A 72,089-nucleotide genomic window follows, 5' to 3' on the forward strand; every position below is an offset into this window, starting at 1 on the left:
TGGGTTGTCTTTTATTTACCCGAAAATTGGTGATGATGTACAGGGCAGGTGCTGCCCAGATTTTCTATTTTACAAACCCTCCCTGTACTACTATTAGTAATTTTTAGCATAACCTTTTTTACATAACTGATATGGGGGAGATTCAAGATTTTCTAAAATGGTAAGACATATATCTACAACTGTAATAGAGACCACACAGTCTAGTTTGTCAATTTTCATCTTCAAAACTGAGTCACAACACAAGACAGTGATACTGTCCAGAATTTTTGTTTAAAAATTTTTGGGTAATTTTTACCAATATTATGTTTAACTTGACATGTTAAATCACTGAACTTATATAGATATTTAATTATATATTTAAGTTATATATACCCTTGTAAAATCTAAGGGGAAGTGTTTAAGGAAGTGGACGGATTTGGTTTGTCTATGGCGTAGACGATTCGAACATCCTCAAGTTGTGGTTGAACTATTTTGTGGTAAAACACCAAGGTTTGTGTATAAACTTTGTACTCTTTTTACTTGCTGGAATATTTTGAAATAACCTGATATTTTATTTTTCTTGTCTTCAATTTATATTATTGTATTCGTGTTATATCAAGTATTGTAAGATATTCGCTAAATCGCCCACTCGTACGGATTTGCTTGACTATTTTGCATTCTTGTTGGAAATTTATCCTTCTTGTGGAAGTGACTTTGTCACTCATCTTGGCATGCCTCTTGATTCAGATCTTTTGCCATCTTGACTTTGGATTTGTAGTTTGTCTTAAATTATGGAACTTGTACGTGTTAAGTACGAACTAGGAAGCCATTTTTAATATGGTTCTTGATTCTCTTGACTATTGGGTTTTGACTCTACTTGATTTGGGGCTTTGGTCCACCTTGATAACTGATTATGCTTAGTGTGATGGAATAACGTACATATTGGGCAAAAAATTGATATTTGGCAAACTCTCTTGGATTGATAGTATGCGCTTTCTCGACTCTTGAATCTTGAACATTGTTATTAATATTTGGAAACACTTCAAGGTTCTATATTCGATAATTTTGATATATTTGTTCACTTATTTTAAATTATATTTAATTTGGGGTACCTATGACTGAAAAGGGGAATTGGAGAATTTAATGGTTCCAAACCCAAAGTTTATACGCCACTAAGCTTTATGCTTAGCGATAGTTGTTTTCTATCATAGGTAATGTACGGGGTGAGATTTGAAGACGGTCTTATGAAGTAGTCTTTTTTTGGAGCACTTATGGAGATCACATTTGCATGTACACCTAGATTTTGTATAGTTTTGGGACTTGTACATGATCTATATGTCACACTCATGTATGTTATTTTGGAAGCTTGTTGGATCTTAAGACCAAAATCTCGTAACTTGAATTTGGTAACTTATTTTGCTGTTTTAGGGTGTGTTAATAACTCAAGTCTTGTAATATGCTGAATTTACACTTTGTCTTGTCAAAATGTACAAAGGAGAAGACTAGTTTATTTTATTTTTTACTCGCTAGTTTGAAATTTATGTACAATATGAACAGGCACTGATATTGAACGAAAAGTATAATTTTGTTAGGAAGTTGCTTAACGTTTTGATTATTCAAGATGGGTTATATCACCTTATGTTGATATTTTGACATGGTATACAAAGATATTGCACTTTGAACCTTTATCGGATGGGCCTATTTGCGCTACTAAATTATTCTGAATGTCTTTTTGGATTAATATCTTCTTAATATTGTAAGTAGTAAATTAGATTTATTTCGTAAGTAACACCCCCCCAAAGGGGGTTGTTACATCTTCAATGCCAGTTCCCGCCATGCACAGCAGTAACAACTCCAAGATCTGCACGCAAAGTGCAGAAGTGTAGTATGAGTACAACTGACCCCATGTAACCAGTAAGTATCTTGGCTAACCTTGGTGATGTAGTGACGAGGCTTTTTAGTTAAAAGATACTCATTGATATAACATGTATAGTAGAATAGCAATAGAAACAATACTACAACATAACAGAGAAGAGTACGAGAACAAATATGCGAAGCAGTAGATGATTACTAGAAGAAATTACTGTCAATTTCTCAATATCACAACCAATTCTTCCCTTAAAACGATGACCATCAAACCACGGTAGTAAATCCAGAGCTTTCATAGAGTGATAAATAAACTCAAGATATCAAATCAAATGGCACGACAACACCCTTCTGCATTTATCTCATCCTTACCGAGCATACGTATAACAATACTAATGTAATGGCCCGACCAATCATTTTGAGCATTTGCACTTCGCTCAGTAGTTTGAGGGCATAGGTGTCTCCTCATGATGCATTATGACTTGTGTGAATTATCGTTTTTGGTTTTCAGATTATTCGGAATCGATTTGGAAGAATGAACTTCATGATTGAAACTTTAAGTTGGAAGAGTTTACCAAATTTGACTTTTTAGCATTTGACCTTGGATTAGAGTTTTGATGATTCCGTTAGGTTCGGATGATAATTTTGAACTCGGGCGTATGCCCGGATTTCCATTTGGATATTTCTAGAAGGATTCGACACTAATTGGCAAAAGATGAAAATTTGAAGGTTAGAAAAGTTCATAAGTTTGACCGGAAGTTGACTTTGAGGATATTGGATTCGGATTGTGATTCCGGGGATTGAAATAGCTTCGATATGTCATTTGGGATATGTGTGCAAAATTTGAGTTCATTCCGGGTTGATTTGATATGTTTCGACGCGTATTTTGGAAGTTGAAAGTTCAGAGTTTATTGATTTTGATTTAAGGTGCAATTCGTCATTTCGATGTTGTTATGTGTGATTTGAAGCCTCGAGTAGGTCCATGTTATAATACGCGACTTTTTGGAATGTTCGGACGTGGTCTCGAGGGGCTCAGGCGTGTTTCGGATTGATTTCGGACCATTTCTCCTTCATATCGCATTGCTGGTTTCTGCTGAAGCCTGGTGCACTAAAGGTTCTTCGCGATAACGGACTTAGAGGTGCAACCGCGTAAGGGAAAATTTGAGCAGAGTATTTCTTCTTCTCCGCGTTCGCGAGTTCTCAGACGCGTTCGCGTAGGCTACTGTTGTTTGTGCATCGTGTTTGCGCAAGAAATCCCGCGTTCACATAGTGGTTTGGACTGTGCTGGGCAGTGGCTGCTTCTTCTTTGCGTTCACATTGTATTTGTTGTGATCGCATAACTCAGATGAAGGTAACCATCGCGTTCGCATGGGCTATTGCACGATCGCGTAAGGTATTTTGTGATGTTGTTGAGTTTGTTCTTCGCGATCACGAAGAATGTCCCGCGATCGCGTAAGGTATTCTTGTCAGGTGAATATAAAGTACTCTATTTCGGGGGTTTCTGCCATTTTTGCATATTTGGAGCTATGGAGCTCGGATTGAGGTGATTCTTGAAGCAATTTTTACCATGTGGGTTGGGGTAAGTGTTCTCTACTCATTTTTAATTTTACATCATGAATCTATCTTCGTTTTTAACATTTGATCGAGGGTTTCAAAAGAGAAATTGGGATTTTTTGTCTAAACTTTCCTAAAGTGAATTTTTGAGTTTTGAATATCGATTCAGAGTCGGATTTGTGCAAATAGAGTATCAGATGAGCTTAGTTTAGAAATTTATGAGATGTAGTAAAATTATCGTATTTAAACAAAGTAAAACATTAGTTAAATTTAACGAGTTAAATATAGAATTTGTTAAAAATAAAACGTGATAATAATTTTTAAGTAAAGTACACAACAATAAGGTGATGAGTAAAATTTTGGAATCCAATTAAAGTAGAAATGTGATAACTATTTAAATTAGTAAAACGCCGAGTGAAATACGAATTTTATTTTGAAAGACACACAAGGGAAACACCTTAAGAATTCTTCGTTTAAAATTGCTAAATTACCAACAACTCAATCGGATATAAGATAATGACCCCATACACATAAATTCACCTTGACAATCAATTTATCAAGAAATAACGGAGGCACAAATTGGCATGTTAAAGTAACACAATAATATTTGTTGCGGCGTGCAACCTGATCCCATACAATAATAATAATATCCGTTGCGGCGTGCAACCCGATTCTATACAATAATAACAATATCCGCTGCAGAGTGCAAATATTTCAAACCATAACATTGTGATATGTACTTTTTAGTAGTTTCCTAATATATATGCGTATTTGGAAAAATTTAAAAATTAATATATTCGATTTCTCGTAAGAAACTAAGAGCAACAGTCACATATACTTCAGTTTAGGAGTAAGAAAAAATTAAAGAGAATCTCCAAGTATATACATTATATATATAGTAATGCCGGGAGAGTCACATCAAAGGAATAAAAGGGAAAGAATGTTATACGAAGAAAAAGTGGGTATCACAATCATAAGAGACCCGATCCCACACAATAATAATAATTTTTGTTGCAGCATGCAAGCCGATCCCACACAATAATAACAATATTCATTACGGCGTGTTACCGGATCCCACCTATATCATATTGTTCGTCCTTATCGCTCCATATCACATCTTTTCATATCAATTCAATATTGTTGCGACGTGCAATTCGATCCCCAAACAATAGGCATTACACAAACAACTATAACCAACTACGGCGTATCACAAAACCAAACACAATAATGAAGCTACACAAAATGTGACAAACGGGTGATAAAATTACACGATAACTCCCAAAATCAAATAGCAAGTAATGATAATTTATAAATAAAGACACGGTTACCAAAAATCAATTATCAATTAACGCATGTAACAGATAAGACGTGAATTCAACAAGTAATTATAATTAACAAATAAGACATATAAGAGTGAACTTGATAATAAAAGATAGAACATGTACTAACAACTTCAAGTAAGGCACGTACGAGCAAATTCAACAATGAAAGATATAACATGTTGTGACAAATAAAATTAAATGCATGGAAGAAGTCTAGAAGTCTACACCGGTCAAATACCACATATAAACTCGTGTACACACTCGTCACCTCGAGTACACGTCTTCCACATAATTCACTGCCTTGGATTCCGAATCCAAACTTACCCGAGCGAAGCCCGAACCAATACAAGCTCATACGAACGAAAACTGATTCAATCGGAGTCCGATAGCTCAACCAATTCGCCAAAATATCGCTCTTAGGTGTTCATAACCCAAAAGTTTCACCCACACTAGTTGGGTCACATATCTCCTGAAATACTCCTCCAAAACTCGCCAAATTCGAGTATTCGTTCTTCTAATATTGTAATAACCTGTAATATTTTTTTATATACTTATTAATTATGGGATTGAAATTAACTTTATTTATAGTTATTGGGTCAAATACTAAGGTAGTGAAATAGTGTATCAAATAAGTGATTAGTAGGCTAATTACATATTAGTATAAATTAAGAATTAGAAGCAAGTAACTTTAATTTAATATTTAAAAGGTATACATGTGGGGCAAGCCTACCCTTTTAACGCCCTCACGAGGGATCTTCTTAGCAGACATAGGTATACTAGGGCTTATAGCTGTTAACGAGGAAATTTCAACAGAAAGAGAGGATTTTCTTTCCGGAATTCACTGGCTGCGTTGGAAGCTAGCAGCGTGAGTTTTAGAGCTTCAGGTAATGAGATTACTTTGGTTCAGTAACCTATACTTTGAATATGTATTGTTGTAATATTTTTTTGTTAAGATTAATTATGGCATTAATGACCTAATGATTGATAATGCTTAGTAGCCATAATAAAAAGACAATTACTATTTGAATTATAAATTGTTCAATGGATGTAATCTTTCGTAAAAGGGATTTGGATAATCTGGTAGTATATCTACTCTTATCCGATACAGTGGTGTATTTGCATATGGAGAATTATATGTTGGGATTTTAAGCGTGTGTAGCTTAAAGAGGGTAAATGAGAAATTGAGGAAAAATAAAATATTTGAGTTTCCCTTGGGAAAGGGACATTGTCCCATATCGGAGGAAGAAAAGGCTTTTGATGAGTATATATATAATTGCTCTTCTTCTAGCTCTTAAAGAGTTAAAACAAAGGTAAGTCTCGCGTTGTCGTCGTCGTCGCTCGCTCGGCTACGGATTCGGTCAAAGATTGATTGATTAATCTTTTTGGACAAAATTTCTTTCAATTATTTAATTAATTAATTAAATAATTAACGAAAAATTCAATCCGGAATAACCCATGACCCGCGACCCGGTTCGGTCAGGCCCGTTTTCTTTCCCGGATTATTTTTAATACATTTTTCCCGCAATATTTCAAACACCCCTTTTTCCAACAGCCATGGCTGTTTCTGAAAGGTTACAAACCTTTTCAAAAACAATGTCAGCAACTCTATAAATAGGGTTTGAATCCCAGAATCTTTCCTTACGAAATTTTCTGAGCTTCTTCTTCTTCTTCACAATATTTTTCAGTGTGTTTTACGACCATTGAGTGGTTCGCAGTTCATCAGAGTTTTTGGTACCAATACACTGGTGAGTTAAATCGTTCTATCCTGGGAGAATATATTCCAGCACCTCGGGTACTTGAGGGGAATAATTTCCTTAAGGACACACTGTATATTCAGTATGCTCGATTTATTCCTATACTGTTTTTTCCAAAATTTATTTCGTTAAACAAGTATTACTAACTTTTTATTTTATTTTTTTAAAAAGTTTAATTATTTATTATAGCAATACAGAATTATAACATTATAGTCATCATGATCCCATATTAAAGATTAAGCAATTACAGGATAGGTTTGATTGTGCAATTCTTTTAGAAGAATTAAGACTGCTACTACACAATTTCGACACTTTTCCTAGGAGTCATAATGATTAGCTTTAGTTATTTGGTAATGATATTGAAATATAATATTAGATTATGTATATAGTAGTTGCTGATTTTAACGTGAGCCAACAGTTATGTTTTCAAGGTTTTGGACACTGTTGGATTTATAAGCCACTGTGTTGTTTCCGATTTATACTCTATGATTATTATTTCGGGACATGAATATTAGTATACTGGATATGTATATGAAATATTGAGTTTATATTGAGCTATTGAAATATATTTTTACTTTTAAAAATATATATGGTATTTGATAGGTAGAATATTAAAATTCAACTCTAAACTTGAAAGTTAAGGATATTGAGATTTGACCCCATTAGCACAATTAACCTTGTTAATTAATATTTTACATATATTGAGGCCATTGAAGCTGTTTGATTGGCGTTCTAGACTTTGCAAGGTTGGTAAACTTATTGTTAGCGAGGTAAGTGGGACTTTAAGTTTTGATACTTGTTTTTCTAAAACCTATTTTGAAAATGTGTTTTCTCTGCCTTGTCCATGTGTTGAGACAAGCGTGCGCTTGGTAGAATCGGTGGTCTTAGACTAGTCGCAAATATATTATTTTATGAAAAATACCAAAAAATAAAAATTATAAGTTGTTTGATGACGTGATACGGCCGTGAGCCATGATGTTGAGTCTGATACTTTGATACGGCTGTGAGTCATGGTGTTGAGTTTGATACTTCTATACGACCGTGAGCCATGGTGTTGAGTTTGATACTTTGATACGGTTGTGAGCCATGATGTTGAGTCTGTGTCACGACCCGAAATTTCCACTTCGGAACCGTGATGGCGCCTAACATTTCATTGCTAGGCAAGCCAACATTAGAATATAATTAGCCATTTTAACAAAATTTTAAATTAATTAATACCAAGGAAACAAATGCGAAAATAATGTCTGAAATAATTCATAATAATCGCGATATCTAAATACCATCCCAGAACTAGAGTCACAAGTGCACAACCAAATATGAAGCAAAATAGGAGGACACATAGGAATAACTAGATCCTGGATCAAATAGAACTGAAGCATCTCTATGGCAAACTGGAATAATACCTATGATCATAGCTCGGCCTCAAGCCTAGCTGGAATAGCATAAAATCAGGGTTGGGCCCCACCACTCTTAACTGCGTCCCTGGGACGGCCTCTAACTGGCTGGCCTCCACCTCTAAGGGCCTGACCTCCACCTCTAGCTGTCTGACCCCTACCTCTAGCTGGCTGAGCAGGCGGTGAAGCAACCAGTGTCGGTATAATGGCACGAGAATCCTGTTGAGATCTGTTACTCGACAACCTAGGGCAATACCTACTGATGTGACAAATGTTCCCACACTCATAACACCCATCCTGATACCATGGCTGCTGAAGCTGAAGCTGACCCGAACGAGCCGGATAACCGTCGTAGTGACTCTGGAGTGGTGGTGCACTGATAGGAGCTGAATGTGCACTAAATGTTGGCTGCCCAGAGTAAAGCATAATAGGACCGTGACTCCCTGAAGCATCGTGAGATACCTGAAGTGCTGAATGAAACGGTCTGGGAGGATGACCCCTACCAAAATTACCCCTGCCTCCAAACGAGGCACCACTTAAACCACCGAACTGACGAGGCCTCTTATTAGACCTCTGCCCTCTCTCCTGTGCAAGAACCATCTCGATCCTCCTCGCGACATTAGCAGCCGCCTGAAAGGAAATCTCAGTTCCGGTCTCCTTGGTTATCTGAAGCCTGATAGGAGAGTCCCTCAATAAACCTCCTCACTCTCTCTCCCTCAGTAGGTAGTAAAAGGAGTGCATGACGGACTAAATCCACAAAACGGGACTCATACTGAGTAATAGTCATACTGCCCTGCTATAGACGCTCAAATTGCCTGTGGTAATCCTCTCTCAATGTGATAGGGAGGAATTTATCTAGAAATAGCCGTGAAAACTACTCCCAAGTCAATGCAGGCGATCCAACTGGTCTGGTAAATGTATAATCTCTCCACCACCTCTTGGCGGAATCCGTCATCTGAAATACAGCAAAATCGACCCCATTGATCTCAACTATACCCATGTTCCGCATCACCTCATAGCAGCGGTCAAGATAATCCTATGGGTCCTCAGAAGGTGTGCCACTGAAGTGAACTTATCCAGTCTCAATAAGGCCTCAGAAGACATTGCGGTCCTATCACCAGCCTGTGCCGCAACAACTGCTGAACTACCCCAACTGGCGGGACTGCTGGAGCCTGATTCTGGGGAGCCATCTGCTCCGGAGCGGGAGTAGTGGGAGTTTGTGCTCCTCCCCCAGCCTGTGAGACGGTTGGTGCCACTGGAAATGTACCATTCTGGGCCACACCCTCCATAAGACTCACCAAACGGACTAGAACGTCCTGAAGTACTGGAGTAGCTATGAATCCTTCCGGGATCTGAACTGGTCCAATAGGTACATTCTAAACTGGAACCTCCTTCTGAAGATCCACCTGAGGTTCTACAATAGGTGTTGCTGCTCGAGCTCTAGACTGAGCTCTACCTCTACCTCGACCTCTAGCATGACCTCGGCCTCGACCTCTACCCCTGGCCATAGTTGCCACCGGGGGCTTTGGTCCCTGTCCGTCGATAGATGTATTACATGTCCTCGCCATTTGCGAGAGAATAAGAATAGAATGGTTCAATCATCGATGATAGAATAAAAGCGCATGACAGGATAAGAAAGAAGTGATATTGTTCCTAAACTTTATAGCCTCTGAAAGATAAGTACAGACGTCTCCGTACTGATCCTTCAGACTTTACTAAGTTTGCTCGTGACTCGTGAGACCTATGTAACCTAGTGCTCTGATACCAACTGTCACGACCCGAAATTACCACCTTCGGAACAGCAATGGCGCCTAACATTTCACTTGCTAGGCAAGCCAAAGTTAGAATATAATTAGCCATTTTAACAAAAAATTTAATTAATTAATACCAAGAAAACAAATGCAGTAATTATATTTGAAATAATTCATAATAATCGCGATATCTAAATACCATCCCAGAACTGGAGTCACAAGTGCACAACCAAATATGAAGCAAAATAGGAGGACACATAGAAATAAGTAGATTGTGGATCAAATAAAACTGAAGCATCTCTATGGCAAACGGGAATAATACTTGTGATCACAGCATTAGATGACTCGGCCTCAGGCCTAGTGAAAAAGCATAAAATTGGGACTGGGCCCCACCACTCTAAACTGCGTCCCTGGGACGGCCTCTAACTGGCTGGCCTCCACCTCTGATGGTCTGACCTCCACCTCTAATGGCCTGACCTCCACCTCTAGCTATCTGAGCAGGCGGTGAAGCAACCGATGCCGGTATGATGGCACGAGAATCCTGCCGTGATCTGTTACTCGAAAACCTAGGGAAATACCTCCTGATGTGACCAATGTTCCCACACTCATAACACCCATCCTGATACCGTGGCTGCTTAAGCTGAAGCTGACCCGAACGGGCCGGATAACCGCCATAGTGACTCTGGAGTGGTGGTGCACTGATAGGAGCTGAATGTGCACTAAACGTTGGCTTGCCTATCAAGTGAAATATTAGGCGCCATCATGGTTCCGAAGGTGGGAATTTTGGGTCGTGACATTCATATTGGAACGGTACTGAGCCATGGTATTGAGTTTGATACTTATATACGGCTGTGAGTCATAGTATTGATTTTGATACTTTGATACGACTATGAGCCATAATGTTGAGTTTGATACTTTGATACGGCTGTGAGCCATGGTGTTGAGTCTGATATGGCTGTGAGCCATGGTGTTGAGTTTAATACGGTTGTGAGCCATGATATTGGGGCATTGTGTATGCCTTTGTATATCACCCGAGCATTGTTTATGCTTCTTAATATATATATTTGGAGCATTGTGTATGCTTCAGGGAGCATTGTGTATGCTTTAGGGAGCATTGTGTATGCTCCGTTATATATTTAAGGCATTGTGATGCCGTTGTGGACTTATAGAGGTGTTGGTTAAATTCTTTCACTGTAGTTATGACAATCCCTTAGTGTGTAGCGGATTGAGATATGTGTGTTCTTGTTAGTTAACTATTATTAACTCTGTTGATACCTATACATTGTGTTATTGTATAACTATCATATTTACTATATCGTTCTTGTTGTGGTATATTTGTATTTTTCAACACTTGTTCCAGAGGTATTCAGAGTGGCGGGTCGAGGATCTTACTGGGTTATATTTACATATAACTCACTCCATGCCTGCATGGCTATGCAGATACTATTGGTGAAGACAGAGTTAATAAATGTCGAGTTAGCTAGAGTTGATTCGGTTATTGGGGTGAGCCGCCGCATTGTTCGTGGAGGCTGCCAAAAGAGTCTTTATCATTTATTCATATGATGTCTTTTGTAATTCTCTTAGATGCTCCATGGTCTAGTGTAAAATTTGGGCTAGAGTTTTAATTTAATATTTTGAGATACTAATTATTTATAATTAATTATCAGATTATTTGGATACTTATAATTAATCAAAAATTGCAAATTAATCGTTAAAGTATGAAAGTATGGTTCGCCTGGCAGGTGGTGCTAGCTGGGTGCCAGTCTCGTCTAGGGGGTAATTTGGGACGTGACAAATATAGGAGAACAAGACCCCTAAAGGAATTGGGAACTAAACGCCTCTAACTCATTTTCAATTTTTAAAATTTAGGACATAACACTAGGTTTTGATTCAAACAATTGAATGGGTTTTCAATTAAAATCATGGATCAAAACTTAAAGCAAGGGAATGAATCAAACGGAAATACTTAGGTTATGGTTTAGACCTTACCCCATTGAAGAAACTTGAAGAACATCCTTGAATTCTCCCGATCCCAAACTTTCAAAATGAGAAAAATTCCAACAACATTAATAGCAAAAAATGCCCAATTGTTCTGCCTTATTTCTTATGCCAAACGATCCCTAAACTCGCTTTTGATGCATCCAATGGATTCCTCATGAAATTCCAGTCAAGTTAGACTTTTGAATCACTCCATTTGTCCTTATAACGAAAGAGATATGTTGGTTTCAATATTGGAAAATAGTGAATATTTTTAAATATGAATCAGTGGCAATTTCGTAATTAATCCGAAAAATCTAATAACCTAATTCTTAGTAAAATGACCATAAATTTATTATATGATGTCGAAACTTGATAATTTCAATTGACATGGTTCCGAAATTGCGATATGGATATAATGGTTTACTCGAAATACGAATCAAAGGCCGTTTGCTGAATGTTGTAACCTTTATGCTCAAATCAACGTCGAAACCGAAAACAATCACCATACAACCCAAACTTATCTAAAACTCATCAGAATTTAACAAACTTTGTGGACATGTCCAAAATCATCATACAAACTTATTGGAATAATTAAAACCCGATTCTGAGTCCGTTTACCCAAAAGTCAAACTTTGGTCAACTCTTACAACTTAAAACTTCTAAAACAAAAATCATTCTTCTAAATCAATCCTGAACCGCTTGAAAATCGAAATCAACCATACGCGCAAGTCATAATACATAATATGAAGCTACTCAAAGTCTCAAACCACCGAATGGAATGCTAAAGCTCAAAACGACCGATCGGGTCATTACAGATTATAATCTCATTTTGCAAAATGAACAAGATTTCTTGCATCTTCAATCCACAAGGAATCCAAGATATTATTTTAGGGCACTTTAATAAAATTTACACCACTGAGCTAACTTCCTGTCCCAAAGCCATTCCAATAAACCCAAGCCTTCTAAACATTCTATCACAACAAGACACGGAAAGTCTTACCAAACCACTCTTAATTTCTGAAATTAAGAATGTTATTAAATCCATTTAAGCCACTAAAGGCACCAGGGACATATGGGATCCACCCATTCTTTTTTCAAATATACTGGACTGACACAAATTCAGCTGTCATAGTTACCTGTGTGAATGCTTTTAATACACTTGAGATCCTAGAGGACATAAACAAGACATTCGTCACGCTTATCCCAAAGGTAAAGCACCCACAGAATATCACCCAATATAGGTCAAGCAGCCTATGCAATACGATCTACAAGACTATTACAAAGATTATAGTAAATCGAATGATATCCTTTCCTAACGATATCATTAGTCCTAACCAGTGTAGCTTTATTCCATGAAGGAGAGCTATTGACAATGCAATAATTATTCAAAAAGCAATCGACTCATTTAGGAAAACTTCTGGTCGTACTAGGAAAATGATGCTCAAAATTGACCTTGAAAATGCGTTTGACATGCTTGAATGGTCCTTTGTCAGAAACTCGCTGCAAGCACTAAATATCCCAAAGGAACTAATAACCCTAATAATGAATTGCATATCAACTACATCGACCTCTATCATTGCCAATGGAAAACCAACAGAATTTTTCAAACCATGCAGGAGCATCCGATAAGGTGATCCCCTTTTACCTTACCTATTAATAATATGCATGCAATCGTTAACAAGATGCATCGATCATGAAGTCAATATTACTAATTGGAAGCCTATTAAAATAAGCAAGTCTGGACCTCTCCTATCACACCTCCTTTTTGCGGATGATCTTATTCTCTTCTCAAAGGCGGATACTACTAGCGCAACCTCTATTATCAATATATTCAATTTCATATTCCAACAATCAGGACAAAAAATTAATTTTACAAAATCAAAACTGCTATTTTCCTCCATTGCGAACCCTCAGGTCCAAACTGACCTATCCATCACCCTAAACATGAAGATTAGGTGTTTCCCTATTACCAATCTAAACCCAAAAAGCACGAACTACCAATTCATTCTTGATAGAATGAACACTAGACTAAAATGATGGAAAGCAAAACTGCTAACTCTAACAAGGCGACTAACTCTTATTCAAACAATAATTTTTGCCATCCCCACGCACTCAATGCAAATAAATATTCTCCCCGCAAAAATTAGAAATCACATTGACAGGATCCAACATGACTTCTTATGGGGAGCTACAACAGATCATTAAAGAATCCACCATATCAACTAAGACACAGTTACGAAACCTAAAACCAACGGAGCGCTTGCACTGTACAAAACAAAAGGGAAAAATGTTGCCCTACTATCAAGTATTCTATGGAGGTTTCACTCCACCCCCGACTCCCTCTAGGCAGAAGTTCCTAAAGAAAAATACCTTAGACGAGGATATAGCACACCTCTAACATATAAAACCAACGACTCGTATATTTGGAAAGCCCACATGCTATTTTCCAAAGGTTTAGCATGGAACGTCGTCACTAGCAGACACATAAATATTTGGGAAGATAGAAGGATCATAGCAAAATACACACTTAGGGAATTAGTACATGGACCCCTTGAAAAAGAGGATTTTAATAAATGTCTATCGCATATTATCCTTAATAAAAACTGGAATCTAGATACACTACCATACCACCTGCCACCCGAAATTACAAACTTCATCTCACAAACATATATTCCTTTTTACGACAATGCAAATGATGCTTCTTCTGGAAAGAAAAGGAGGACGGAGTCTTCACAACTAAATCTGCATATATGCTATTCCTACAACTTTCAGGAACAAACCCAATATCCAGGGGTGTGCAAACCGAACCGAAAAATCGCACCAAATCGAAAAGTCAAACCAAACCGATTAAAAAATCCGACTTGGTTTGGTTTGATTTGGTTTGATATTGAGTAAAAAAAATCCGAACCAACCCGACATATAAATATATAATTTTTATATATACTTTTAAGATTTTATATCGAATTTTCTTTAAACAATATCTAGAAATATTTGGGATCCTCTTGCGGGATATAAATTTTAAAAGAATATGAAGTGTTCCATATTTATTGACCTTAAATAATGAGTTGTATGATCACTTTCTTATCAAGTATTACTGAAATGCGTCTATCTCTTTATTCTTCCATATTCATATCATATGTTAAGATCTATTAAATTCTTATATCTTTGTCGAATGTGAAGGGTTTATTAATATTTATCTATCATATTGATTTTTATGTTTAATTACTAAATTCGGTTAACCTGAAAGTGTACATCAACGAAAAATTATTGTCAGACAATTAAAAAAAATAACTATTGTGTGTTACTAAGAGAATTCTCCCATAAGAATATTTTAATCGATAATATGTTTGTCAATTTTTTATATTTTTACTAAATATATACTTACTTATCAAATATTTAACAAAGTAAGACTGAAATAATATTTAAGTAACAAAAAACCTGAAAACCCGAAAAATCCGACAAAATCGAACCAATCCAAGCCGATATAGTTGGTTTGGTTTAGTTTTGATAGAAACCGAACCAACCTGATCCATGTACACCCCTGCCAATATCAGGAAGCTTTGACCATAACTGGATCTGGAAAGCACAATGCCACAATAAAGTAAAAACATTCTTATGGCTTCTAGTACACCAACGTCTTCCAACAACCACACTACTCTACCGAAGGCACATAATACCCTCAAACAATTGTCCCCACTGCGGCATTGAGGAAGACATACACCACATTTTCTTCTCCAGCCCAACGAACATCTCTATTTGGGGGGCTTTAAACATTAGCACACTTGAATCTACACCGTTAGCCTGGATAAAAATATATGCACATCGCAAAGCAACACTAACCTACCCAATAACACACAAATCTCCCTAGCAATTGTAACACCTATACTCCTTTGACATATTTGGCCAAGGCGAAACCACAACATTTTTAACAATTGTTCTACATCAATAAATACTGACAACACTTTTGTTTATGCACTGCAATATCTTTACCTAACCAACCAAAAAACCCAACAAAGATTACCATCAAATTCCAATCAAGTGAAACCCACCACCACATAACACCTATAAACTAAATATAGATGGTGCACACAAAAAAAAACTCCAATGCTGGAAGAGCAGGAGGAATCATCCAAGATTCCCACGGTAACTGGATTGATGAATTCTCTAGCAATATAGTTTTCTCAATGCCACTACAGACTGAAATTATTGCACTAATCAAGGGTTTGGAACTTCCTGTACAAAAAATTGTATACCACTAATTGTGGAGACGGACTGCCAGGTATTAATTTCATTATTACAACAAACGTGTAATACCAAAGATTACGTTAATCTTCTACATGACTACAGGTTCCTCATCGAAGCAATGGGCCAACCGCCCGTTAGGCACATCTATCGTGAAGGGAACCAAATCGCGCACACTTTAGCAAAATATGGGAGTACCTGGGACTCGCATACAAATGCTGAGCGCAAAGGTTCATTTTGGAGTGAACCACCTTTATTTGCTTTCTTAATATTTCGCAAAGACTATTTAGGGACTGCATCGTTCAGATTAGTCCCATGATGTACTGATACTTCTTAGTTTCCTGCATAAATAATAAATTCTCTGATTAGCAAAAAAAATAAATAGCAAGGGGTTGTTTGGTGCATAGGCTATTAGGCTCATAATCCGCGTCTTACAACGTAATACTTATTTATGCATTAACAATAATAAATTAATTATTATACGATAAATAATAATATAGGAATTATTATGTATAAATAGAACGTAGAGATAACATGCTTTACCGATATTTTACTTTTAAGTACTTTGATTTCTGTATTGCTATTACATATACTTTTATTAAATATTCAATTTCTTTTTTAATAATACATACAAAAAGCACTATAGAGAAGATATAAAATTCATTCAAAACACTAAGCACGTAAAATTGTCTCAACAATAAACAATTAATTACCCATTTTAAAGACTTTTATTTTTATCATACAAAATGAATAGTTCATGTACTATTACATATACTTTTATTAAATATTCAATTTCTTTTTTAATAATACATACAAAAAGCACTATAGAGAAGATATAAAATTCATTCAAAACACTAAGCACGTAAAATTGTCTCAACAATAAACAATTAATTACGCATTTTAAAGACTTCTATTTTTATCATACAAAATAAATAGTTCATGTACAATTAAAGTCATATGTAATAACATAAAACTGCACAAGCCTAAATGTATCTATATAGTCATTTTAACATAAAGACATACATCTCGCTCGAAAATATCAAGTCTCGTTACTCCATCAACCCAAACCTAACCATTCTTAGTCTGATTGCCTTTTCTCCGCTGAAAATAAAATGCTGAACCTCTGAATCATGCATTGAGAAAAACCTCCTTTCGAATCATTCACTGCCCCGACAGGTAGACAAGTATCCTACCATTACATCAATATTGTGCTATAACAACTCATAGATATCGTAGCAACCCGTGCACAGTCTCGAAACCATAGAAAATATCGATACAGAGCTGAATAAAAGAACATCCTTCCGCAAGGCGACGACATTAGCCCAATCGAATATGCAGGGAGAAACATCCTACACTACATCTGTAGTGCCATTAAAATTTCTTGATTCCCAATTGATAACAGGGCTGTACATAATTTGGTAAATACCGAATTACCGTACCGAAATCGAAAATTTTGGTATTCGGTATTCGATATTTTGGTATTCGGTATGGTATTTAGTTTAAGTTTTAAAAAAAATTGGTATTAGGTACGATTTTTGGTATTTTAAAATGAAATATCGAAATACCGATATCGTACCGAAATATATATATATTACACAATACATATTTTATTAATTATATAATAAGTATAAGAAATCTAAAATTTTACTTTTCTTTATTATCTAAGTTCATCAATTAACTCTAAGCAATCAACAAGATATTTCTCTAAGTTTTCTCTCTCTAGGTTGGTATATACTAGTTTTGGACAAAACTTTTGTCAACAAACGTTTTTAGGTTTGTACTTTTGAGTACTTTAATTAAGAATATTACCGTCTATGACTCTATGCACTAGTTAGTATTTAAACCGAATAAATCGAAGTTACCGAACCGAATAAACCGAAATCGAAAGGAAAAAAACCGAACCATACCGAATTTAATTAGGTACGGTATTGGTATAGCATTTTAGGAAACCGAATACCGAAAATACCGAACCGAAATATCTAAATATTGTACCGTACCGACTGACGAACACCCCTAATTGATAACAAGCGCTTCACGTCGCATAAGATTGAATAGGAAAGAAACAAAGGCATAAGCCTCAAAGGAATCAACTCGCACGATGAGGAATCAAGAAAAGGAAGTGCTCCTAACAGCCTTGTAGCCTCTCGAAGATAAGTACAGACATCTCCGTACCGATCCGCAAGACTCTACTATACTTGCTCATGACTCGTGAGACCTAAGTGAATCTAGTGCTCTGATACCAAGTTGTCATGACCCAAATTCCATTAGAGGTCGTGATGGCACCTAACACCGCTGTCAGGCCAGCCAACAATAATTGATTAATTTAATTATTCATTTCAGTATTTTTAAAATCATAATTTCCTTCAATTAAATAGTAAGAGATAGACTTTACAAAGTAAATGATAGTATTTTCACAACTACAATACTGAACAGCCCATAATCACCCCCAAAACCCGGTGTCATAAGTACATGAGCATCGACTAGGAAATATATTAAAAATACAACATCTGTTTGGAAGTACAATTAGACACGAGAGGGTAGATAACTCTGATGGAGACTCGGTGTGCTGAGAATTCGCAACATGGGATGCAGCTTACCTAAGTCCCCGAAATAGCCGCGCCTCCGCGCCCACAAGTCTGCTAGACATATATGCACCTGCACAAAAATATGCAACAAGTGTAGTATGAGTACGTAAATTAACGTGTACCTAGTAAGTATCTAGTCTAACCTCGAATAAGTAGTGACGGGGGGTCGAATCCGACACTTACTATGGGCTAACAATAAATATCGATATTATACTTAAGCATGGATTGTATGAAATAGCTATAAACTCAATAACAAGAAGTGAGTGGACAATTCTTTTATTAATAGAAAATTTTCCAAATTTATTCTCGTCATTTAACAATTTATATCTCAAGCCAAAGAAGCAATATCAATTATAATTGGTTTCAAAGATTTATCATGCGCAAATTATGTCGAGGTTGTACGGCCCGATCTAACATATTATTTAAATTGTGCACTGCCGAGGGTCGAACGGCACGAACCATAGATGCATCTATCTGCTACCGAGGCATTCGGCCCGCTCCACAAAAGAGAAAATACATTTACAACAACCAATTCAAGATTTATTAAGGGGTAATAAATCACCATACGGAGCTATTCCCAGGCTCGGAATCCCAATCAGACATCAATAACATTGAAATGCACTTTAACCCAAATTTATGAAATCCTTCCAAAATGCCATCTTTTCACAATATGCGTTGAAACGCTCTCGGGTCATCCAAACCCTGATCCGGACATATGCCCAAGTCCAAAATCATCATACGAACCTGTTGGAACCTTGAAATCCTAATTCTGAGGGCGTTTACTCGAAACCACACCTTAGAAAAACCTTCCAACTTAAAGCTTCCGAAATGAGAATTTTTTTTCTAAATCAACTACGGACTTCCCGAAATTCAATTCCGATCACACTTGTAAGTCATAATACCTGAAGTGAAGCTACTCATGGCCTCAAACTATCGAACGACGCACTAGATCTCAAAATGACTGGTCGGGTCGTTACATTCTCTCCCACTTCAACATATGTTTGTCCTCAAACGTGCTAAGAACTGCTCTGAAGTTGTCCGAAATCGTTGTTTAACACCTCGTGCACCTACCCGTGCTACCACAACTCAGTTGAGCACATTAGCTTGAGTCAGTCTGAAGATCCTCCCTTTTCTTTAGTCAAATAAGCCTTAGAGTCAAATTCCAACATCCACAATTCTCCACCAGGCCTGTTTCCAACATACGAACACCGTATTAATCACTACACATTGTACAAAAAAATTATTGTATACCCTTACTGAATTCATACCATGCACCGTGTAACTCATTTGCCCAAGGCAATCTTTCCCAAGCACAACAACTGAAATTTCCACTGACCCAAAGCACGTAGTGTACCTCATGACCAATTAAGCCTTGCTTTAACTCTCGCAATACATCCACGATAGAGAAGATGTGTAGAACTCATAACCACCTGGCGAATCACAATTTATGGAGTCTCTCCTCCCGACAAGAACCAGTACCTCATTTTGGACTGAATAACAATATTTACTCTTTAATATGCCTTATATAAATCTGATCGCACTGATCCCAGGTCCAAAAATCTTGTTTCACCCAGTACAAGCTGCTCATGAAATAAGCCACCTCAGATAATGCAAAAGCCTCATATGATGCCACATTGTGCTAACAATTTACAAACTCGAATGTGATACATAAGGAAAACGAACTCTGGAATGAACTACTCAACCCACGTAACTAATTTAATAACCGAAAATATGTTAAGAACCTTTCTCAGAAATGAGACACAAAACACACAAGAATAGCTATGGGAAACTGTACTCAACATCACGTTGTTGCGGCATGCAACCCGATCCACACATGATACCATTGCGGTGTGCAACCCGATCTAACTATGATACTCGTGGCAGCGTGCCACCCGATCCAAATAACATACCCGTGGCGGCGTGCCATCCGATCCAACCAATGTACCAGTGGCGGCGTGCCACCCGATCCAACCAATGTACCAGTGGTGGCGTGCCACCCGATCCACACATAATAATCTATAACGAAATGCCTGTCGAGCTAGAATGCTCATACCTACGAAATGCCTGAATGTCGACCGCAAGCACGCCAAATGCATAATGCTATCCCTGGGGAGACAGATGGCGCCATACGCTACAAAGCTCAAGCACGACTAAGGTACAATAAAGGACCTGCATCTCGAGAGCCATCCTGCTTTCACAGCACCACAACTACATGGGATCTCAATACGAGTGTGAATAACCATACTGTCTCACAACCCACATGGCACAATAGAGATCACACGAAATAGCTGACGATGGAAACAACATCCAAGGCCCGAAGACTCCTCCGTAGATAATGCTATGTTGAAATGAACACATTCGGCCTGATATAGATCCCACGTTCACGTTTAGATCCATCCACAGATCTCAAGCCGATTTTGATCGTACCGCACTGGGCTAATAACATTTGAAGGATCCACAATAACCCTTTTTCCCATGACACACAAGAACAACCGTCAAATCTGGAACAAACTTCCACAATTCACAACCAACCGAATAGAGCGCCCTTTCAGGCCTAAACCCTCACATTAGCGATAGTACAAAAATTTCCATACTTTGATTTCAATCTTTAATCAATAAAGTGACTACATGTCCCACTTATACAATCTTCCCGTGGGATACGCTCATACGACCTTCCGCACCAGGTAATAAGTCTACACCTCCATACCACCGGCCACATTAATATTGTAAAGCAAATCAAGAATCTGCAAATCAGTATGCAAAGCCTCTTACACAGGACACCGATCTCAGGTGACGCTAAAGACAATACCAGTTGATTCTAACTATCTGAATTCTTTCCTGCTCGTCTGAGCTCGTGAAATTCTTGTCAACACCGAACCGCAACCTTGAACCTCAGCTTCCGATTTCCGTGCAGCTCACTGTATCTAACATGAAAATACGTGAGAGTACAAGAATTCAATAATAACCCTGATCCATTAATAGAATAAATACTTCGTTATATAGCAACCTTTCACTTAACTCATTTTAGGAGAACCATTGCAACACGTGACCGAATTCTCATAACCGCAGAAAATATAACCCCAAGTAGTGGTCTAATCCACCATGACCCTTTCGGGATCCATCTACACATAACAGGCCATAATAACTCGAATACCTCCAAGTAAAATCAATTACGGTGGTTGTCAAGCCTTGCACGTACCGCCACAACCACCTGTAAAACTTAACATGTTGAAGGAACTGATCATTGCCACATCATGCCGATTCAACCATTGCTAACCGATCCGACTTCTTCTAATTTACTCCGAACTTGCCTTAGTGTCACGACCCGAAATTCTCACCTTCAGGACCGTGATGGCTCATAACATTTTACTTGCTAGGCAAGCTAACGTTAGAATAATATTATCAGTTTTAAAACAAATTTTAAATTGATTAATAACAAAGAATTAAATGCGGAAGTAAAAGTCTGAAATGTAGTGAATAATCCATAAAATAACGGTGTATGAATACCATCCCAGAATTGGTGTCACAAGTGCACGAGCTTCTAGAATAATACAAATAAAGGTCTGAATAAAATTAAGTGGTCTGAAAACAAACACACATCTAAAGTAAAGTAGACGGGGACTTCAGAGCTGCGGACGCCATGCAGTTATACCTCAAGTCTCCTCTGAAAGCTGAAATCCGAGCAAGTCTATGGTACGTCGTTGGGACCAACTCTGAAATCTGCACAGGAAGTGTAGAGTGTAGTATCAGTAAAATCGACCCCATATACTGGTAAGTGTCGAGCCTAACCTCGACGGAGTAGTGACGAGGCTAAGGCAAGTCACTTACATTAACCTGTACGCAATAATAGTAATAACCACAATAATAGAATTAAATCAGGTAACTCATTTCTAATAGTTGAAGCCAACTCAGCAGTCATAACCAATTATTATTTTAATCAATTTTTATTGCAGCGCAACCCGCTCCCACAACATATCCATTTTCAATCCTCCCATATATTTATTTTAATCAAGTATATATAGACTTTTAAATAAGTCTGCTGCGGCGAGCAACCCGATCCCCCAATATGGACTTTTAAACAAATCTGTTACGACGCGCAACCCGATCCCCCAATATGGACTTTTAATAAGTATGTTGCGGCGTGCAGCCCAATCCCCGAATATGGACTTTTAATAAGTCTGTTGCGACGTGCAACCCGATCCCCAAATATATTCATTTGAATCAATTCTGTTGCGGCGTGCAACCCGCTCCTCCAATATATCCATTTACCAATTCTTATAGAAGAAATTTCTCCAATAAATACAACAATTAATATAAAAATTTTAAAACAACAAGCATACAATAATTATGATTAAATTATGAAACAAACAATGACAAATAGCAATTTATTATGGAAATCAAGGAGAAAATAGACAGTTTACTATTTAATATGCTAAATGTCAAATAGCAATTAATGCACATAAATCAAATCAGCATGTAACAATTATTGCAAGAAATGAAGAATTAATATTTGACAAAGAATAGGAGAGAAACGATTATCATAACAATTAATTCGTGTATTAAAATAAATTTAGGATTTTTAAATAATTATGCAAACAATTAATTTGACGACGTATAGACACTCATCACCTCGCCTATATGTCGTTCACATGCATTTCACATAACAAATAATTTAAGGGTTCTATTCTCTCAAGTCAAGGTTAACCACGATACTTACCTCGCTTTGCAAATTCAATCAAATTTTTTCCTTTTGAATTTGTCTCCAAAAGCATCAAATCTATTCACAAACAATTCGATATACTCAATATAAATCATAGGAATTAATTCCATATGAATTTACTAATTTTTCGGATAAAATCCGAAATTCACTTTAAAAATTGACTGTGGTGCCCACATCTCGAATCACGAAAAAACTTTCAAAATCCGAACATTTATTCCGAGACGAGTCCAACCATACAAAAATTATCAAATTCCGACATCGGATTGGCTTTCAAATCTTCATTTTACATTTTGGAAGATTTTATAAAAATCTGATTTTTTTTTCATAAATTCACGGATTCATGATGTAAATGAGTATGAAATCATAAAATATAATCTGTATAGGATAAGGAATACTTACCCCAATGTTTTCCTGTGAAAATCGCTCAAATATCGTCTTACCCGAGCTCAAAATCGAAAATGGTAGAAAATGGGTCGAAATCCCATTTACAGAACTTAAGTTCTGTTTGCCCAGGTTTTTACCCTATGCGATCACATACAATGCTTCACGATCGCGAAGCACATTTTTAGGCTGCCCAGCTTTTGCTCTACGCGAACACGGCAGTGCTCTCGTGAACGCGAAGTACAACTTCTCAGCCTTCCGCGATCGCGGACTACCTTGTGCGATTGCGTAGCACAAAATTTGTGCTTCAGCTTCTGGCTCATTCTTTCTTCGCGAACGCGGCTTGGCCCTCGCGTTCGCGGTGACTTAGTTGCTGCAACTATGCGATTGCGAACCTCACTATGCGATCGCATATTATAAATTTCATCCGTGACCATGAAGCCTTCGCGATCGCGGACACAGTCACGCGATCGCATAGAAGGAAACCAGTAGCAGCAGGTTCAACAATTTCATGGTTCCAAAATGCGCCGATCCTGATCCGAATTTCACCCGAGCCCTTGGGGTTCCAAACCATATATGCACACCAGTCCAAAAACTTAATACGAACTCGCTCGCGCAATCAAAACACTAAAATAATACCTAGAACTACAAATCAGACACCAAACTAAAGGAAATTTTTAAGAAAACTTTAAAACTTATATTTTTACAACCGGACGTCCGAATCACGTTAAATTAATTCCGTTTATACCCAAATTCGACAGACAAGTCATAAATATTATAGTGGATCTATACCGGGCCCCGGAACCAAAATATAGACCCGGTATCAATAAATCCAACATCAGCAAATTCTTAAAAATTATTAAGTTTTCAAACTTTTAATATTTCATCAAAATTTCATATCTCGGGCTAGGGACCTCGGAATTCGATTTCAGGCATACGCCCAAGTCCCAAATTATGATACGGACCTATCGGAACTATCAAAATAATGTTCTAAGTCCGTTTGCTCAAAATGTTGACCAAAGTCAACTCAGTTGAGTTTTAAAGCTCTATTTCACATTTTAATCCATTTTTAACATAAAAACTTTCCGGAAAATTATACGGACTGCGCATGCAAGTTGAAGAATGATAAATAGTGCTTTTTGGAGGTCTTAGAACACAGAATTATATATTAAATTTAAAGATGACCTTTTGAGTCATCACACTTAGGAATAACAATAGCTCAATTCAAAACATGACGGACCCAATTCGCACTCATCCAGAAGGACCCTATTTCACGAGACCACATTGTCTCAAAACCCACAAATCATCTCATAACCTCCTTGTGTGCACATCCGCATCTTCAACAGGTACACCCATTCTGATATTTCCTTTATGAATCCGAAGTTATTTTCTCCTATTCCTCCAGTGCTACACCGCAGACCGATGATAACATAGAACTCTCTCCAAGCCCCTTTTCGTAATCCGCTGCAATGCTCGATACTTAACCATTCTACGGACTCGAAATTCTTAGGCACCACACTTTAATTTTTTTTTTGAATCCACTAGGACCGTTATTGAGAGTCACCCACTCTAACTTGTTCCCAAATATGATTAAACTCCAAGGCTCTGCTAGCATATGAACGCCCTCCCAAAGAAGCACCCAGCTGAATCACCTTTCTTTTACATCACATCTATACGAAGCATAAATCCTGAGTCTTCCCAAAGACTGAACATGAATCGATAAGGCCAATTATAGCACACATTTCTCAAATCCTTTTCTCAAATCACCACTGATGTTCTCTTTCCTTAGTCGTAATAACCCACCAATATGCGATAACCAGAAACCTCATAAGTAGACAATCATAAAATCCAATCGTAGGCGGTGGGGCTCTCCAACTTATCTTGAAGCTACCATTACATAACCCTGGAAACCTACCAAGATTCCTTCTTCCTCACTGACATGACCTCGCGCAATCGACCCACCAAATTCCTCGAAATCTTCCTGTAATGACCCGACCAGTTGTTTTGAGCTTTAGCGCATCGTTCAGAGGTTTGAGGCATTGAGTAGCTTTACTTTAGGTATTATGACTTGTACGCGTGGTCGAAATTTAATCTTGGGAAGTTCGGAGTTGATTTGGAAAGAAAATTCTAATTTCGAAAGCCTTGAGTTAGAGGAATTGACTAAAGTGTGATTTTTGAGTAAACGACCTCGAAATCGGGATTTGAAGGTTCCAACAGGTTCACATGATGATTTTGGACTTGGGCGTATGTACGGATCAGGTTTTGGATGACCCAGGAGCGTTTCGGCGCCTATTATGGAAGTTGGCATTTTGGAAGAATTTCATAAAAATTGGGTTGAGGCATATTTCAATGTTATCGATATCCGTTTGGGATTCCGAGTTTGGGAATATTCTGTATGGTGATTCATATATTGGGAGCATGTACGAAAGTGAATTTGGAGGTCTGTAGGTCATTTCGGGGCCATTTGGCGAAAGTTAGAAATTTGAAGGTTTTTGAAAAGTTTGACCGGGAGTGGACTTTATGATATCGGGTTCGGATTCTGATTCCGGAAGTTGGAGTAGGTCCGTAATGTCGAATGTGACTTGTGTTCAAAATTTGAGGTCAATCGGACGTGATTTGAAAGGTTTTGGCATCGAATGTAGAAGTTTGAAGTTCTAAAGTTCATTAAGCTTGAATTGGGGTGCGATTCATGATTTCGATGTTGTTTGGCGTGATTTGAAGGCTAGACTAAGTTTGTATTATGTTTTAGGATTTGTTGGTATAATGTTTTGGGGTCCCTAGGGCCTCTGGTGGATTCCGGAAGGTTAACCTATCGATTTTTAGACTTAAGAGTTTCTGAAGCTTAATGCTTCTGGTGTAATCGCACTTGCATAACTTTGGCCGCCGGTGCGAGATCGCGGGTGGGGTGAATTGCTTGCAGAAGCGAGAATGGATTGGAGCTGGGGCAGCCGTAGAAGCGGACTGGAGCAGCGCACCTGCGGGTGTGCAGGAGCGAGGCAGCTGCCGCTGGTGCATAAAAATGCGCAGATGCGCGAGAGCAGGTTGCACCTGCGATGCCCGCAGAAGCAAAAAGACTTCTGCAGGTGCGAGTTCTTGGCTGGGCAGTGAGGACCGTAGGAGCGTAATTTGGACCGCATCTGCGGAGCCGCATAAGCGGTCAGATCACCGTAGGTGCGATGAACGCTGGGCAGTGTGTTCTCTTTAAATTGGGGGTTTGGCTCATTTTCACTTTATTTCGTCCATGGGAGCCGATTTTGGAGCACTTTTGGAGTGTTATCTTCATCAACTATAATGGGGTAAGTGATTTCTTCATATTGTGAGTTAAATACATGGGTTTTACATGGATTCAAGTATGAAAATTTATAGAAATTGTGGGATTTTGAAAAAAACCTAAAAATTTATATTTTTGGATTTCGACCACGAATTAGTGCATGGAATTGAGAACAAATCATATATTTGAGTTCATGATGTTATGGGTAGTAGTTATCTTCGAAAATTTTCGGAATCCGGGCACATGGGCCTGGGGGTGAATTTTAGGAATTCTTCAATTTAGGTTGGAAAAATCACTTTAATAGCTAAGATGTGAACTCTTAAGCATGTATTGACTATTTTATATAACATTTGACTAGCTTCGATCGTTTGGCACTGAGTTGAGGATTTAAAGCATAATTTTGGACCGGAAAGTAAGCTTTGAGACGAGGTAAGTCTCCTGTCTAACTCTGTGAGGGGTAAAATATCCCTAGGTGTTGTATGTTGATGTGTGCTACTTGTTTTGGGGGTTACGTACGTGCGAGGTAACGAGAGCCCATACGTAGCTACATTCATGTTATTGTCTGGGTAGGCTTAGGTTCACATCATGATGTAGCTGCACTATTTGAGTATTCTCTCGCCTATTAAATTCCTCTGTTTTACATTTTTACTTGAGACTAGACTTGCTATTGTAGAGACTTTACGAGTTCATGATTAGTCACCGAATAACTTTACTCCTCTTACGGCATGTTTCTGTGATATATATACTTTATTGAAAGGTTTTTGTTAAAGAAATTACAACTCACACATTTATTCGTGAGTGGGGTCAAGGGCCCGTCAAAGATTTTTATTCTAATGGGATCGGGTCGTTCGCCTCGGCAGGATTATGTATTTCACTCTAATGGGATCGGGTCATTCGCCTCCGCAGGATTATGTATTTCACTCTTATAGGATTGGTTCGATCGCCTCGACAGGATTTATGTACCATAATCTCATGGGAGCGGGCCGTTCGCTTCGGCAGTTTAATAGATGCATCTATGGTTTGTGCCGTTCGACCCTCGACAGTGCATAGTTTAAATATTTATGTTGGATCGGGTCGTACGTCTCGACATTTCCTATATCATATCCTCATGGAATCATGCGTAATATTTGGCAAGAAGCCAGTGTATCTATGAGTTTTCCTGATTTGAGTTATGACAATCTATCTGATGAGATCCACTATATCTATATATATGCTCCGGTTAAGGAGGGAATTTTTAATGGAGAGCTTGAGTTCCTCGTAAAGAGGGGGATTTGTACCACGTGATTTATCTCATTTATTTACTCTGCCTCGTATTTACTTACCTCTTTACTGTACCTGATGTTATTGGACCACTAGTGAGTGTCGATGTCGACCTCTCGTCACTACTCCTCCGAGGTTAGGCTAGATATTTACTAGGTACATGTTGATTACGTACTCATACTACACTTCCTGCACATATTTTGTGCAGGTACATATGTGACTAGTGGCCTTGTGAGAGTATAAGCGTGTATGCATGCGGGGACTTACGTGAGTTGCATTCCATATTATGACCCGCAGCCGGCAGAGTCTTCTTCAGAGTATTTATATTTCTCCTGTCTAAATTTGTATTCTGGACAGATGTTGTATGTTATTTTACATTTCTAGTTGATGCTCATGCACTTATGCCACCGGATTTTGGGGTAATTATGACAAGGTAAAATAAAGTTACCATGATTTTGGCCTTCCACCCATATTTAAGGGACAACTCTTTTCACAAACGAGTTTCGGGCGTTGTGATATCCAAGATCTTCTGAACCCACTGGTCCAAGCCTTCTACCACCGGTGGGGTCCATCGAGTCGCTATAACATACAAAGTTTGAAGGATCAATACAGACATAAAAGAATATTTAGTAAGAGAAAGTGTATTAAAGGGAACTTACGAGAACGGTTCCAAGAAACCGAAAAGGATGAAGCCGTTGTTGGAATAATATCACTGGTAATAACTGCAACGAACCATTCCATCCACCCACGGTTGTTGTCATCATCCATGCTAGTCAACAAATCATGGTGGCCATGTTTATAGAGATTTATCATACCTCCCCGAAAAATATTTGGGGAATAAAGGTTCATCATACGAGCTAATGATAACTCTTCCCCAGTTTCCTGACACAGGCGTCAAAGGCAGGAAACTGTCCTCCATACTGAAGGGCTTAACTGTACCAAACACACTTGGTAGCGAAGGCAAAATTTTGTAATCACGGTATCGAGCTCTCCGCTCAAAGAAAATGCACCCAAAGTAAAGGGATACGTGAAAAAATATGTAAAACCTTCCTTGGGAAGGGTCACTCGCTCCGATAAATCAAGAGCAATAATATCTAACTCAGGGCAGCGATAGTCCTCCTTCACAGCAGGAACACTGGAAGGTCGAATAGAAGACGGGTACAACTCATGTGCGAGGGTTAGCAGTAGGAAATTTCTCTTTAAAATCCTTCAAAGTACTAAGCCTTCTTAGGATGATGGAACCCACTGTTGGAGGAACGGAATCCTCGGTTTTGTTCTTGCCCTTTGAAGAACTAGCACATTTTAAAGAGGAAGCCATTGGAATAGAAGGAAGAAAAATTTTTAGTTAGAAGAAGATCAGAGAAAGGTTGGGAAATAGAGATGCGAGTTAGAAGTTTAAGAAATTATGAAATACATAAGAGGAGGATGATGTGCATAAGTAAAATTTTGGTGGCTAAATTCATGGCCATGATTACCTCGATAATCGGCAAAAGCTTTGCTGAATCGTGGGATAACACGTGTTCGGGGCTTTAAATGCGGAGAGACATGCGTCTAATCAACTGTCAGAAAACTTCAAAGGGAGTTATAGTAATATCCCCCAAAAAGGTGCTTTCTACCAACTTCCCGGTAACTCAAGATTGTGTCACCGAAAAGCAGGGGGCTATATGTATAGGAAAAAATACGACATGACATGTGGCCACTTAAAGGAATGACACGTGGAACACAATATGGGGATGGTCACCGAACATAGCTATTCCGCTTGTCACCGGAAGAAATAACGATCATAAAAGGAGTATTAAATGCTTTGCGCCCGGTAACATTTAATACAGAATATTTTGCAGCATTAAGGAAGATGACCCGTTACAAGGACTTTGACATTTATGTCTAGCGTTACATCTTCATCAATGACCCTCATAATTGGCATTAAAGAAAGGCATGATCATATGACTTCCTTCCCTAGACATAGCTATAAATAGAGAACTCAGTTATCATTGTAAAAGAAACAAATTTTCTAGCTAACTGATACTACATTCTATACAGAATTTTAATACCATCGTGCTTTCTCGCTTTTTGACCCCATCATTATTGTGCCCGAAAACCTTTTTTCAGGACTTTTTAGTTCTGTCATTTCATCTACATTCTAAGGCTAAGTATTTTATATTTCATCAGTTATTTCGTTACCTTTTGGATCAAATTAATTCACTTGTCTAGAAACCACAAACAAATTCAACTGTACCGTTTTACGGGTAAACATAAATAATAACACTCTAGCCAAATTTTCTTTTATGGATTTGACCCGAAAATAAAATACACAATTAAAATAAATAGTCATGTGCATCTAACAAATAATAATAAAAATAATACATAATTAGTACTTTATTATTTTAGCTAAAGCTATTTTTATTTATGGTGAAACTCCAGCTAAGTTTTTACAAATTTAGCCCCCCAAAAATAAAACATACAGTTGGATCAAATAGCTAATTGTATAATTTATTTAGGGGTGTAACTAATTTTGTGCAAAGTATAGGGATTCTTTTAAAAAATAAGCTCCATATTTTGCGCTCATAGATTAATATAGTTCTTTTAGAATCCTTTAACGGCAAGTAATTCCATTATAATTTTACTCTTACTTCCATAAAAGAAAATACTCAGATGCATATGGTTATGTGCTTGAGCGGAGAAAGAAAACTCACTCCAAAATGAAGAAAGAGTAAATCAAAATATAGCGGTTGAATAATACCTTTTGCAATAGTATTTAGTCTTTTCTAATATGTTGGAAATAATTGATATGACATTTCTTATTGATCATAGAAATAGAATAGTTGTATTTTTGTCCTAAGAGTTTCTTCAAAAGTTAGCTAATTAGGATCTATAATGTTTAGAAACCTACACTTTTGTTAATTTTAATTTTATAACTCTAACATAAATTTTAATAGATTATTTATATAGTTTTTTAAAATTTATATTTATTGAAATAGGATACACGCGCAATGCGTATATTTTAAAACTAGTACAATTAAATATGTATAACTTAATTTAAATATTAATTAGTACTACAAACCAAATAATGCAATAATTATGCCAGAATCTTTTCATACGATCAAAAAATGCTACACTAGTTATTCGGAAATTAATTTTCTTAATTAATCCAACTAAATATTGTATTATTTAAAGGGTGATACAATGTTAAAATTATTTTTCATAGAGAGTTAACTAGCCGACAAAAAATATTAAAAATGCTGGTCCGCAAAAAGTTACCGAATTAGCTAACATTTATTTATCATCGTCTCTGATTCAGCCACGGGTCCAATTCAACATGAGTAATCTGCAGGGTTCAGGTCCAATTTCTAACCCGATTCAGAATCCGACTCCGAACCCAAGTACCGACCCAAAATCAATATCGTTCGATCAGGTCTCCAAGTTGTTCAATTTGCCTCTCTCTGATGCTGCTGAATCCCTAGGTAATTCTCCTCACTTCACCCTCTGATAAATAATAATAATTCCTCAAGATATATTTATTCTTAGGTGCCGTTTGTTTTAGAGTTGCAAACTCAGATTTTGAATTTTTGGCTACTATTTGCAAAAACGAGCTCCGACAAGTAATTCTTTTTAAACATATGTATAACTCTAGAATAAACGTCACTTAAGTTTAGACTCACTGCTGCAAAAGTGTATAGGTGCAGTGATATTCTGTGTTACTGGCTTAAAAATGATGTTTGTAGGCTAAACCTAAAACTATTAGTTTAGTGGTTTATTAATTTATTTATTTATCGTGTTCGGCTCAGTTTGTTTGCAGCTCGATTAACTCATAGAATAACTTGCTACTTCCCACTATATCTATCTAGTTTAATATAAATTTTTATCTGTTTGTGTGTTGTCATGGGTCTGGGGAAGTAGTTGAAATTTTGGAAAATAGTTGCTGCAATGTAGCTAGATTGGTCATTATGAAAACCTTATTTTTTTTGGTTTTTTTGTTTTTGTATAACCATATGGTATCTGGTACCCACTAGCCGTCTAATCCAGATTCAGGCTGCATAGGGCCCATTAAATGGGGAAATGCTATGTTCTAGGGGTTTCTCCGTGCCCAGGACAGGTTCGAACCCGAGGCCTCTAATTAAAGGGTGGAGGGACCCATCCATCCCACCATAGCCCTTGGTGGTATTATGAAAACTGGATATAGAGAAAAAAATAGAGACATTCAGAATAATTTCCTCCTATGATGCACGAGTATGACTGCATCTGTGCTGTGCAGTGCCGTCCACAAAGAAATGCTTTTAACCATTTAATTGCAACTCGGCCATGATAAATTGAGCATCAACCAAACAATAAACAAATATGGAAGTTGTGATAGTGGATTTTGGAGAAGAATGGGGTATCCTAAATATCAAGACATTTTTAACCCACCCCACCCTAGGCGATAAACCGTGATTGTCTGCCTACAGGGGCGGAGCTAGTAGCCCGGTGATGGGTTCGGGCGAACGCAATAGCTTTTGTTTAAATAGTTTATTTGTGTTAAATTTATTTATTGAATATGTACAAATATTAAATTTAGAACCCAGTTATTAACACTTGAAGTCATCCTTCTAAATTTCAAAACACATAAGGTTGAAATTCTAGCTCTGCCTCTGTCTGCCTATTCCCCGGTATGGCTGGAATTCTGAATTTCTGACCTACGTGTTAGAAGTAGAGTCGTTTCAATAACTAAGCTAACCTCTCTTGTTAGAATATCAACTAGATTTCCTTTTTCTGCTAAAAAATTCGATAATGTCTGAAGTAGCTACTCCAAAAGTTTGATCTGCATTGATATTTCTTATATCATTTGCTTTTCCACTTATTCTATTTTTTCACAATGACATGTTCATATGCACCAGAGCACTTTCAAGAGGCAGTATGTTGTCTGACTATTGTTATTGCACTAGAAAAAGTTAATGACTCTCACCGAGTCACAATGTTTATGTGCACTAGAAATTTTGTAATTCTGTTTGACTAATTTCAAATCCAGGAATCAAGTGTCTGAAAGGATGAAACATATTAACAACTATGAGCAAGTAACTTAGACCCCCCAAAACCTGCATTCCAGTTGCTACGAAAAGAAGTCATAAAATCTTGAATTGCTTGTTGGTGTTGCATGTTTAGCTGTTACTTGCTATAGTTCCCTTTGATGTCCTATCCCCCCCCTCCCCAAATACCCCATCTCATTACAGTCAGTTTCATAAGCAAATGACAAAGTTTATACATTACACTTCAGGACTTGACCATATTACTTTTTTTTTTTTTGGGAGAACAAGGAGAGAATCAGAGAAAAATTGATCATACTATTTTTGAACTGTTATGCTCGTCAATTTCTACTTTTTAACTGTAAACTCAGTTGTGACAATGTTTGCCAATCTCCACTTTCTTTTTCATAATATTACAAGAACATTTGATCTAATTGGCATCTATCTTCTAGGTGTTTGTGCAAGTGTCCTGAAGAAAATATGCTATGAGAATGGTCTGGTGAGGTGGCCGTATCGAAAGGTAGGCTATACAAGGATGATTTATTGTACTCATTTGAAAAGTGAAGTTTCTCTATTTCGAAGCATCAACATTATTCCCTTAAGAGATTTCATTGCTAAATAACTAAGAGAAGAAATAATCAATAAGTTCACACTAGGCTGCTAAACTTTTCACATTTCGGCAGCTTATCGGTCAAACTATTGATGGTGGGGATCTTTCCCATTAAACTTCTAAAAAGATTGCAACTCACATTTTGACAGTTTTGTGATGCTAGCAAAATATATTATAAACATGATTTTTTATGGTGGGGTGTAGCTAGAAGGGTAAATGGACGAAAGAAACGAAAAATATGACGGTTAACTGGAGCTTAGGGAAGGAACATAACTTTTATCTCCCTTTTGATGTTGAGTATATATTGACTGAAATTCTTGAACATAGAGTCCCAACAATGCGGAGAAAATTCAAGATTTATCATACCAGCACTGTTGCCTGTTGGTTTGGTTCTTCTATGATAAAGAATACCTTATTGATTCCAGATGGTAGAATGTTTTTGTGACCCTATATGTTGTGATATTTTTCTTGTCAGATCAAATATTATTGATCTAATTATAGAAAACTATTTATATGATAGTTTCTGTGTAATTAAACTGTTCACTGCACACCAATAGGCATGATCATTGCACAGTAAATTTTAAGCACTCACATCACCTGAAGTCTGTCTGAAGGAGCCCGTAACCTTTTACCAGGTTGTTACGACACTTACACTACAGTAAATTATAAGATATGATTCACGTGTTCTATTTTGCCTGTTAGCCTAAACATTATTGTGGTAGTGGGTTCCTATGAAATGCTTGTGCGATGCTTGCTTATGCATCTGTATTTATTTGAGATTTTCAGGTCATCTCTGGAAAGTGTATTGAAGATATAAAGGAGGAGGCATCGAGGGAAAAACAGGAGCGATCTGTGGAATTCCCTAAAGCTGCTGGAGAGAAGCGTGATTCTTTAGCCAGTTCTGCAATCTCATCATTTCCGTAAGTCATTTAACATGTTATACTTTTGTTAGCGGAGTCCAACTTATTATGTCTGATCATATCAATAAACTACATAGAAAATGGCTATCGAATCTGACCAGTTAAACGAGTTAAATACTCAAAGTAGTTGCATCAGTCCACTTTTGGACTTGTTACCGAAAATGCTGCTTCGAGCATGACCTTTTATCTTTCCAATGTTGGATGTTTCAGTAAGGCTCTTAATGATTGATTAAGAACACGAGGAGCTTTACCAGTTTACTTGATATGTCAGGGCTCATGAGTAATCTCAGGCCTAGTTTCTGTCATCTTCCCTAAGGGCTGTTGTAGAAGATAGAAATTCCAAAGTTAAAACCTTTACAGATCCTCTTTTTCACTACTGAAGTATCTGCACAGCTATGAGCTATCCTCTATACCATTCAGATTTAAAATTTTCTGTATGAATTTTGTATTAACAGACGGGACACTTCTAAGCAGTTGTTTGTGCACTAATGGTTATATTCCATAAAGCTACTATCATTCAAGAAGCCTGTCAACCTTAAACCATATTAGTACCAGATCATCTGGCTATATGGTTCTCAGGTTGGGAACTGAATGCAATACCCACAGCCAAAATTTTCGTTAGAAAACAAATTGTATGGGCTTAGAAAGCTTGATTGGGAGTGAAGCTTGTAGAGAGATTCTTACTGGAGCTTGGTGGAAATAATTATAGTTACTAGGAATGCAATATGTTGTCATTCTGAACAATCCTCTTTACATTGCCTTATATGTTCTAGTTCTCTGTTTGATACATACTGCAGTAGACAGTTGAGGGATACATGCAGCTTTACCCTGTGACTTGCTTTAGAATCATGTGAATGAGTACGACTTGATTATGTATTTGACTCATTTGTTCAATTGATTCGTGTGACAAAGGAGTGGGAAGGGAGGGGGGATGTGGTGCGGTATTGGTAATGGGAGTGGGTGTACCACCATAATAACAGACTAACAGTTGCATATTTGATATATGCCGATTAGATACTATGTAAGAGAGACAAGAGTGGGTTGCTCTAGTGGTGAGCACCCTCCACTTCCAAACAAGAGGTTGTGAGTTCGAGTCACCCCAAGAGCAAGGTGGGGAGTTCTTGGAGGGAGGGAGCCGCGGGTCTATCAGAAACAGCCTCTCTACCCTAGGGTAGGGGTAAGGTCTACGTACAAACTACCCTCCCCAAACCCCACTAGTGGGATTATACTGGGTTGTTGTTGTTGTTGTTGTATACTATGTAAGAGATTGCATTACTTCTAAAAATCTGATACACCAGGTTACATTTCCATATAGTAATTTGGTGTTTTATTATACGCTTGACATATTAGCAAAATAGGGTATTTAAATATTATTCAATATCGTGTGACAGGTGGCATTGCTTATACACTGATCAAAATTCAACTATATAAAGCCCAAAAAGATAGATTTTACCCCTTTGATATGATGTGGGAGGCTACGTTGGAACCGAATTTTGATCTATGCACCAACCAAATGTAATGTTATACTTATATTTATTAAATTATTTGATTATAATTTGTTTATTTAATGTCTTAACTTTTTACACATTTATGTCTTATTTCATGTGTTAAATTATTTATAGTTTTTATCTTTATTTAAGAATTAGGTGTAGATTAAATAACATAAACTTTGATAGATCAAGAACATTATTGTCCCCAAAAGTTTGATTCCAATTTCAGTCCATCGACGCAGTTATTAACCAAATGTAAGATTATTTTTCCTTAATAACAAAACCGTCCATATTACAATTTTAGATGATTTAGCTTATAATAAATGTATTCTCTTATTACCATACTAAATATTACGTGGATTGTTTTCTGAGCTAATCCTGAGTTTTGGAATATCTATTGCATTATCTTCAAACTACTGTACTACAGAACAGAAGTATATAAATCATTAGCGTCTATTGAGATGCTTTCCTTCAAATATTTTAATGTAGGGGCTCCCCATTGCAAAACAAGAGTATTAGCTCCACAATGGAAATGCCAAAAGCGGGAGCTTTCTCACAGCAGCAAGGTACCAGGAATGCTCAATCTGGAAGTTTACCGCATTTCCGTATCTCTAACTTGACAAAAGCAACTTCAGTCAGTTATGATGAATTCAAGTATGGGTTTCCATCGGATGGCTTGTCTACTGTAACATATAGGTGGTGGGGAAACAAGAGTCCTGATAATAACGAGGATAGCCAACCGAACAATGATAATGCCAAAAACAACAAGGAGCAAGCAGAAAATGTAGCAGAGAAATCTGAATGCAAGACAAGTGTGGATTCCATGGAAGTGAGTTCACTGACAGATGTGAGAAAACGAGCTGTCAAAGAGGGGAAAGAAATGCTGAGGCTTGGAGTTTATAGGGGACATAGAGCAAACATGCTTGATTCAACAAAACGAAAGATTCTTCGTCAGGTATTCAAATCATATTTCCATGTCAATGGAGGTATGAGTAACTTAGAATCATGACAATGGACCATCGATCGTATTTTCTTCATATGATGGAACAAGGGCTTATAAGATGCTGCAATGAACAATGATCATTTCAAGATTCACACGAAGGTAACATGTTACATCTAGGATTCAGTACTTTGTGTGGAGTATATCAGGCAATTCATCAAAGGTCCCCTTTTTCTTTGACTATGTCAGAGATGAGACTCAGAACTCCCACAGGCAAGACCAAGAATGTATTATTAGTTTCCTATTGATCTTGATCATTTCTAGCTTAATGTTTTTGTTAAGAGTATCTTTTTTGATCGGACCCACTATTATATAGTCTTCTAAATGCCTGCTTAATACTTATCCCCATGTGCCTTCGGAGCCCCAGCTCGAAACATCACTTTTATCACTACAAATTTTGTTATCAGGAAATCACAAGCACCAAAGAGCATGAGCCAGTTATGATGTGAAAATATGATGTTTATGGCATGTGTAGAATTTACAAAAGCTGCATGCGAGTATATTTTAAGCTGGTTAGCTGCTAAAGTTGAATTTTGGGAGTCCATGTGTATCATGAAATTCATGATTCCTGATGTTCAGGCAAAATTCAAAAATCTCCTAGAGGATGTTCTCATGTTCATCTTTTTCTGTAAGGGATAAAGTCAGGAGGAGTTTAACTCATAATTTAAAATTTTTTTACTTCAAAACTCCAGGAATTGTTCTTGGAGTTACTGAAATTTTCGTTTGGAACCTCTAAAGATAAAATCTAATAAAAACTCCACAAATTGTTCTCGAAGTTGGAAAATTCCCTAGCCGTATAATTCAGTATAGCATGCTGGATTTCAGAACTATTAATTGTGAAACTGCAGCACAGTGTGCTGGAATTCGGATAATTACTGCTTTTTCCTCGTTTGATTAACTTTTTCTGTATATTCATTTATGTGCTACGGTGACTTAGTGGTCAAATTTACTGTGCAGTACACCGAGTCTATCTCAACTCTGAACTGGTATGAACCAGATCAATGAAACTGAAATTTCTTTTTCATTCCCAACTCCAGGTATTGTTCCTGGGGTTTGAAGCAATAAAAGTTTTGAACTCCATGAGTCGTGTTGGAGTTTGCACTGGTAGAGATTTAAAAACCACGAGTCGTTCATGGAGTTTGCACTAGTAAAAATTCAAACACCAAGAATCGTTGTTAGGATTTGAATTTATAAAGGTTTGAACCCCATAAATCGTTCATGGGGTTTGCATACTCAGTAAATTTTTGAACTCCTACAAATTTTACTGGATTTCACTTGTCAAAGTTTCGAAGTTTAGTACCGATCGCTAAAGTTGTGTTCTGCGTTTTAGTTGGTGAGAGAAAGGTTATTTAGTCAGTCAATGGCTACTTTGCAATAAGCTGGCTAAACTACAATAACCAACTCAAAAAGTGGCTAACCCAGCTAATGTTTACGCGAAAGATAGAGGAAAAAGAGTTAAACGAATTTTTTTGAGTGGACCAGATCTTATGTAGAACGATTGCGATTTGTGAAGACATAACTTTTTCTTGAAGAACACTATTTGAAGTCAAAACGATTAATACATGTGGTTAACATTGAATTTTTTAATTAAAGCACTATTCTATTTATTAACATTATTATTATTCTTTTAACAAATATTTTTTTACATCCAGCTAATAACCACCGGAAAATGAATATTAGGACATGAGGATGACGGACGGAATTTATCAGCAGTACGTAAGGCATGCAATCGAAAAGAGTCCCACGTGCCTTGATGTCTACGGTTAAACAAACTTTTTCTAAATTATTAGATCTAAAAATATAATTTTAAAAGTTCAGTAAATTTACTGTTAAGAATTTTAAAGATTTAATACATCGACCTTAAATTCTGGATCTGCTTCTACAATGTTCCCAAAATACCCTTTCGTTAACCATATACCTTATGCCCCTTTCCTCGTGATTTACTGTGTTGTTTTTATTCGAAAAGAAAAATAATTAACAAATAAATGTGAGAGCTTTAACTGGATAATAACTACTACAAGATATTATATTTTTGGCATTACAGTTCGAATTTAAATCATTAATTAATTACTTTATTGTTCCGTGATAGACGCCGCGAATGATTCAGCCTCTAAAGTGTCTCTAAAATTCATGTTTTCTCCAAGAAGAAACTATAGTTTGCGTAAGATTTCTAGTCTCAAAGATGATTATTTAAGTATATATGGAATATGACGATGACCAATTAAATATCATATCATTGAAATTTGAAAGAGATAACTCCTCTAAGGAAGAACTAGTTAACCAAAAAAATTTCCACGTGTTTTGATTAAAAGAACAAGAGAAGTGCGATTAGGAGGACTTATTTTAAGGAACTCGAAAAACAATAATTGGAAAAATCAAAAAAAATATTTTATAACTCTAAAGTTTTAAAAGGAAAAATAAAATTATCTAACAACGGGACAAGGAAATTTATCGTACTAGAAGCTAAATGATGTGCTAAACAATAAACTAAAATAATGCATAGAAGGGGCTAATCAGTATGCTTTAAATATAACGGATATTTAAGGTGCTTAATTTTAAAAAATAAAAAGGGCTTTAAGTAATACTCAGGCGTAAATTTATAGGATTATTGTAGACCAATCTCCAAATATGAGGGAGATCTTTTGTCTTTTTCTTTATGAAAACAACAAAAGTTACAGATTAATTAGACTATTCACAATTTTTTTATACTCTAATTCTATTCCTTTTTATAGTCTTCGAGAACTATATTTCTCATTAAACTCACATATAAATATTTACTATATATATTAATTACTATCAATATTAATTAATAGTAAATATCTATTAATTACTATTTACTAATATATAGTATATACTAATTTGCTAGGTGATGATAAAGACAGCGATCCTGTATATTCAACTATACCTAATGAAAGGAACATCGTCCAATTTAAGTATTGTTGTTACTTGGAAATTTACACTTTCAAGTTTCAAATATATTTTAAGATTTTTTGGCATGACTTCTATGACATGTTTATTCACTAAAGGTAATCATTGAATTCTTTGTTTATCAATATTATGTGGGGTCAGAAGCCTCTAACTCGTTGCACCGGGCTTGCCTATGCAGTTTATATTTCCTTATATGGTGTACGAGCTATTGCACAGTAAAAAAGTTATTCAGTGGGCGCCGCAGGTTTTCAAAATATATATTACGTGGGGTATTATATATGTAGCAAAGCTAAAGTCATTTTTACTACTTTTGAAACTTCTTCTTCAAAAGGACCATCCATTTCTACTTCCTAACAAGCTACAAGCTCATTATTAGCTCTTTAGTTTCTTATAATTGACCAAACATATTGTACAAGACTTCCTTTAATGATTTGGAGTAGTTCTATTCTTTCTCTTCCTTTCTTCTTCTACTTTAATTTTTCTCTCTTACCTTAGGAAAGGCTAACAAATATTAGGAGTAATATCTTCTTCTTTTGTTAGTCTTGATTCAATTTTTCTTAGATATTCTCAACACCATTTTCTCCAATATGTCTAACAACCCTTTCTATCATGATTACATGGGAACTGAAGGGATCAATACATTTCCTTTCTTTGGTGAAAATTCCTCAAATTATAACCATCCACCTCCTAATAATATTCAAAATCCACATCAACAATTTGTTCCTTCTTCTTACATGACTCTTACTGAGTGTTTACATAGTTCTATGGACTATAACACTTTATCAAGTGCTTTTGGCATGTCTTGTTCATCCTCTGAAGTTGTTTGTCCACAAATTGATCGTCACGACTACTCTTCTAGGAAAAGTAGTGTCGTCTCTGCTACAGAATCCGCCCTAGATTCGCCTCTGGAAGGAGCTAGTGTTGAAATTCCACCAACAACAAATTCTTCGATTTCTTCTACTTCTAATGAGGCTGAAGGGGAAGAAGATTCTTCCAAAAGCAAGAAACTTATGCAAGGAAAAGGGTGTCAAGAAGAAGGAGATGACAAGTCTAAGAAAGAGTAAGTCATTCTTTTTTTGCTCACATAAGATAATATTAACAATTTCTCCTTATGGACGTTTCTTTCTTATCTTCAAGGATTATATTATATATTAATTGAACTAATTCTAGTCATAGTTTAATTTCTAGGTTATTCCTTGGCTGGACTCTTGACTGTTCTCCAAGTTTTTTTCAAGTATATGGCAATTAATATCTGGACAAAGATCACTTTTAGCTCACAATGAAAACTATTTACTTCCGTAGCAAAAAATGTATATAAAATTTGTATATAATATACATAAATGATTATTTTTTAATCTTTTTATTTTGAAAGCGTATACAATGTCAGTTTCCCTTGATATTTTGACCGTCCGCCCCTCGTCTAATTGTTTCGATTTTTTGTAGTTTTAGTATTTTGGTACTCAACAAAACCCTAATTTTTTTTTCTGTTCTGCCAATTTAATGCAGTTAAATCTAAAATTTATAAAATTTCTATCTAAGATAGAAAAATTGCTCGTGATAATTATTTCAGGAGCAAAGCAAAAAAGAAAGGAGAAAAGAATCCAAAAGAACCAAGATTTGCCTTCATGACTAAAAGTGAGATTGACAATCTTGAAGATGGTTATAGATGGAGAAAATATGGACAGAAAGCAGTGAAGAACAGCCCTTTCCCAAGGTAGCATCTTTCATTCAAAATTCAATCTCAGCTAATCTCTATTTTTAGGACTAATATGTGAACTTAATCATTATTTAACATTGCTTGAGTCTATGTTGAGCGGACTCTCAAACATGCTACCGTACTGTATCGGATCCTCCAAAAATACACTACTCTTGCAAGATTTGACACGGATATTTCAGTCCGAGCAACATAGGCTTAAGTTACTCAAAATTTGATTAGGAAGTACATGAATCTGAAAATGCTCACATGCATGTTTCATATGTTCAAAACTTGTAGCTCAAACTAGATGAAATTTTGCTCCGTTGCAAGAAAGACACTAAGCCAAAAGGATTGGATTTAAGTTATATATGATGATACGTAATTGTTTTCTTACTATCAGTACAATTTAACCGAATACACAACAGGTGATTACCAAAATATTAAGACTAATTTTGATACTAGGTTTTTTATGAAGAGTTAAATACATGTTATTATAGGTCAACTAACATGACAGTATAAAAGTAACTACAGTCAAACTTCTCTATAACAGTCATCCTCCATAACAATACTATAACGGCCAAGTATTTCGTGGAACCAAAAAATGTCAAAACAAACGAGAATATTATAGCGAGGTTTGATTACATAGTGGGAGCTTAGTGTACCGGGCTGCCTGTCTTTTTTTTTTAATTTGACCAGAGTGCTTTCACTTTGCTGCTGGTATATTTTGTAGGAATTATTACAGATGCACGACTCAAAAATGCAATGTGAAGAAACGTGTGGAAAGATCATACGAAGATCCATCAATCGTAATCACTACATACGAAGGCCAACACAACCATTATTGTCCAGCAACTCTTAGAGGCAATGCAGCTTCTATGTTGTCACCTTCATTCTTATCTTCATCACAGTTAATCCCAAATTTTCCTCCAGAAATCTTTGCCCAAATGCTTAATCCCACAAGCAACCAAAATCTCCTCATTAATTCTCCTTATAATTATCATCAACACCAAGGTCAAGAATATGGCTCATGGATCCATAAACCAGAGCCATCCTAGTCACAGAGGCGGATCCAGAATTTTAATGCTATGGTTTCAGGACTTGGGTTCCGACCATAGAACGAGCCCATTACCTTGTGTGAGTTATGGGTTCATAGTTCAATATTTTCAGCAATTCCAGAAGTTTTACATAGAATATTCTAGGTCTAGACTAAAAGTTATGGGTTCATCTGCTCTACTAGATCCGTCCCTATCCCTGCCTAGTCTATTTCTTTCCTGGACACTGCATTTAATTTGTTTTGATGTTGTGCAAGTGGGAAAGTACTAAAGGAAGAATGCAGCAGATTGGGATTTCAGTGCAAATCCTTGACAACGGATTTAACGTATATATACACTTGCAATTATATATTTATATAATTTTGAATTATTAGTATAATTTTACCTTTTATAATAAATTGTCTGTCTTATAGTGTCAGTACATAGAAGTTTAAACTGGTTTTTGACTTATTGGAGTGCATATTCCTAGCTGGAACTTTTTGAAGAAGGAAAGGGTAGCTAGATTAACCCCTTAAAATGAAGCTATAAATTAGAGGAAATGTTGATACGGGACAGGATGTGGTAGTTCCAAGTGCATGAATGATATTATTAGGTCAAGATGACATCTTTGACGAGTTCTATGAATCGATGTAATTTGAGGTTTTATAAAGGTAAGACTCTTTTTTAGTTAAGGTAACCTTGGTCCAGTCATATGTTCAACGACCATATTACTGCTAAAAAAATATTACTTTGTTCACTTTTACGTGACATGTATACTAAAAATAGATTTTTATTTTTACTTGTCACTTTACGCATATCAAGAGAAGACAAATTTTTTTTCTATTATACCCACAGTATTTATTACTCGTTTCAAATCATTTTCTCAAATTCAATAAAATATGCATCAATTAATATGAGTATCATGGTAAATTATACACTTTATTTATTATTTTTTAAGGAGCGTACAAAGTGTATCAGGTAAAAGATCCTTTTTTGGGGTATAATCTTAATTCAATTATTTTCGATTAGCACGCCGAAAAAATCATGCATTATTGGAAGCATATGCTAACGTATGAAACACGTTATGTTTGGGCTCACCTCCTTTACTCCTAAAGTCGTTTGGTTGGAAACAAATTATTTGAGACTTAATTATCACGAGATTAGTTATCTCGATATTGTTATCACACTTTTTTATAGGGATAAAAATAATATTATAATTTCGGGATAACTAATCCCGAGATTAGTTATATCGCAATTTTATCCCAATCAAATGTGAGATAAACTTAACTCAAATTTAATGTCAAAATTAATTATCTCTTATCACTCGTACCAAATGAGCCCTTAGTATTTTCTTTCTCTTCTTTTTAATTGGTTTTTATCCCTGTGATTAATTCTTTTCTATATATATTACTATTTGGTATCCGGTACAATCGGTACGTGTAAGTCCGACTAATTTAAATTCGCATAGCATAAAACATGTTAAAGAGGAAAATGCTTTTTATTATTAGAGATTTCATCATTTTCTGAGCTAGCTCGAACTAATGATTTTTGATTTAAAAAATAAAGGGATTCTATTCATGCCACACGATTATCAATATGGTAATTGTGCCTATGATTATAATTTTGGATGGAAGTTAGACTATGGAGCCCATGCGATTAATGAGAGGAGCATGACATTGTTGACCTTTTTAGTCCTAATACGTTAAATGGCATTGGTATAAGTAAAAGTCAAAAGAGAGCAGGTTATTGTTAGGTTGAGAAAGCACTAGCTAAGAATATAATTGACATCGACTTCTCCCAAACAAAGTTATAGCCTCTTTGGCAAGTTTCTCCCAATCCAGAAGTACCTTTTTTTTTTTTTTATTTTATTTTTTCCTTGAGGTATTTGACCAAACATTTTTGGAAAAAAAAAATATTTTTGGGAAGAAGCAGAAGCAGTTTTTGAGAAGCAGAAAAAAATAATTTCTCCCCAAAACCAGAAGCAGAAACAGTTTTGACTTTTCTTCTTACTAAGAATACCCTTACCAACATATGATATATAGTAAAATAACGTTGCTTATATTAAACCTAATATTTACAATTAGAGATTATATTATTGAACTCTCCTAGTGTATTAATCTTTTTTTTAGGATGGCTTTCTAATATATTATGACATTTGGGATGAACACTTTTATATTTGTTAAATGAATTTTTTGATATATTTAAATCATCTTGAAATAATTAAAGTACTTTTTAATTTTATTTTCATGTTTTACTTAAATAAAATGAAAAAAACTTAATTATTATCTTTAATAATAAATATTTGAGATTATTTATTTATTCATATAATATTAACTATTAAGTAAATCTATTCATGTCCTTATTCATAATTTGATACTTAAAAGCATTTTTTGAAAAGCTTGGCCAAACAAAATTTTTTGCTCAAAAGTGCTTTTTAGATTGATTAGCCAAACACAAACTGCTTCTCTACAAAAATACTTTTTCGAAAAGCACTTTTGGAAAAGGCACTTCTTTAATTTGATTATTTCAACTTCATGAGTCTCATTGCTCCATGTAGGGGTATGTACATAGGTTGGATTGGTTCAGATTTTTCAATTATCAAACCAAACAAATGGTGTCGGGTTTTTAAATTTATAAACCAAACCAATAAAGTCGGGTTTTTCAATCTCGGTTTTTCGATTTTTTAGGGTTTTCGAGTTTTTTTCCGGTAAAATCTTCATACCATAAAATATGTAACTTGTGCTCCAAATATTTCTTAAGTCCTAGTAAAATACAACTATATAATGTATTTTCCAAGAAACTAACACAATAATATGAGATAAGTCATAACATTATACTAAAATATTCAATAACAAAGATAAAATAATAAAATTACATAAAATAAATATTGCTAATTAATAAGCGATAATGAAAATTAACATAATCTAAAAATACTATATAGGTCATGCTAAAATAAGTATAGCTAATAAGTACTAATATTAATTACATAACTAAGCACTAAAGAAAAAAATAAACTAAGTTATGCATTTTCATTATAAACCAATGTAAAACTAAAATAATTATCCAACATTGTTGTCATTCCTATATTGAATTGAATTTCTTTTGTTAGCATTAGTATTGATTTGAACTTTGTTTGAGTTACTACATTTATGGGCTATAAAGTTTATTTGCCATTCAAGAATGTTAAGTCTAAACTTAAAATAATACGTTAAAAGATAAAACTGTGAAAAAGTTTAAGAAATATTTATAAATTACATTACAATAAATATTTATATGTATAAAATATTTTTAAAAATTATATAAATGTACTATCGGGTTGGTTTGATTTCGGTTTGACTTTTTTTAGTTAAAACCAAACCAAACCAAACCAATTATGGTCAGGTTTTATTTTTCAATACCAAACCAAATCAAACCAAACCACATCGAGTTTTTTCCCCGGTTTGACTCGGATTATCGGTTTGATGCGATTTATCGGTTTTCTTTGTAAACCCCTAGCTCTATCCCACACGTTGATTTTTTCATACCTGATTCAGGTACAAAAATAGACTACTTTTGTTTTTTTTTTTGGCACTGAATCATTAGTTTGTTCTTGCATATCTTAAGGGTCCAAACTAGATTTATTTTGACCTCAATACTTCATGAGTGCTCAGAAGGTAAGTTATAAGTTTAGTTAATATTAGTCGGTTTGGCCAACCTTCTAGAAATTAAAATAAGAAATGCTTATTTTTTTTTAAACAATGGGCCAAGCTTTTAGTGAAAAAAAAAGAAGAATTATTTTTGAGTAGTAACATTGTTTTAGCAAATCCACTAGGCAATAAGAATTATATATATAAAATTAAAACAAAAACAAAAAAGGAGTTGTGCGTAGTCTTACACAATGCTAGGGTATAAGCTAAGTAAATTACATAACTCCTAATACCACTTTTGAGTGAAGAATTCTCAAAATTGGTCGTACATTTTGATCTATCCATGTAGTACCAAGTCGAAACAGCAAAGTGATCAACATCATGCATACAAAGCCATAGTCTCCAATATTGGTGCTTGATCATCCAAAACCTTATCATCAACGCTGCCCAGAATTTTGCAAAACTGGGCAGTTGTCTTCGATCCTCATTCTGTCCTCTTTGAGCTCGCCTTTTGATAAAAGCCTCAGCATCCAAGCTCTTCCAAAGCCATCTAGAAATAATGTGTGTATCTGCATTCACCAGAAATAATCCCATAGTATATGCAACTCCAATATACTCCATTGTCCAGTGTTTTAGCACATATTTTTCTTTGCATTTTTGGTGAAAGATTCGTGTGACCTCCAAATGTGATTGAGTAACAACTCTACTTGAGACCAAAGCTGGGGTATTGAGGTAATGAAATGCATTGAGTTCTCAACGCGCAATGCCTCTCTGACATCCGTTTGTTACGTTGGTCCCAAAGTTCAGCACCTCGTGAAATTCCCATGTTTACAAATCTGGGCAGCCATATGTTGCGTGACAAAACTTGTGCTGTCCCTGCTGCGGTAGAGAAGCCTGATGATTGTACCAAATTATCGAACACAAAGGAGTATTGGATCTTTAGTACTTGCTTCCTATACTCGAGAGGTACAACAGCACTGCCCAACTCCAGTTTCCTTCTTTGCCATCTTGTTTCCATACTTGTGCTTACCGTTTACACACCTTCAAGGGAATGAGCACTAAGTGCTAATACCACCCATTGAATTTGTGTCGAATGGTAAGGCATGGATACAGTAACATCTCCTGCCATAAAGAACTCAAAGTTAGTATAAAAACAGCCCCCCATGTTAAGGATTTGAACATGTTGATCATATGTATTATCTCCAGTGTTCTTCTTCTCCTTTGTCCTCCTTTCATCCTCACCTCCTACCTCCTTGCAACTCTGATCCTTATATATGGGCATTGTAGTTTATCATTATTGGCAATCCGCTTTCCTTGAATATCCAGATCTCCAAAATAATGACATTTTATATGGCCTACATCCAAGGCATAGTTTGCAAGGTGATCTGCCAACCTATTGCCTTCTCTAAGAGTATGTGACACTGCGACATTAACTCGTGCTATGAGCTCTTTGATTTCCTCCACATATTCCTCAATTGACCATGGGACAACCCATTCTCCAGATATTACATTATGAAGTAGCATTGAATCTGTATGCAAATCAATAAGCACATAATCCTGCTCAATACAGTACTTCAAAGCATCTACTACTGCCTTTAGCTTTAGCTTCTGTATTGGTACCCTCTTGTACTTCCTTGTCATACACGTAGACTACATCCCCATATTCATATTTTAGTACAAAACCAATTGAACTCCTACCTGGATTGCCCCTAGAAGCTCCATATGTGTTCACCTTGATCTGCCCTAGATTAGGGTATTCCCAGATCACTTTAGTAACCTTTAAACAAAGGGTGTAATGCTCCATTACATGCAGTAAGTCAGGTCACTTGTGAGGAACATTTTGAAGACTTGGCTTTCTCACTTTAACAAGTGATTGAAACTGGATCTCCATATTTGTAGCCATTTCTTCGCTTCCAAAATTTCCACACAATAATGGATGGTAATGTTTGCATAATTGGTTGTAATCTGGGCACAACATTAGCAGTCCAGCATTTGATGACTACTTGATGAAACGACAGTCCCTCCATTCCTATCCCTGCACATGATAAGAAGTATGACCACACCTTGTTAGCAACATAAGATTTGAAAAACATATGGTGAAAAGTTTCCTCGTTCGGATTCACAGAACACCAACATTTAAAAACCATTAAGTATCCCAATCTCCTCATGAAATCATCTAGTGGCAACTTGTTCTTCCAAACTTTCCACATGAAGAAGGAAATTTTGAAAGATAGCCCCTTTACCCAAATCTTCTTGTAAGCATTGTAAGGTCCCTTCCTCCTCCTCAAGTACTCCCAAGCAGACTTGACACTAAAGGACATTTGTTTCGAGCATCCAATAAAGATTGTCCAGTTCATTTTGTACACTTGGTGGCTTAATATTGTCAATAATATGGGCAGCCAATACCTCCGGTAAGATTTTTCTAAGCTTATCACCATCCCATCCATCATCTTGCACAACATCCCCTACATTCTGAATTGATTCATCACAAAAGAAATCTAGGGATGTGATGAAATATAGGGCGCCCAAACCTGTCTAGTTTTCAAACCAAAATAGCGAGGAACCCATTCTAACATGCCAACCAATTTGTTGCTCAATTTGATCCCTACATTCTAGCATTTTTCTCCATACGTGTGAACCACCAGGCCTCCAAGACACCACCATGGTATTCATCTTCTTTTAGTACTTTTGGCTCATGAATGAACTCCATAAAAAAGATTTGGTCCTAAAATTTAACCAAAGTTTGCTAAACAAAGCTTTGGAGATATCATGTAAGGACTTAAACCCTACTCCTCCCTCTTCTTTTGGTAAACACAAGGTGTCCCAAGATGCCAGTGCCTGCTTCTTCCATCAATAGAATTGCTCCATAAAAACCTAGAAAAAAGCTTATGAAGCTTATTAATCACAGAGTTAGGAGGATTCACGGCTGAAAGCAAGTGAGTAGTCATGCTTTGCAAAACATGTGAGATCAAAATTGCTCGTCCTCCAATTGACAGTAACTTGCCCTTCCAGGATTATAATTTGTCCAAAATCTTATTCATAAGCCCCTCACAATGATTCATCTTCCTTCCACTGTACATAATTGGACACCCTAAATAGGTGAATGGAAACTCGTGTCTATCAATTCCTGTAATCCGCTGAACTTTGTCAACCACTTCTTCACTGGCTGATTGATGCAAATATAAGAAAGATTTTATTTTGTTTATTAGCTGACCAGATGCAGCCTCATAGGCATACAAAACCTCTATGATCAATTGAAGAGAGGTTGCATCTGAAGATGAGAAAATTATGGTGTCATCTGCATAGGCAAGATGATTGATCTTGGGGTTCCATTTTGGTAGACCAAATCCACAAAAGTAGAGGTTCATATGAAGAGCACTCAAACCCCTTGCAAGAGCTTCAACAACAAGTATACACAGAGTAGGCGATAAGGTGCCCTGTTTAACACCCTAGTTGATTTGAAGAAACCATATGATTTACCATTGATAAGAACTGAGAACTAATTATTTGATACAATACCATACATTAAACCAATAAATCTCTTATTGAAACCCATCTTCCTCAATATTTTTGTATCACCCCGAAAAATTTTGAAGTGCTTAAGCGCTATTAAGAAAGTTGATGTGTGCTAATTATATTATTTTATGTGCAGACGAGCACTATTAATATGATGGATATTAATTGAATATGATGATAAGTGTACGAGGCATATTATAAGTAATGTGGGGTCTAAGAAGAGCCCTAAGCCCAAGTGGAAAATTACATGATAGACTAAAATTCCAAATGAGTACGCACAAGACCTAGTTTTGGAAGATAATATCTAGATATATATAAAGTGTTATATGGTAGACAAAATATCAATTGAAAAAGCTTCGAGTCTAGTTTCTAAATTTGGACATTCCTACAAGAAGTTATGATCAAATTACCAAAGGCTGGCAGTGAAGTACTGCCATAGCGTCTGAGTTCGCATCCGAGCTTCGAATAGGAGTAAACTGGAGATGCAAAGCATACGGGTCCGCGTCCGAAACCCAGAAATCTGGGACTATAAGTATAAAATCGGGGGAAGAGAGTATTTTGAGTATTCAGGGTTAGGGTTCTTGAGGTGAAGGAGCGATTTTAAGCTCAAATCAAGTCCAACCAACTAAGGTAAGTTGTTAATGATATTTTGGGTTGATTCTTACTCAATATACATGAGTTCTACTATCATTCTTGCATTCAAATACTAAATTTCATCATCAAATCCTCAAGAATACAAAAATCACCAAAGTTATGATTTTTCAAGATTGATCTACTAGAGGTAATTTCAATGCTTCAAACTCATTTATTATGAGTAGTTAGAAGTATTTGAAGCATTTGTTACAAATTTTAATGGTTGAAAGATTGGATTATAAAACTTTAGTTCATGGCATGAATAGTACTTTTGAGAAAATAAGAGAGAAGATGAATAGTAATCTTGGCGATAAAATTAATGAATACAATGAACCTATGGAATTATTTGTTAGCAAAAGTTAGAAATGATCAACTAAGTAATCACCCAAATTGTATATTTTGCAAGTGTTGATTATGGAAGATGATGAATAGTAACTTGGGGTATTTAACAATTGATGTAGTATCATTAATGACTTCGAATGAGTATTAAAATATAAGAATGAAGTTGAATGGGCTAGCATGTGACTCTATTTGGCGATTTGAGTTGGAGGCTTGTAGCCAACTTATGAGCCATAAATGGATATTGATTAATATTTTAGGTCATATTTTGATGTAATTAGGATATCTAATTGTAGATATAGGCTTGTTGGTGATTCTTGAGCATTTTAACCAACATTGGAATGATGGAAGAGGATTGAAAACTTGTGAATGTTAATAAAGCAAAAGCGAGGTATGTTGATTAAAACTTACTCTTCTTGAGGGATTTTCTCTAAAAGCATGTTTCGAGTTATGCTTAAGTTGTTTGCAAATGTGCTTTCGTGCTTGTGGGGACAAACAAGTACGAATGTCTCCATGTACTAAAATATTATATTGCATATATAGTATCATGTTATTTTATAAAATTTTATTTTAAATTTTATTGGCAAAATGACACTCAAGGTAGATATTATAAGTTTTTTTAAAAACTTACGTATTGATAAGAGTATACATATTTGAGTTCCAAAGATAAGTTTTCATGAAAAGTATTTCTATTGAAAATTGATGAGTATAATAGCACTTGTGGTATCTTTTAAAGATTGATGTTAAATTGCTAAAAGCTTTAACATGTAAAAGGTTATTTATTTAATTTTTATTCAAATGATTTAGATTTTCTATTAATGCTATGATTTGATAAAAATAGATCCTTTGAGGCTACTATGCTATGAATCTATTTTTGAAGTATCAAATATTTTGGGAGTTACTTGTATTCACCAAGATTGAATTCGGATATATTGTGTTCATCGTCATGAAGCTACACGTGCCGGTGTAGGCATAGATGGCCACTTTGTGGTATAGACTATGGCAGAGTGCTCTCCCTCGAGAGGGTACTATTTTGTGCTATTATTAGCATAGATGAGTCGACTCATACGACACTACGATGAGACGATCTGAGCAAGTAGGGTATATGATACTTGCCGCTATGTACATAACCTAGTTGACCTTCTTGTGTCGGTGATGGTATAGTACTTCCAGTAAAAGGTAAGGATGATTTTCTTATGTTTAGGCCTAAGGAACCGAAAGTGATTTCAATGACTTAAAGCAAATGGAATGATTTTATATGATTTTATCCAAAATCTTGAGTTGATATAAATGTTTTAAAAGTTTATATTGTGGGTTATATTTCACTTGATTTTTATTTAAAATACAGGGATCATGAATTGATAAAATTTCTTATCGTTTTATATCAAATATTGGTGCATTATTTTTATAAAGTTTGTCTAAAGAACTTAAGTTAGAGAGAGTGTATGACACTTATTGAGTACCGCTGTGGTGCACTCATCCCTTAGGGGCCCTCCTCCAGGGCCCCGCTTACTTTACATATTTTAGGATGAGGTATGATACGTGGCATGCGGTCAAGGCTAGGATGACTCTCTTCCTGAGGTATATGGTGAGGCACCACTCCTATTTCGTTGTTGCTATCATGTTATTTTCTTAATTTATGCTAGTCGGGTATTAGCCCAAGTATTTAATTCTATTCTTTGGTATAGAGGCTCCATAGATAGTTGTGAAAAGTTATAGTAATGAGTTGTACACGACATACATGAAAATATATTTATTTTACTTAGTCTCATTGTTATTATCATGAAAGGCGTCATGTGTGATTTTGAATTGGAAAATATTTTATCATTTAACTTGAAAATGTATATGATTTTCAAGGAGCTTCCACAGAAAATTTAGTTTTTATGTATATGATTTGGGTGCATCACATGGTTTGGTTTGCTCGGATTGGGTAGTGTGCCGGGTGCCGGTCACGTGGCTTTGGGTCGTGACAATTTTGGTCAAGAACAACCATGAGAGCCTATCATAGGCCTTTGTCATGTCCAGTTTTAGCACCACATTAGGACCAACTTTGGTTCTCTTTCTTATATCAGTAATTATATCTTGAGTTAGCAATACGTTTTCAACAATGTTTCTTCCTCTCACAAAACCTGCTTTCTCATTCGAGATTAAGTTAGGAAATAAGACAACTAGCCTTTCATGAATAACCCTTGAAATCACTTTGTTTATGAAGTTGCTAAGACTAATTGGCCTCATGTTTGAAAATGCATTCACCTCTTTTTTTTAGGTAGCAATACCAAATTTGTATGAGTTACAAAATTTGGTAATTCCTACCGATTAAATCATGGAAAAAGTAGCATGTGAATCCATCCGGTCCACCTGCACTTTCTCCATTCAGACCAAAGACTGCCTCCTTGACTTCTTCCTTGGTAGGCTGCTTGAGTAAATATTGATTATGTTCTGCCTCCACCATCTGTAGTACATGCTCAAGAATCCTAAAATAAGTAGGAATGTGTTATTGATGGAATTGTGCTTGAAAGAAGCTCGCGACTTCATTCAGAATTGCCTCATTCTCTTTAATGCATACTCCCTCACTATTTTGTATTCTCTTCAATTATAGCCTCTTTATCCTTCCATTGACTAGAGCATGAAAGAATTTGGTATTTCGATCTCCATCCTTAAACCATGTCATGCCTGCCTTTTGTTTCCAAAACTCTACCTCCAAAGCCAATACTTTAAACGGTTCTGCTTGTACTTTTTGTAATTTTTGTCTATTCTGTAGAGTAGGCTGCAATTCAAATTGTGCTTTGTGAACCATTACCATATCCTCAAGGCTGGATATCTTCTGAAAAATATCTCCATAAGTTGCTTTGTTCCAGTGAGTGAGAGCCTTCTTCAACTTCTTTAATATGTAATTGAAAAGCACAAAAGGATTTGCGTGAAAATCTGCATGCCAGTTTTCCTTTACTTCTAGAAAGCTTTCATGTTTAACCCAAAAGTTTAGAAATCTGAAGGACCTTTTTTATAGGAATATCCTCAGGATTTTCCATGATCAACAAAGGGCAATGATCCGACCCTATCTTTGATAAATGAGTGACTTCCAACACTGGTCACATCTGTTGAAACTCATTATTTGAGAAGCACCTATCCAATCTCTTAAATATGTTGTCTTCTTCAGATCTTCCATTCCACCAAGTGTATATGCTGCCCTTGAAGCCCAGGTCAGTTAGGTTACATGTGTTCATGTAGTGCATGAAATCATCTACCTCATTAATTAAGACCAGCAGACTTCCAAATTTTTCTTATTTATCCCATATAATATTAAAATCTGTACCTAAAAGCCAAGGCAACCTCATATCTTGTGCTAGATCATATAAAGAATCCCAAAATTCAATTCTATCAATTGCATCACACCTAGCATACACCAATGTGAGAATAAATTCTTTCCTAGTTTCTGTATCAAAAAGATTCAGAGTCATTTGTTGTTCGATGTCATGCAAGATACTGATATCAAATCTCTCATCTATAAAAGCCCACACTTTGTTAGAAACATTAACAAGAGCTTGAGAAAACCCAATCTTTCGCCTGTACTTCTCTATTTTCTTGGACTGTTGCATTGGCTCTATAAGTCCTATGAATTGAAACTAATATTTCCTATGTATTGTGATGAGCCTATCAAAATCTCTCTTGGTCTTAACAGATCTAATATTCCATATAAGCGCATTCATTATTAGATATTGGATTTAGATACAGTTCTCCTTGTTTGCACCCTAGTAGCTTGAACTCCTAGTATCTCCTTTACTTGTTTTTTTCTTCCTCTGCCAGTTGATTTGATTTTCTCAATATGTCTAGGAAAAAGATCACCTTGTTGAGCAGCATTCATAAAATTCTGTTTAGTAGATTCCTCACCTAGGTCTCTTCCTACATTTGCCAGATAATCCTCCTGCTCTTTGGGCTGTTCTTGTAACACCATTTGATTCTTTATAGGCTTAGGGATTAAAATCTTATTCACATTCTCCTTCAACACCTAACCAGTTGTGAAACTAATCTTTTAGCAATTGCTGCATTCCCAGTTTTCTCCTGTGGCACCAAAGTCTTCTGCAGAAGAGCTGTAGAGCTAGGTGGCATACATTGCTGCATTCCACCTTCCAATTCCTTGCTATGGTGGATCATGTCTGCATCGTGAGGTTGACATGTATCAACTGGATCAGTCATCTTTGTTTTTTCCTTATTAGGGTTCACTGTAGCCAGACTAGGGTTTATTATGGGGCTTTGACTAGGGTTAGGGTTCACATCAAGATTAGGATTCTGATTTTGTTCTCCTGCATTGTGCTTGATCTGGTTCTTTCTTTGAACCTGACCATCAGTAATCTTTGTTATATTCTCTTTGGACTGCACCTCAGCTCTCTTATCATTAATACTTTGCTCCTTTTCTCCTTGTTCCTCCTCTTCAATTTCATCATCTTTATCATTGTCTGCATGAAACTCACTCTTTTCTGATTCCTCCTCGACCTGATTACACCATAATCTACTTCCACTGAAGTTAATCTTGTCATTCACCTTCTTTATCTCAGCAGTCATTATTGTATCAATGGGCATCTCGTGACAGGACTAATCAGTAGTGACACGGTTATTACCAAAAGTTCTGTTTACTCAGTGGGCAGTGGATTCCTTTTCCTTTGCTTCTTCCTTCCTTACTTCATTAGGATTCGCATTTGTAACTCCTTTGGAAGACCTATTACCAGTTGAAGCAGGGATATACACAGCATCTACCGGATTCAATTTCCCAGTACTCTTTGGAGTAGGTTTGAGGCTTTGATTTTCATTGACTTCTTCCACCAATGCTAACTGATCATCAGCTTCCTTCTGCCCCTCTTCAAGCTCTAAAATTGCAAATTTATTATTCGTTTGCACTTGTTGAACTGCCCTGTTATTAGTTGGAAATATTTCCTTTCCAGTTCCAACTTGCACCTTATCCCGTTTGGCATTCTTTACGCGATTATACCTAACCTCCTTCCATTGTTCTCCAACCTCACCCATAACCTTGCCACTGCTAAGAATCATCACTGGAGCCTTGACATTACCTCTAATTTCCTTTTGTACATTTTGTATGTCTTTATTGTTTTCCATCAATTCAGGATATAACCTCCAACAATCTATCTCGTCATGTCCTTGTAATTTACACTCCTTGAAGTACTTGGGTAGAAAATTATATTGAATTTTTACCCACTTTGTCCTTTTCTCACCTGTTGCTTCATTCTCTATATCCATACGTATCTTCTTTGGTAAGTCTGCTAGTAGATCAATTAGCACCTTTACCCTTGCATAACTTGGTCGAGTTTTGTTAATTATAGCCATATCAAGATGCAATGACTTCCCCACGGCTGAAGCTAATAAGAATAAACATTCTTTGACAAAGTAAATTGGTAACAAACTTGGAAACGAAATCCAAGCCATAGCCATTGGTGTTTCTTCCCCTAATTTGAATTTAATATCATAGATAAGCGGCCTCATATGGTATTCATAACCATCCTTAGCTTTAACATAATAAGCACTTTTCGACGTAAGATTTATGAAATCTTCCCACAATGTCAATCTAGTTAAACATGCATATCTCTCAAAAAATCAATGTTACATTCACCTTTGACACCACATTAAATTTGTATATTTCGACGTAACTCTTGAAGTTCTGGCCAACCATAGGAGAACTTACCCACAACTGTGTATTGCAGAACTTTAATGATATTCATTCGATCAACTTCTACTTCTGTGAACTTGACAAAAGTCCGTCCATGCAATAAGGATGCTCGTTTAAAAGGAATGGGATCAATAGTAGGTTTCGCGTTGGGGTTCTGTTGCATGGGGTTATATAATGCAACTGGTTTAAAAACAATTACTAAAATCTAGGGGCTGTGAGTTGGTATTTGTAGGGTTAGAAGATGGTGCGAGAGTGGTAGCAGGTTGACCAACCAAAAAAGAAGGCTGGCCGCCGGCCTGAACGGCCATGAAAGCTCTCTCAAGAAGTCGCATGCGAGTCTCCTTGTTGCGTCGCCAGAGCTTTCTCGCTTGGGTTTTCCTTGTGACTTGAGTAGTAACATAAATTGCATTTCAAAAAGTATCTTTTTACCCGAAGCACTTTAGAACTTCAGTCAAGCACAATTTGTTGCTCTAATGTTGGCAAAAGTGTTTTCCAAATTGATTAGCTAAATACATCACTTCCGACAAATTGTTTATCAAAATAAGCATATTTTGAAAGTTTGGCCAAAAAGGTTCTGTAGTCGTACACAATTCCAAAAAAAAAGAAAAAGAAAAGGAACTAGTTAATCTCATTGTTAATGTAGGTGTAACAACTTCAAATTTTCAGGCAGCACGGATTTTGCTCGTGGCCAGCAATCCACCATATTCTATGTATTCCTGCAAGCTGTAATTAGACTGTTTGATTTGTGACTTTGTGTGTTACAGGAAGAAATAATTAAGTTAATAAATAAAAGGAGCTTAGTAATTATGTAAATAAACATAGGTTAGTGCGTTTAACCAACCTGAAGAGAAAGTATAAAAGAACCCAATCACGTCAAATAAAATGCAGTGGCCCTCCTTACAGCTTTAGGAACCAAAGGAGGAAATACGTACGTCATCTTATCCATATATAATCGATTTTGCAAAAAGTTTTTTTATTTATTAACTTCAACCACTCAAGCTTTTACGTCCCTAGTGGTGAGAGTTTGTATTGACCTCTATCTTAGTACTCAAAAGATAAAGTACAATTAAAAGGAGCGAGCTAGGCCTTAACTTACTTATTTGAATTATTAATCTATACTATATTAAAAGTGTGAAGGCACTTAGCGAAATATCGTTCGCCTTTTTTACCATTTAAAAATAGAGCTCACATTGAATAAAATAATTATTTTATTCATTTTCTAATATTTAGGATTTGGAAATCAACTAAAACTTTATATATCATAGTAGGAAATCCCAATATTTAGGACATTTAAATCAACTAAAATTTTTCTCCTATAATTCAAAATCCTAATATTTAGGAATCAAATATAAGAACTATTTTTTTACGTTAAAATATATTTTAGGAATTCAAATTTCAAAGTTTAAATATCTCACCACTAAGCTTTAGATTTGGGTTCAAGACATACTACTTTTTAATTTAAAGTATTGATTCGTCCATTTATTCTTTTTTGTCCAGTACTATTAATTATTCTAAAAGTAAAGCTAGACGAGGAATAAGAGTTAAAATAAGCCAATATACGACTAATATAAGGGAATTAATTTCTACTTCGTCCGTCTCAAATTATTTATCGTAATTTCCAAAAATAGATAATTCAAATTATTTATATTTTATAAGTTCAAGACAAAATTAATTAATTTTTTTTCATTTTATCCTTAGTAGTAATTGTTCTTGAAGATGGAGATGGTACATAAATAAAGTAAATATTCAATGAAGAGAGATCATCTTAAAGACGTAAATAAGGGTAAAATAGTCAAATTTCTTCTAACTAATTTTTTTAAGGATATATCAAATAAAAATACAACAAATAACTTGAGACAGATGGAATATTTATATCAAGAGCCTTTAAATAGGTAGAAAGATGGTAAATTTGTTAATGTTATGAAATATTTATTTTAACAACAAGAACGCAACTCCAACTAAATAAATAATTGGTTAATAACAGAAATCCCATTAATTGATAAATGATGATGAACGAATACAATTACAGATTTATTAGTACAGAAGTTGAACTAATCTACAATGTCATTCATTTTTTTACCATTTAAAAATAAATTTCGTAATGGACAAATATGTAATTTAAGTTACTTTTCCAATATTTAGAACTTTAAAATCAAGTATTTTTTTATTATTGCCTAATATTTAGGAGTTCGATATCAACTAAATAATGATAAAATATATTAAGAAAAAAGAAGAGAATATAAAAAGTAAAAAGTAAGTTTCATTTCAATGAAGGACAAAAAATATTATATATTCGTGTAAAGTTTTGTGCCTTTATCGTACAAGAAAAATTTTATCGTGCAAGATCAATTTTGATCCTTTATTTTCCTTTCCATACAACAATATTTTCTTGGTTATTTAAATTATATTTTATTAAATTGTTTCACACCTATAATTATTTCATGTGTTAATTTTCCTAATATTAACCTATTTAGGATTTTCAAATCAGTTTTATTTATTAAATATGTATTATTTGAACCATGCCAGAAGTCTTAATATGTAAAATTTAAAATCAATTAAAATTTTAATCATCTTTAACAAATTATTTTCTTAAGCAAAAATTTAATTTATTTTGATATAAATTTTTATTTATTAATTGATGCGGCATACACGTGCAACACACGTACACTAAAACTAGTTAATTAAAATATGAAAGAAAGGGCATATGAAATTGCCTCCATAAAATCTTGGTAGCGAGTTAAAATGCCAACTATTTTAAAAAAGAGAATATATTACTAAATTATGTGCATGTCTTGGGATTATTATCTAAGATATTTTAAAAGTTCAAGGAAGATATTGCATGTTTTCTAGTTTTCAAAGATATTTAGAGCCCGTTTGTAACGATTCAACCGGTCGTTTTGTCTTCTAGAACTCCGTTCCTTTAAATAAGACTCCCCATATGTGCTTTTACTATTTTATGACTTGGGGGATGGTTAGTTCGGGATTTAGAAGGGTTCGGGTTGAAATCAGAACACTTGGCTCCTTAGTTTGGCTTTAAAAGGCCAAGTTTGACTTCGGTCAATATTTTGAGTAAACGACCTCGGCATCGAGATTTAACGGTTCCAATAGGTTCGTATGATAATTTTGGACTTGGACGTATGTTCGGATTTGGACAACCCGGGAGCGTTTCGGCGCTTAACAGTGAAAGTTGACTATTTGAAGGTTTTAAGGTTATTTAAATTTGGTTTGGAGTATGTTTTGGAGTAATCGAGGTCCGTTTCAAACTCCGGGCCTGGAAATAGTTTTGTATGGTGATTTATGACTTGCACGCAAAATTTGGTATCATTCCGAGTAGTCTAAGTATGATTCGGCGCTTACGGAGCAATTTGGAAACTTGAAGTTCATATTTTGATTCAATTCGGTATTGGGGTGCGATTCTTGGTTTCGTTGTTGATTTACGCATTTCGAAAGTTCGAGCAGGTCCGTATTATATTTACAGACTTGTTGGTGCATTAAGACGGGGTCCCGAGGGGCTCGGGTGAGTATTGAACCACCCGGAGCTAAGTTGGAAAAACCAGAAATTCCAGTTCTGGTTTCCTTCTTCGCGAACGCGGAAGGACTCTCGCGTTTGCGATGAAGGAATTTGAGGAGCTGGGAAATTGCCTTTCGCGTTCGCGTGAAGGGCGACGCGTTCGCGAAGCCTGGAAACTTAGGCCTACGCGTTTGCAAAGGCCCTCTCGCATTCATGAAAAAGGACGGGGACCAGTGTATTTCACCCTTCGTGTTCGCGAAGGAGCCCACGCGTTCGCGAAGGGTAGGCCAGGCAAGCCTTCGCGTTCGCGAAGAGTATTTTAGGGCTGGTGAAATTTGGCCTTCGCGAACGCAAGGCACCCGTCCCATTCGCGAAGAGGGGGTCAGCAGAGCTGGGCAGAATGCCTTAAAAATGGGGCTCAACCATTTTTGAGCCCATTTCTTCCACTCTTGGGCAATTTTGGAGCTTCTTGAGAGGGGTATTCAACTAGCAATTTTGGGGGTAAGTTAATTCTACTCATTGTGAGTTAAATACATAGATTATGGGTAGATTATAATATGTAAATTGTAGAAATCAAGGGTTTAGATGAAAAATATAAGTTTTGACAAAAATGAGATTTTAACCACGAAAATGGCTATGGAATGAGATAAAAATTATATATTTGAGTTTTGAGATTATGGGTAATGATTTTCTCCGAACATTTTCGAAATCCGGGCAAGTGGACCCGGCGTGAATTTTAGAAATTTTACCAATTTGGGTTGGGTAATTAATCTAATAATTTAATTTTGAATTGTTGAGCGTGTATTAATTATATAACATTTGGCTAGTTTCGGATTTTTTGGCACCAAATTGAGGCCTTAACGCGAAGTTGTGATCGGGAAGTGAACTTTGAGACGAGGTAAGTCTCTTGTCTAATCGTGTAAGAGGGAATTTACCCCATATGTGTTTCAAATAAATAATTATTTCTAATTGTGGGGGCTACATACGTATGAGGTGACGAGAGTCCGTGCGTAGCTACTATTATGCTATTTTTCGGGTAGTGTTTAGGACCTAATTCATTAGTTATTTGGAATTATTGCATCATACTTGTTAATTTAAAAATATCTAAATCATATTAGTAATTGTTGGAAACATTGCGAAAATTCGCTTATGAAATTAGTATTATTGTTGTATAAAAACCTTTATAATATCCAAGTCAAATCCTTATTAAACATTCTCCTCTTCTTGTGGAGCGGGCCGAACTCCTCGGCAGTAGATAAATACATCTATGGTTTGTGCCGCTCGACCCTCGACAGTGTACATATTATTCTGGATCGGGTTATACGACCTCAGCAGAAATCGTACGTAATAATAAAAATTATTCGGTGCTTTGATATTTATATTATTGCAGCTTGTGAAGGTAAATGATTATTTAGCAATTTTTCAAATTGCAAAGAATTATTTGTTTCTGCCTGCTAAGGAGAATTTATTATTGATCACATAAATTGTGTTTATTTAAATATTTCTATCTTAATATTATTGACCCATAGTGAGTGTCAAAGTCGACCTCTCGTCACTACTTCTTCGAGATTCGACTTGATACTTACTCGGTACACGTTGTTTACGTACTCATGCTACACTTGCTACACTTTTTGTGCAGGATCTGAGACAGGTACATCGGGCGGTCTCACTGGTGCGCATCCCCGTTGTCCCGAGGCCTAGTGGTGAGCTGCCTTCCCTGAGCCATTCCGCATCACCTAGTGTCTCTCTTTGTATTTGTATTCTGTCTATTTTATATTTAGACAGTAGTTTGGATTTTGTATAATCTACTAGATGCTTATACACTTATGACACCAGATCTTGGTACGCACTTTAGTAGAATTGTGAGTGAAAAATTATTATTTTGCTTTTATTTAGACTTTGTGTTTTTCTTAAATCTTGCAATTAAGGAAATATTTATTGCTCGGGAATTTATTAAAAGAGAAAATAGATGTTTAATCCACTAGTTGGCTTGCCTAATAGTGATGTTGGGTGCCATCACGACCTATATGTGAAATTGGATCGTGACAACTTGGTATCAGAGCACTAGGGTTTCACAATTTATAAGCATGGCCTAATAGAGTCTTGCGGATCGGTACTGAGACGTCTGTACTTATATTCGAGAGGCTATAGGGTGTTAGAAAACTACCTTTCTTCACCTTCTATCGTGCAGTTGATGTAATACTAAGTATTTTCTGCTTACTCTCTCACAGATGGTGAGAACGCGTTCTACGGAGGTTCCAGATCAGGGAAGAGCTGCTCCCCCTGTTGTTAGAGGCCGAAGGAGGGTTCCAGCCCATGGTAGGGGACAAGGACGTCCCAGAATTGTTCTAGTTATGCCACCAGTGGATCTAGTAGAGGATCCTATCATCGAGGAACAGGGCGAGCTGCCCGCAGCAGAGCCAGCTCCGATGGATTTCAAGTCCGCACCAGGATTCCAAGAGATCATGGGCCGTATGCTGCGGTTCATGGATACTTTGACTTAGGCCGGTTTATTTTCGACAGACCCAGCCACATCTCAGGCGGGAGGGGGAGCACAGACACCTACCGCACAGGGTTATGGGCATGCAGCTGTAGTATACCAGACCCAGGGTGCACTACCTATGGGCGGAGCTTAGCCAGTTGCAGCAGCTACACCAGAGCCCATACCAGTTGTGGCAGGTGATCCGCACAGGCTACTGGAGAGATGGACTAGGATTCATCTTCCTGCTTTCGGAGGTGAGCGACATGAGGACCCCCAGGATTTTATTGATCGGTGTAGAGACAGACTGCACAACATGAGGATACTAGAGTCCCATGGGGTGGACTTCACTACATTTTAGCTGGAGGGCAAGCCCGTAGGTGGTGGCAGTCACATCTTCTCAGCAGACCAGCAGGTTCACCTCCCATGACTTGGGATCAGTTCACACATCTCTTCTTGGACAGATATATACCACCCTCTCAGAGGGAAGAGTTACGGTTCCAGTTCGAGCAGCTCCAGCAGGGTCAGATGTCAGTGACTGACTATGAAGTGAGGTTCTCTGAGTTGTCTTGCCATGCACTTATGATACTACCTACTGATGCAGAGAGAGTGCAGATGTTTGTCGCCGGATTGCACTCTGGTATTCAGGCCACCATGGCACGAGAGGTGGAGATGAGGACTTCTTACGGGCTAGTTGTAGAGATAGCTCGGAGGATTGAGGGTGTCTGTCAGCGGAGTCGTGAGCAGGAAGCGAAGGACAAGCGGTTTCGATATATGGGAGAGTTCAATGGTGCCCCGGCTGGGGGTAGAGGTTAGTTCGTAAGGGGTCAGTCCAGCAAGCCCTCTTATCCAGCATCACCACCTCCTCGGGGTGCTCCAGTGTGATCTTATTTCAGTGTTATGCTAGAAAGTTCTTACCGCCCACCAACTATTCAGGGCTCCTCCAGTGGGTATTTAGGTCATCAGGGCTAGACTTCAGGTCAGCAGTCTATCGTACCGAGTGGTTGTTTTAAGTGCGGGGATCTCAGTCATGTGCTAAGGTTCTTCCCCAAGCTTCAAGGTAGACCAGTGCAGCAGGGTCAGTAGCCTAAGATTATAGCACTAGTTGCTCCACCAGCCGTCCGGCCGCCCAGAGGCGGAGGGCAGGTGGGTAGGGGCCGTCCTACCCAGGTGAGGGCTAGCTAGGTGGCGCTCCAGCCAAGTTCTATACTTTCCCGGCCAAGATGGGACTATACAGATGTGTATTGATTACCACCAATTGAACAAAGTTACCATTAAGAACAAGTACCCATTGCGCGTATTGATGATTTGTTTGACCAGTTGCAGGGTGCCAGAGTGTTCTCTAAGATCAACTTGAGATCGGGGTACCATCAGTTGAAGATTCGAGATTCTGATGTTCCAAAGACTGCATTCTGGACTAGATATGGCCATTATGAGTTTCTGGTGATGTCCTTCGGTTTGACTAATGCCCCAGCGACGTTCATGGATCTGATGAACCGTGTGTTCAGGCCATTTATTGATTCTCTTATCATTATCTTTATTGATGATATTTTAATCTACTCACGTAGTATAGAGGACCACAAGCAGCCTTTGAGAGTGGTGCTTCAGATGTTGCGGAAACAAAATTTATATGCTAAGTTCTTCAAGTGTGAGTTTTGGCTAAACTTTGTAGCATTCTTGGGACATATTATGTCAGGCGAGGGTATTAAAGTTGATCCCAAAAAGATCGAGGCAGTTCAGAATTGGCATCGTCCCACCTTGGCGACCGAGATAAGGAGTTTTCTGGGGTTAGCAGGTTATTCTCGTCGGTTTGTGGAGGGCTTTTCATCTATTGCGGCACCTTTGACCAAATTGACCCAGAAGGGTGCTCCGTTTCGATAATCCGATGATTGTGAGGTGAGCTTTCAGAAGCTCAAGACAACATTGACTTCAACACCTATATTAGTGTTGCCTTCCGGTTCAGGGATGTATACAATGTATTGTGATGCTTCACGCGTTGGTTTGGGTTGTGTATTAATGCAGGATGGGTGAGTTATTGCATATGCCTCACGTTAGCTAAAGCCCCACGAGAAGAATTACCCGGTACACGATTTGGAGTTAAGCTGCGATTGTTCACGCTCTTAAGATTTGGAGGCATTATCTTTGTGGGGTGTCTTGTGAAGTTTACACTGATCATCGCAGTTTGCAGCATTTGTTCAAGCGGAGGGACCTAAATTTGAGGCAGCGCAGATTGCTGGAGTTACTGAAAGATTATGATATTACTATCCTTTACCATCTAGGCAAAGCGAATGTAGTTGCAGATTCCTCGAGTAGAAAGGCTGAGAGTATGGGTAGCTTGGCATTTATTTTAGTAGAGGAAAGGCCATTAGCTTTGGACATTCGGTCCTTGACTAACAAACTTGTGAGGTTGGATATTTCAGAGCCCAGTTGAGTTCTTGCACGTGTCGTTGCCCAATCTTCACTATTTGAGCAGATCAAGGCTCGCCAGTGTGATGATCCACACTTGTTAATTCTTCGAGAAACGGTACTGCAAGGTGGTGCCAAGGAGGTTACTATCGGTGATGATGGTGTTCTGCGACTCCAGGGTTGCCTATGTGTTCCTAATGTTGATGGCTTGAGGGAAAAGATCCTAGAGGGGGCACACAACTATCAGTATTCTATTCATCCAGGTGCTAAGAAGATGTACCGTGATCTGAGGCAACATTATTGATGGAGGCAGATGAAGAAGGACATAGTTGAGTATGTAGCTAGGTGCCTAAATTTCCAGCAAGTTAAGTATGAGCACCAGAGGCCAGGTGGCCTACTTCAGTAGATGACTATACCAGAGTGAAAATAGGAACACATTACTATGGACTTTGTAGTTGGGTTGCCGCGGACCTTGCAGAAATTTGATGCAGTTGGGTCATTGTCGACAGGTTGACCAAGTTGGCACACTTCATTCCGGTTGTGACTATGTATACTTCAGAGAGGTTGGCCCAGATTTATATTCAGGAGAAAGTTCGGTTGCACGGTATGCCAATTTCCATCATATCAGATAGGGGCTCTCAGTTTACTTCACATTTCTGGATAGCGGTACAAAGTGAATTGGGGACCCGTGTAGAGCTCAGCACATCCTTTCATCCGCAGAGCAACGAGCAGTTAGAGCAGACAGTTTAGATTTTGGAGGATATGCTCCGGGCATATGTGATTGACTTTGGAGGTTAGTGGGATCATTTCTAGCCTTTGTCCGAGTTTGCTTATAACAACAGTTACCAATCCAGCATCGAGATGGCTCCATTTGAGGCTTTATATGGTAGACGATGTCGTTCGCCCATCGAATGGTTTGAGCCCGGTGAGGCTAAGTTATATGGTATTGATTTGGTGAAGGATACCTTGGAAAAGATAAAGTTGATTCAGGAGCGACTTCGTACATCACAGTCTAGACAAAAGAGTTGTGCGGATCAGAAAGCGCGTGATTTATCATTTATGGTGGGTGAAACAGTTCTCTTGAAGGTTTCGCCGATGAAGGGAATCATGAGGTTCGGGAAGAAGGTCAAGTTGAGCCCAAGGTTTATAGGCCCATTTGAGGTGTTGAGACGAGTTGGGAAGGTTGCTTACGAGCTTGCTTACGAGCTTGCTTTGCTTCCCAGTCTATCGGGAGTTCATCCGATTTTTCATGTATCTATGCTCCGGAGGTATCATGCCGACCTGTCACATGTGTTAGACTTCAGCACAGTTCAACTATTCAGCACTCCAAGTATGATTCTAAACCCGTTCAAGGACGAATATTTGTTTAAGAGGTGGAGAATGTAACGACCCAACCGGTCGTTTTACCTTCTAAAACCCTGTTCCCCTAAATAAGACTCCCTGTATGTGCTTTTACTATTTTATGACTTGCAGGGATGGTTAGTTTGGGATTTGGAAGGGTTCGTGTTGAAATCGGAACACTTGGTTCCTTAGTTTGGCTTTAAAAGACCAAGTTTGACTTCGGTCAATATTTTGAGTAAACGACCTCAGAATCAGGATTTGACGGTTTCAATAGGTTCGTATGATGGTTTTGGACTTGGGCGTATGTTCAGATCGAGTTTTGGACAATACGGGAGCGTTTCAGCGCGTAACAGTGAAAGTTGACTATTTGAAGGTTTTAAGGTTATTTAAATTTGGTTTGGAGTATGTTTTGGAGTAATTGAAGTTCGTTTGGAATTCCGGGCCTGGTAATAATTTCGTATGGTGATTTAAGATTTGCACGCAAAATTTAGTGTCATTCTGAGTAGTCTAAGTATGATTCGGCGCTTACGGAGCAATTTGGGAACTTGAAGTTCATATTTTGATTCAATTCAATTTTGGGGTGCGATTCTTGATTTAGTTGTTGATTTACGCATTTTGAAAGTTTGAGCAGGTCTGTATTATGTTTACAGACTTGTTGGTGCATTAAGACGGGATCCCGAGGGGCTCGGGTAAGTTTTGAACCACCCGGAGCTAAGTTGAAAAAACCAGAAATTCCAGTTCTGGTTTCCTTCTTCGCGAACGCGGAAGGACTCTCGCGTTCGTGACGAAGGAATTTGGGGAGCTGGGCAATTTCCCTTCGCGTTCGCGTGAAGGGCGACGCATTCGCAAAGACCTGGAACTTAGGCCTACGTGTTCGCGAAGGCCATCTCACGTTCGCGTAGAAGGATGGGGACCAGTGTATTTCACCCTTCGTGTTCGCAAAGGAGCCCACGCGTTTGCGAAGGATAGGCCAGGCAAGCCTTCGCGTTCGCAAGACCTATGTCTCGTTCGCGAAGAGTATTTTAGGGCCGGTGAAATTTTGCCTTTGCGAACGCGAGGCACCTGTCGCGTTCGCAAAGAACGGGTCAGCAGAGCTGGGCAGAATGCCTTAAAAACGGGGCTTAGCCATTTTTGAGCCTATTTCTTCCATTCTTGGGCGATTTTGGAGTTTCTTGAGAGGGATATTCAACTAGCAACTTGGAGGTAAGTTAATTCTACCCATTGTGAGTTAAATACATAGACTATGGGTAGATTATAACATGTAAATTATGAAAATCAAGGGTTTAGATGAAAAATCTAGGTTTTGACAAAAATGAGATTTTAACCTCGAAAATGGCTATGGAATGAGATAAAAATTGTATATTTGAGTTCTTGAGATTATGGGTAACGATTTCCTCCGAAAATTTCCAAAATTCGGGTACGTGGGCCTGGGGTAAATTTTAGGAACTTTACCAATTTGGGTTGGGTAATTAATCTAATAATTTAATTTCGAATTGTTGAGCATGTATTAATTAAATTATATAACATTTGGCTAGTTTCGGATTTTGCGGCACCAAATTGAGGCCTTAACGCGAAGTTGTAATCGGAAAATGAACTTTGAGACGAGGTAAGTCTCTTGTCTAACCTTGTAAGAGAGAATTTACCCCATAGGTGTTTCAAATAAATAATTATCTCTAATTGTGGGGGCTACGTACGTTCGAGGTGACGAGAGTACGTGCATAACTACTATTATGCTATTGTCCGGGTAGTGTTTAGGACCCAATTCATGATTTTTTTGGAATTATTGCATCATACTTATTAATTTAAAAATGTTTAAATCATATTAGTAATTGTTGAAAAAATTGTGAAAGTTCGCTTATGAAATTAGTATTATCCAAGTCAAATGCTTATAAAACATTCTCCTCTTCTTGTGGAGCGGGCCGAATGCCTTGGCAGTAGATAGATGCGTCTATGGTTCATGCCGCTCAATCCTCGGCAGTGTACATATTATTATGGATCGGGCCATACGACCTCGGTAGAAATCGTGCTTAATAATAAAAATTATTCGGTGCTTTGATATTTATATTATTGCAGCTTGTGAAGGTAAATGATTATTTGAAAATTTGTCAAATTGCGAAGAATTATTTGTTTCTACCTGCTAAGGAGAATTTATTATTGATCACCCAAATTGTGTTTATTTAAATATTTCTATCTTAATATTATTGACCCATAGTGAGTGTCAAAGTCGAGCTCTCGTCACTACTTCTTCGAGATTAGACTTGATACTTACTGGGTACGCGTTGTTTACGTACTCATGCTACGCTTGCTGCACTTTTTGTGCAGGATCTGAGACAGGTACATCGGGCGGTTCCACTGGTGCGCATCCCCGTTATCCCGAGGCCTAGTGGTGAGCTGCCTTCCCTGAGCCGTTCCGCAGCACCTAGTGTCTCTCTTTATATTTGTATTCTGTCTATTTTATGTTTAGACAATTTGGATTTTGTATAATCTACTAGATACTCTTACATTTGTGACCCCAGATCTTGGCACACACTTAAGTAGAATTGTGGGTGAAAAATTATTATTTTGGTTTTATTTAGACTTTTTGTTTTTCTTAAATCTTGCAATTAAGTAAAGCTTTATTGCTCGGGAATTTATTAAAAGAGAAAATAGATGTTCAGTCCACTAGTTGGCTTGCCTAACAGTGCTGTTGGGCGCTATCACGACCTATAGGTGAAATTGGATCGTGACACCGTTTGGACATAAGATTTTTTTTTTTTTTAATTTTTTTTTCAAAACAGTGTTTGGTTATCAAAATCTTATAATTTTTCTAATCTCACTTGAAAATGCATTTTTAAATTTGAAAAACTGGTGAGAACCAATTTTTCAATTGAAATTTGGAAGATTGCTATTTTTTACTTTTACAAATTTACCCTATATTTTGAAAATTTATTAAAAGATCCCATCAGTTATTAACCTAGGTAACCATCAACTACCCACTTTCCTTTCCATAAAGTCAGAAAGACAAAACGCAAGCAGCATGTCTTCTTCTCGTCAAAGTGTGCGGCTGCCTTTCCCACTAGTCTTAGTTGATTCTTGAACTCTGCCTACTGGAAGTTTGATTATATGGTTATGAGAAATATGTGGCTATGCCTGATTTTGCACCTTCTCTGTGTGTTAGTAGAATTAGAACATGTGATATTGATTTTGCATCTTTTGTGTGTTGCAGTTAAGTAGAATATGATAACAGTTAAACAATATCATGTTTGATTGTTTGTTTCAAGTAGGATAATCAAATTGTGGTGGTTTTGATATTTTTTTTATAAATTGTGGGGTATAAATTATGTTTCATGATTTAGAAAAAAAAAACATCCAAATATGTTGCAAAATTATAACCAAACACAACTTCATCTTCAATCTAAATTTTAGTGAAATTTCAAATTTAATTTGTTTTTGGAATTCATGTCCAACCGCCTACTTAATCATGAAAGTTTAAGATCTTTGCATTACTTCCTCCGTTCTTATGCAAATCTACTCATACGGAGTTTAAGAAATAAAGATTTTTAAAATATATAGACCTAAAAAAACTATAATATTATGTAGTTATATTTTAAAAGTTATGATATTAAACATGACATATGACTATATTATTTTCTCATTAAAAATAAAATCGGTTGTTTAAGTTAAATTACTTACAAAAATTTAGAAGAGATCATCTTTTTTCTTGAACGAACTAAAAGTAAAGTAAATTTACATAAAGGAGTATTCAAAAAGATAAGGCATGTGTAGTTGTTGGGCATGAATACTACTTAGTACTTGTCAAAATTGAGTCTGCCACTTTATGTGCTTCTTTGAAACAATATTGTATGCGTTATGTTCCAAAAAAATTGAATGAGGTACTTGATTGAATGTTGAGTTATTTATTTAAAGGAATATAGATCAATTTATATTTAATACTTTCTTTTTTCTCCATTGTTTAGTACTACTGTCATGTTTTAAAAATCTTAGATCCGCCTTTGGACTACTAATGAACCTGTTTCAACTTTCATATTCATTCTGTATTTTATCTTGGAGTTTTCATGGCACCGAAGATTCATTTGGATTATTTTCATTAGTAGAAGACTGCCCGTTTGCACAATTAGCTCCAAGATCATTCACACAAAAGTAAAAGAAAGGAAAAAAAATAGTAAGGTCTACTTTTCTTGAGAGAGGAACGACAAAAATACCTACATTAGTAATGTGTTGACAATGTGATGTAGGAATATTTGAAGGAAAAGAAAAAGGAGGCAAATGCTAAATATCAATTAGGTTAATATCACATCATGATCTGAAGTCTTCTTGAATTTCATGTCACGTGGGCCTCAAAATTATGAGGGTCTTATTATACGAAATGATTTGATAGAAAATTGGAAACACGAAAGGAGGACATGGCAACGTTGGTATATACGCGACTAATATACTTTGAGGGGAATTAAATAAAAATAACTTAGATGTTAATTGTAGTATTTTATTCGATGAAAGACTTAAGAGTAGGGTGGACGTTCGGTACTTCGGTACGGTATGTATAAATTACGTTTCGGTACTTCGGTATTCGGTATATCAATTATGCATACCAAATACCGTACCAAAGTAGTTCGGTACGGTTCGATATTTTCTTGTTTGGTTTGGTATGATTTCGGAACGGTTTTGATATACCAAAATGTTGAGACGAAATTATCAGTGGCAGCTATTCATTCTCACAAACACGAAGAGGGAAAGAACATTGTAGGTTTTCAGACAAAAGACTATGTTTCAGACATATCTAGGTCAAAGACCAATTTCTCTTCTTTGGACTCAACGCGGTGGCTCAATCCTGGCCTTTGATCAAAAGTGTGATGGACTAAACAAGAGCCGTTCAGATGAAGTAACTAATTACAGTTGTAAATCTTTGGATTCCACACTTGGGTCTCACACATGTGAACCGTGTAAATTGCATAGAGAAGAATATTCTTCATTTAATTAGTTATTAGATAGCAAATAAGAAATAGTCAGTTGTACAAATAGTTTTCATTTCTTTATTTTTTCTTTTACACAAATACTTGTATAAATACATTGTTCACTTGCGTAAGGAATTATCTTAAGTGTATCACTTGCGTAAGGAATTATCTTCTTTAGGTCAAGGAACAAATGATATAACAAGCTACTTTTTACAAAACTCAAATGTTTGTGGGATGAGCTAGACTCTCTAATTTGTGATGTGAAGTGTGTTTGCGCTTGTGTATGTATTGGGAAGCAAAAGCTGGAGAAATCCTTAGAGGATGAGAGACTTATACAGTTTTTTATGGGACTAAATGATGTTTATGGACAGGTAAGGAAATTTTTTTAATGTTGAATCCTCTGCCCAACATTGATCATGCTTATTCTCTAGTGTTACAGGATGAGAGTCAGAGAGAGGTCTATATGAATCCTCTTCTTTCTGCTGACTTTTCATCCTTCAGGGTGTGAAATCAGGGAAGTTATGGACTAAGAAACAATAAGCAGATGCAAAGGAACACATGGCAGACTCAGCAATTTCAAAAGGGAGGAAACCCTATGCAACTCCAAAAATCAGGAAATAATATGCAAAGGTTTACAAATCAATCATAGATTGTCTTCAAAAGGAAAGAAACATAGGTTCAATCCTAATGTATCTTGCACTCATTGCAAAAAGATAGGACATACAGTTGCAGATTGCTACAAAATTATTGGATTTTCAAGGATTTTGAATTCACCAATGCCAAAGGAACTCAAGCTCAGATTAGGATCAATGTGATTGTAACGATTCGACCGGTTGTTTTGAGAATTAGTATCCCGTTCGATGGCTTAAGGTCTCGAG

General features: G+C 36.6%; 2 protein-coding genes across 3 annotated transcripts; both read left to right on the forward strand.

Moving 5' to 3' along the window:
- Positions 1-31,341: 31,341 nt before the first annotated feature.
- Positions 31,342-37,401, forward strand: LOC107793702 (uncharacterized). The gene is made up of 4 exons (XM_016616108.2): positions 31,342-31,520; positions 33,509-33,576; positions 34,453-34,586; positions 36,566-37,401. The coding sequence occupies exons 1-4, from the start codon at positions 31,376-31,378 to the stop codon at positions 37,083-37,085; spliced, it is 867 nt and encodes a 288-aa protein (XP_016471594.1). The 5' UTR covers positions 31,342-31,375; the 3' UTR covers positions 37,086-37,401.
- A 2,892-nt stretch (positions 37,402-40,293) lies between these two features.
- On the forward strand, positions 40,294-43,159 carry LOC107793701 (WRKY transcription factor 71). Of its 2 annotated transcripts, none has more exons than XM_016616107.2 (3): positions 40,294-41,064; positions 41,575-41,718; positions 42,443-43,159. In XM_016616107.2, the coding sequence occupies exons 1-3, from the start codon at positions 40,592-40,594 to the stop codon at positions 42,753-42,755; spliced, it is 930 nt and encodes a 309-aa protein (XP_016471593.1). In that variant the 5' UTR covers positions 40,294-40,591; the 3' UTR covers positions 42,756-43,159. The 2 variants fall into 2 exon arrangements, with proteins under 2 accessions (XP_016471593.1, XP_016471592.1); XM_016616106.2 differs by having other exon boundaries at positions 40,297-41,064; positions 42,431-43,159.
- The last annotated feature ends 28,930 nt before the right edge of the window (positions 43,160-72,089 follow it).

Source organism: Nicotiana tabacum, chromosome 21 (genome assembly GCF_000715075.1).
Source record: "Nicotiana tabacum cultivar K326 chromosome 21, ASM71507v2, whole genome shotgun sequence".
Lineage (NCBI taxonomy): Eukaryota > Viridiplantae > Streptophyta > Magnoliopsida > Solanales > Solanaceae > Nicotiana > Nicotiana tabacum.

Bases quoted from the DNA above. Each gene is read 5' to 3' on its own strand.
- LOC107793702 (XM_016616108.2), top strand. From the start codon at position 31,376: ATGAGTAATCTGCAGGGTTCAGGTCCAATTTCTAACCCGATTCAGAAT. The intron at 33,577-34,452 runs GTAGGCTATACA...TGAGATTTTCAG, and splicing joins TGAGGTGGCCGTATCGAAAG to GTCATCTCTGGAAAGTGTAT. The intron at 34,587-36,565 runs GTAAGTCATTTA...ATTTTAATGTAG, and splicing joins TCTGCAATCTCATCATTTCC to GGGCTCCCCATTGCAAAACA.
- LOC107793701 (XM_016616106.2), top strand. From the start codon at position 40,592: ATGTCTAACAACCCTTTCTATCATGATTACATGGGAACTGAAGGGATC. The intron at 41,065-41,574 runs GTAAGTCATTCT...TAATTATTTCAG, and splicing joins GATGACAAGTCTAAGAAAGA to GAGCAAAGCAAAAAAGAAAG. The intron at 41,719-42,430 runs GTAGCATCTTTC...TATATTTTGTAG, and splicing joins AAGAACAGCCCTTTCCCAAG to GAATTATTACAGATGCACGA.